Source organism: Phocoena phocoena, chromosome 1 (assembly GCF_963924675.1).
Source record: "Phocoena phocoena chromosome 1, mPhoPho1.1, whole genome shotgun sequence".
Classification (NCBI taxonomy): Eukaryota; Metazoa; Chordata; class Mammalia; order Artiodactyla; family Phocoenidae; genus Phocoena; species Phocoena phocoena.
Genome location: NC_089219.1, coordinates 113357854 through 113426518, shown reverse-complemented (window position 1 = coordinate 113426518; position 68665 = coordinate 113357854). Strand labels below are relative to the sequence as shown.

General features: G+C 51.1%; 4 protein-coding genes across 6 annotated transcripts; 2 read left to right on the top strand and 2 right to left on the bottom strand.

Annotated features, from left to right (window-relative positions):
• Positions 1–17093: 17093 nt before the first annotated feature.
• Positions 17094–22382, top strand: MEX3A (mex-3 RNA binding family member A). The gene is made up of 2 exons (XM_065895149.1): positions 17094–17547; positions 21114–22382. Exons 1-2 carry the CDS (start codon positions 17094–17096, stop codon positions 22220–22222), a joined length of 1563 nt encoding a protein of 520 aa, XP_065751221.1. The 3' UTR covers positions 22223–22382.
• Positions 22383–27659: 5277 nt separating this feature from the next.
• RAB25 (RAB25, member RAS oncogene family) lies at positions 27660–34301 on the bottom strand. Its single transcript, XM_065878226.1, has 5 exons — positions 34022–34301; positions 30888–31083; positions 29099–29292; positions 28367–28447; positions 27660–27987 (listed from the first exon to the last, which is right to left on the bottom strand). Exons 1-5 carry the CDS (start codon positions 34062–34064, stop codon positions 27875–27877), a joined length of 627 nt encoding a protein of 208 aa, XP_065734298.1. The 5' UTR covers positions 34065–34301; the 3' UTR covers positions 27660–27874.
• Positions 34302–35703: 1402 nt separating this feature from the next.
• On the bottom strand, positions 35704–39292 carry LAMTOR2 (late endosomal/lysosomal adaptor, MAPK and MTOR activator 2). 2 transcript variants are annotated; one of them, XM_065886994.1, is made up of 4 exons: positions 39016–39292; positions 38558–38720; positions 36134–36223; positions 35704–35897 (listed from the first exon to the last, which is right to left on the bottom strand). In XM_065886994.1, the coding sequence occupies exons 1-4, from the start codon at positions 39081–39083 to the stop codon at positions 35841–35843; spliced, it is 378 nt and encodes a 125-aa protein (XP_065743066.1). In that variant the 5' UTR covers positions 39084–39292; the 3' UTR covers positions 35704–35840. The 2 variants fall into 2 exon arrangements, with proteins under 2 accessions (XP_065743066.1, XP_065743074.1); XM_065887002.1 differs by lacking the exon at positions 36134–36223 and having other exon boundaries at positions 35841–35897; positions 39016–39083.
• An 897-nt stretch (positions 39293–40189) lies between these two features.
• UBQLN4 (ubiquilin 4) lies at positions 40190–53335 on the top strand. 2 transcript variants are annotated; one of them, XM_065879185.1, is made up of 11 exons: positions 40190–40306; positions 41827–41978; positions 42367–42524; positions 43375–43637; positions 45265–45423; positions 49136–49361; positions 50435–50574; positions 51066–51149; positions 51314–51429; positions 51628–51814; positions 53183–53335. In XM_065879185.1, exons 1-11 carry the CDS (start codon positions 40199–40201, stop codon positions 53333–53335), a joined length of 1746 nt encoding a protein of 581 aa, XP_065735257.1. In that variant the 5' UTR covers positions 40190–40198. The 2 variants fall into 2 exon arrangements, with proteins under 2 accessions (XP_065735257.1, XP_065735251.1); XM_065879179.1 differs by having other exon boundaries at positions 42367–42584.
• The last annotated feature ends 15330 nt before the right edge of the window (positions 53336–68665 follow it).

Genomic DNA, 68665 nt, shown 5'->3' with positions numbered 1-68665 from the left:
CCCGTCCCTCACAAAAGACAACTTAGAGAGAGTGAGCCATACAGTTCCCCTCAGCCCTCCACCCACTCCACACAGGCTCGGCTATATCCCTCCATGCACACATTTCTTGGAGTCACCTCTACCAATGTCCCCCCCGCCCCAGCCCCACGCTGGTAACAGGACAGAGGGCTGGGCTAGAGGCAACTTAATCCCTGGGCTGCCAGCCTTCCCCTTCCCCTAGGACAGCTCTGGGGGCTCGAACCTTGCAAAATTCCCCTTCCCAATCTGTTGTTCAGTGGGGGCTGGAGAAGGAGGTGGTCCAAGCAGTCAGGATACAGTGAGGGAGGGGATGCTGAAGGATGGAGTCAAGATGTCCAGGGGGTGGAGGCTGGAAGAGAGGATGAGGACGCTGAAAGGAGGGGAAGGAGTGACTCCCTTAGAGGCTGTGAAAGGGCAGGCAAGGAAGGCTGATGGATCCAGAGAAGAGAGGTTCTCAGGGGTCCTTCCTGATCTGGTGCCTGGGCAGAGGAGGGGGAGGGACAAAGGAGGGGAGGGTGTACTCAAATGGAGCCAGATGTGGCCCATGTGACATGGGCTGTCGCTGGCATGGGCACAGTGGGGGCAGGACATACAACTGCCGCCAGGAAGTATTAGTCAGAAGCTGGGAGGGGCAGGGGAGACGGACAGCTAGGCCAGGACCCCTGAAGCAGCGGATGGGAGCTTTGGGGGAGGGTAAAAGGGCTCCGGGCCTGCAAGAAGGGATTGAGATGACCTCCCCACCACCCTTAAGGTCCCCATCCATTTCCCTGGCTGAGCCTCGGTTTCCATATGCAAAATGGACATCCTGACACCCCTTCCCAGGTCAGAAGATGTGCCCAGGGCCCAGCACACAAGAGGGGTTCTCTTCTTTACCCACTTCCTCAGGGTGAGGTCTTTGCTCTGCAGAGCTTCTCCCTGGCGGTCAGTGGGTTCTCACCCTCGGCCACAGGCCCTCTGGAAATCGGGGTGCAGAAATGGGAGGGAATGACACAAAGAGGAAGCTGCCACAGCAGAGAGGAGGTTCTTGGAGCCCAGGCTCCCTGGTGCTGATGGAGGTTCTTGAGGGCTGAAGGGTTGGCCAGAGTGGCTGCAGGCCCCATGGGTCCACCCTGAAATGGAGGTAGATGGAGGGCCATCACTGTGAAATGACTACAGAGGCGAGACTGAAGGTCCACACCAGGAGGGACTTCCCCGAGCCCGTCCACAGCATGAGCCGGCCCAGAGGGAGAAAGGGTTGGGATCCCAGGAAGCAAAGCAGACCTGAAGGGTGGGCCAGGGCACAGCCCTATAGAAACAGACCGAGGGACCCTTGGAGAGCCAGGTCCAAGCTGGCAACCAAAAGAGTGATGCTTTCCAAACTCCCACTGGAAAGTTTGAAAAATACACACGGAAACATGACTCACTGCCCCCTCCCCATGGCCCCGCTTTCCTGGTTTCTGTGATTTTTCTCCCAAGAGTTAATTCAAATCACATTCTACAGAAACCACGTTTAATGAGGGAGGGCACAGAGCAGGCTGAAGAAGGCAGAGAGGCGCCGCAGGAGGGGTCTAGAAATGGAGATGAGCGCCGGGCCTGGGGCAGACAAGCGTGCGGTGATCCATCCACTGGGAACACCTTGGGCCAGGGAGAATTCGGCTTCCAAACACTTAGATGCTCAAGTGAAGGGAGGAAGGAGAATTCATTCACACAACCACTGCCGGAACTACAGCGTGGCCGCTGCACCCTGCTGCCCTGTAGAGCCCAGGCCCAGAGAGCTCGCCTTCTGGCCTCCTCCTTGGAATCTGTTCCCAGGGCCACAACGGAGGCCAGAGGCCCGGGGAGGGGGGATAGGAAGTGGAGCTCCCTGAACTCACTGCCTTCACTGCTCTTTCCCCAAAACATGTGTCCTGGAGCTGGCACATGGGCACCTCTCTCCCTTTGGGCTGGAGAGGATCCAGGCAGGCCTGCCCCAACATTGGTGTCTCTGGGCCAGGAAGTCCCAGCCTGTCCAGGAGAGGCCAGTGAAAGGGGAGCCTGGCACTGGGCCATAGGTGAGGGGCCCTTCCACTCCAGAGAGTTCTTGGAAGAGGCCTCCAAGGATTCCCAGGTCAGGGGTGATTCCCGAGCTTCCACACTTGCCACCCCTCCTTGGATGTCCCAGATGGAGTTCTTCATGTCTCCCCCAACACCACCCCAGCCCCACTCTGTTCCTCCTTCCTCAGCCTCACCCCCTCTGTCTCCCCTGGCCAGTGACCCCCCACATTCTGTGGACCCAGAATCTCTCTCCATTCTGCCTCCAGCTCCGTGGTTCTTTTCCTTTCGTTTTGTTTTGTTTTTTGGCCACACCACACGGCCTGTGGGATTTAGCTCTCCAACCGGGGATCGAACCCAGCCCCTCGGCAGTGAGAGCACGGAGTCCTAACCACCGGACCGCAAGGGAACTCCCAGCTCCGTGGCTCTGAGTACCAACAGCCCTCGCCTGAGTAACTGCAGGAGCCTCCCGGCCAGTCTTCCTGCTTCCACCTTTGCCTCTGCCCTGATCCTTTGTCCTCCCTAAACCGCAGCCATCTTTCCAAAATGTAAACCTCAGCATGTTTCCACAAGACTTCAAACTAACAGCACTTCCCAAACTATATTTGGGATAAAGTCCAAATTCCTTGAGCTGGCCTGTAAAGCCCTCCGTGGCCCAGGCTCTGCTTGTTATCTCCAGCCTCACTGCTTGCCCTCTAGATTCCAGCAATCTGGATCTCTCTCGTTTCTTCTAAGCTAACCTTCCTGGACTTGGCACATGCTTTGCCCTCTGACCAACTCCTACTCACCCTCCAGGCTCAGCTAAAAAGTGCCACTAAGTCTGGGTTAGGTGTCCCGCTAAGCCCTCAACATCTCCTGTCACACGAAATTGACACTGTCTGTGTTCGCCTCTGTCTTCCCACATTAAGGGAACTCCTTGAGGGTAGAGGCTGGGTGGGTCTGGCCCTCCCCAGTATTCCCAGCACCCAGCACGGTGCCTGGGACAGAGAAGTTTCTCTGTTCACATGTGAGCTGAGCATCTCAACAGACCTCCCTCTGAACCAGCACTCCCTAAGCTCAACTCCTCCCTGTACTTTGTCCACACACCCCGCTCTTCAGCACCTAATTCTAGCCCTGCCTTCCTCCCACGTGCCCCTCACTGCCTCCCTGTATCGGAGCTCTATGTGTGCTCACTCTGCAACCAGGCCTCTCTCCACGCCCAGCCCAGGGCATAATCCCAATACCAGTAGTAACAACGGCTACTGTTTACAGAGCGCTTTCTATGTGACAGGGCCTGTTCTAGGTTCTTTCCACTCATTGGCTCATTTGATACCCAGCAGGAGCTAAAAAAAGAGACTGGCCCAAGAACCTGACTTGTCTGATGGTTCAGGACCAATCTCTCCAGGAGCTTATAACTCTGTCATCACTGTGTGTAAAGGAGATGGGTTATATACTAGGCCGTCAATAAATGTCTACTGAGGGAAGGAACAATATAATTGCCTACCTTTACAGCAGGTCCTATCACTTTTTTTTTGCGGTACGCAGGCCTCTCACTGTTGTGGCCTCTCCAGTTGTGGAGCACAGAGTCTGGATGCGCAGGTTCAGCGGCCATGGCTCATGGGCCCAGCCGCTCCATGGCATGTGGGATCTTCCCGGACCGGGGCACGAACCCGTGTCCCCTGTATCGGCAGGCGGACTTTCAACCACTGCGCCACCAGGGAAGCCCCAGTCCTATCACTCTTGAAACATTACCTCTGGACAGCACTGGGAGTTGAGCTGGGCAAGGTCATTATTCTCATTTTATGGAAGGGGACTTGGTCCAAGTGAGTGGGGAGAGGCCGGTTTCTGGCCACACAGGTGGCTCTCAACCAAATGGCAGAAGCTCCAGGGCCATGCAGGGGGTCCTGTGTGGCACAGGACAGGGAGCCGCTGTCCAGAACGGGGGTGAAGGTGGGGTGGGATTTATTCGAGGGTTTTCAGGGGTCATGACTGGGGGGAGCCCTGTGGTCTCAACCCTCACTGGGCATCAGAATTGCTTGGGGGAGGGGGCTTTCAAAACCGCCAGCACCCAAAGTTTGGGTATTTTGATTCAATAATTCATCTAGGGTGGGACCCTGACATTTTTCAGTAAACAGTACTTCAGTCTGTCATTTAACAGATGGAGAAGCTGAGGTTTGGAGTAGGGATTATAATAACAGCTAACACTGAGTGCTGACGATGCCAGGCACTGTTCTAAATAGAGCAGGCGCATTATTCACCTGATCCTCACTATGACCCTGCATGGGAAGGACTGTTATTATCAGCTCCATTTTACGGGTGAGAAAACAAAGCACAGTGGGTCCAGGGTCACACAACCAATCAGTGGTGGAGCTGGGATTCAAACCCCAGAGACCTGGCTTGGAAGCTCACACTCTCAACCCCAAAGTTGCAAAGGAGCCAGTGGTGGAGCCAGGCCCAGCCAGATGCCATCTCCTCTAGACAGAAGTCAGAAAGCCAGTGAGAGTGGGTAAACCAAGGTCAGAGAAGCCACAGTCCAGGTGGGAGGCCTGAAATCTCCCAGCCCCTCCCTCACAGGGGCAGAAGGGGCTGGGTGGTAAGGGCCTGGGCAGTGAGGCAACTTCCCCATGGGACCACCGTTCCACCTGCCTGCCTCCCTCCCCTCCTGAAGGGGAGCCCTGACCAGCCCCAGCTGAACCATCACCCTCCCTGTGCTAATTGATGGAGCCTCCTAACTGCTGATCACAAGCAGGCAATTAAGTCCAATTAGGGAGTGAGAGCTAATTAGTCCATAGCTTCTCACAGCCTCTGGGCACCCCCAGGGTCTGCAGGAACCTGCTGCCCACCTCCCCCTGCCCCCAGGGAAGAGAATTGCTGCCTGTAGTGAGCATGTCGAAGGTTCATGTGGCTTCCTTGCTCTCCTAAGGATCAAGGGTCAAGCACCTCAGCTTATCCCCTACCTCTGCACTCCAGGGCAACTCTACCTCCAGTCCCACTATATATGACTTGCCTTCCCTGACAACCAAGAACATTCATGTCACCCCATAGTTCATAAAAACTTGCCCACCATCCCATCCATCATCCCTAAAACCCTGGAGGTAGGGTACTCCACATTATCACTGGAGCTCAGAGAGGGTAAGTGATTTGCTAAAGATCACACAGTCCACTTTGACCAAAGATCTTCTACCCCCTGACATACATATGTGATAAGTCTTTCTGATGATCCCCCCACTATCACTGCTGTTGTAACGTGGTAGACAGGTGGGGCATGAGCTGTGTACCTTCTTTCCACAGGCTATATACTATGTTAGGTTTTCCCATTTAATCTGCTGTCCTCCCTCTGTTCCTCTGCCTGACTCCAATCTAAGAACCCAGTGCCAAATTCAAGAAGGTTCTTTCTGGGATCACAGAACTTTGAAGACAGAGGATCTAGTTCTCTTTTCCATTAATTTGCTCTGTGACCTTGGAGAAATTGCTTCCTTTCTATGGGTCTCGGTTTCCTCATCTGCAAAACAAGTGGACTGGACTGGAAGATTTCCAAGGCACTTCCAACCTCCATCCCTTCTGCTGCAGGGGAAGAGATGGTGAAGAGCTACAGTTCCTTCTTGCATGTCATTAGGGGATGAGACAGGGATACCCCCTTTCATACTGAAATTGTGGCGGCCCCACAGCTACACAAGAATGAAACCGTCCTGACAATGACTGGAGGATGCTGGGAATTCCCAGGCTCTAGCAGGGGCTGGGAGTGGAGAGTAGGGGGTCAAACATGATCTAACTTCCATGCCCCTGTTCTTCTTTTTCTGCTTTCTGGGTCTTCACAGGATGGTTAGAGTCAGACTAGCCCAGGTTCCAATCCTGGCTCTACCACTCATGTCCTACTTTTGTCACCCTTGGCCAGCCTGACAATTTCCTCTTCTGTAAAATGGGGTAACACTTATTCCAGAGGGCCGTTGTGAGCAATAAGTGAAATGTGCATGTACGGTGAGGAGCACAGGGCCTGCCTCTTGTCAGGGCTCAGCGCCCCTCGCAGCATCTGAAAGAGCACAGGTTCAGGAACTGTGGTTGCGAGAACACGTGCTGAGCACCAAGAAGGAATCACAGGGCATCCGGTCCCCAGCATACAGTCCCTCTGCAGCTTTCCCGTTCCTGTGGAGAATCACTGTTCACAGGCCCTGGGGTCCCAGGAGTCCCCAGCTTGCCACAAACACTACCATTGTCATAGAAACCGGACCTCCTCTTCCTCTCTCACTGACTGATTTCACCACATTGTTCCCCACACTGTGTCTGGTTCCTAGATCTCGGCTTTTGACTCACTGATTGAACAGCTTCTCATTTCATGTCCCCAGGATACCATCAACCTTGTCCCCACTTCAGGATCTGTGCCCACTGCCCCTCAGCAGGGCCCTCTTCCCCAGCGGCCTCCACTCCCTTCCCTGCCAAGTTAGTCTGGGCACCTCCTGGAAAAACGTCTGCCCGTGAGGGATGACTGAACTTCAGCCCCGGCTGCCCCCGCGGTCCTCAGGACCCCACCTTTCCTGCCCATTTCAAATTCCGTCAGCGTGGGGTTGTAAAACCAGCGAGGGCAAGGGAGGTGGCCACGGACGGAGACTGACGGGCGCTGGCGCCACCTGCTGGCCCGGGGGTACCAGCCCCACCTCCTCCTTAAGGGTGGGCGTGTCCAGGCTAGCCCTGAGTGGCAGAAGGCCCCGGCTCTGTGTCCTGCCAGGGGACACAGTCATTCACATCATTAGTTCATTCATTCATTCACAGATATTTACCATCTGTGTGCCCCAAATAGCTCTTGTCCTTGTGGAACAAGCAACTAAACTGTCATGAGTGCCTCAAAAGGCGCTGCTCGGGATGCGAGGGTTGGCGGGGGCAGAGAACCAGGCACCTAACGCAGGCTGCGGTTCCCCCGAGCAAGGGGTGACTAAGCTAAGTCCTGAATAATAGTCACCAACATTTATTAAGCACCTTCTGTGTACTAGACGCTATGTCAGTACTTTACATGCCTCTTGCCACTATCACATAACAATCCCATGAGGTAATTGCTACCCTTATCTTCATTTTATAGATGGGGAAAACAAATTCAGAAACAGTTAGTTAATTTGCATAGAGCTCACCAGTAATAGGCCACCTGCCCACCTGTAGCCCAGGTGCGGAGGACACTACGGGCTGTCGCTTGAATAGCTGGGCAGAAAGGGAGAGGAAAGTGTGTTCCAGGTGGAGGAAACTACAGGCCTGGAAATCACTGGCCCTGTGGAAACAGGGGCAGAGACGGGCAAAGGAAACTGAAAAGGAGCACCCAGGGAGGTAGGAGAAAAGCGGGGGAGGAAATAAAGGGTATAGAGAAGGAAGGAGGGGCCAGCAGGGTCAGAGGTCAGAGGTCCAGCAAGATAAAACTGAGACTGGACTCAGCCCCTTCTCTAAGGGAGCCCATCAGTGTGGGAAGGTGGGACCCAGAAACACCGGGAGAGCAGGGCAGGTGATCCCTCTGCACAGGTCTGATGTCAGGGCTTGGGCCAACCAACAGGCCTGGAGCAGTCTGGGAAGGCTGCCTGGGAGAGACATGTATAGTTACCCACCTGGAATGGGCATGGATGTGCCTCTAGAAAACTGGCAATAAGGGTATAACTGGCAGCCTGGGTATAAGTACAACTGGGAAACAGCCTGACCTCCCTCAGGCTCTGGAGAAGGGGCCTTGTTCAAGGATGTTGGAATGAGAAAGTGCCTTGAAGTCCCTCTGGCCCAAGCCACCCCATCTGTAGTCCTGAGCTGGAGGTAGCTTAAGCCTGCTGGTAAGAACCCATTGTTCACACTGAAATCAGCCATGGTGAGAGAATTTACACCTTGGAAATCGACAACTGTCACAAACCAGGACTTCCCCCCACCCCACCCCTGTTATTAAACATGTGCAAGCACACCTCTGTTCTACCGTCTCCTGTCCCTACTTCACAGAAGAGGAAACTGAGGCCCAAAGATGGGGAGTGACTTATTCAGTATCACACAGTAATTTTCTTCCTCTTACTCATTCAATTAATCATTCACTTAATAAATTTGTATTGAGTGCCCCCTCCGCTAGGCTTTGGCAAGACATGTCCCTTGTCCTGGGGGAGCTTGAAGTCTGGAGTAGCACACAGAACATGTACACTGGCTGTGATGGCACTGTGGGCCACAGCAGACTCAGGAGGAGCACTGAAGTCCATGAGCACGGTCAGGAAGGCCTCTCAGAGGACATGACTCCTGAGCTCAGGAGTGAGTGGGAAGGATGAGTGGGAGATAGACAAGATGATGGGGGAGAGAGTGTTGGAGGCAGAGAGAATAGCACCTGCAAAGGCGTAGGGGGATGAGAGGACCTGGCAGGAGCACATGATCTATGTGTACTTCTTTGCACTCTCAAGGGCCTACTGGGTCCAAGACTCCTTTTACCAGCAGTGACTGAGGGGAGGGGTTTACATGCTTAGAGATCCCTTCTGAGCCATCAGTCAGAAGTCACACCAGTGAATCAGCACCATTATGGAGTTCCTGCTGTGAATGTGTTCCGGACTAGGCACTGGCGAGAGGAGGACTCCTGGTTCCAACCCAGTGAAGGTATATGCCAAGCATCGTGCAAACGGCACCCCTCTGGAGATCAGACGAGGGATGGCTGTGAGGGCCCAGGGGTGGCGCTTGGGAATGGAGAGATGCAGCTGGGTGTGGAGGGTGGGAGGTATGGTGGGGTGTGGGGGTCAAGGGAAGAGGCTGTTCAAGAGGGAAGTATGGATGAACACGCACACGCAGCTTCCGAGCAGCAAACATTGAGCACCTACTGTGCGCCGGCGCAGGTGCTGGGAATACAGGAGTGGACTAGAGCCAGTCCCTGTCCTCAAGGGGCTCCCAGGTACTTGGGGAGACAGAAATGTAAACGGACAGTTACAATATAGTGTGCTGAATGGTAAGAGATCTCCAAAAATGACCGGCAGAGATTTCCCAGGGAAAGTGACATGGAATTTGGGTCCCACAAGATGAACCAGCATGAGCCAGGTGAAGGGTGAGGGAACAGCAGATGGGACAGTGCAGGCCAAAGCTGGATGATGGGCAGAACATGGTGTGCTCAAAGCCCTGAAAGAGGGCTCATGTAGCTGGAGTGGAGGGTGAGAGGGAGGGCAGGATCAGCTGACCGCTGGGCAAGGGCCAGAATGTGAAGGATATTCTAAATCACACTAAGGAGTTTGGTCTTGGATCTAATGACAATGGGGGGCCAATACAGTGTTTTAAGAAGGAGAGTTTCATGATCATATTTGGTTTTTAAAACTTATCTCTCTGGCCACCATGTGGAGAATGGATTGGAGGGGGCAGGGGAGACAAGAATGGAGGAGAGAGACCAGCTAGAGACTATTGCAGGCAGGAGAGGATGATGGCTTGGATCAGGAGAGTAGCAGTGGAGGTGGGAAGTTGATGGATTTGAGAAATGTTTTGAGGTGTAGTTGACAGAATTGGTTGATGGACTAGATGGGAGGAAGTTAGGGAAAAGGCAGAGATGACAGATAGCTCCAGATTTCTGGCTTGAGCAACCAGGTGGAGGGTGATGTCATTTACCAGAAGCAGGGGAGGGGAGAGCCAGTTTGGACTGTTGTGGCAGAGGCAGGACTAAAAACTCAGGACTCCTGGTTCCAAGCCAGCACCTGTTTTCCCTGGGGGGACTACTGGGAAAAGGCAGGGAGAATGTGAGACAGAGGAAGGGGAACGTGGGGATGGAGAAGGGCGGAAGCAAAGGGAACAAAATAATCGTAACAATTGCTAACTCAGTGCCAGGCACTGTGCTTTATATATGTCCAGTTAAATTCTCACAACATGACCATTCTTTCTAAATTAACCATCTCACACCTTTCTACCCCCAAATCCTGCTTTGTTTTTCCTCACAGCGATTACCACTACCATAAATTACATGATCTACTTGTTTACTCTGTCTCCCCTCCCCCACAGAATATCAGGTCCATGAGAGTAAGGACTTTGTCATGTTCAATGATGTATCTCCAATGCCTGGAACAGTGCCTGACACAGCAAGTGTTCAATATGTGTTTATTGGATGAAAACTTTTTAACTCCTTATTAGGTAGGTTTTATTATTATTCTGCTTCAGACCCAGGTCGGTTGTACTCAAATGTCTGTTTAGTTAGCCTGGCCCCGATCAGTGTCTGCCAGGGACTCAGGAGGGCAACTGGACATTAACCAGTCTTAAGCAGCTGGAGGGGGCTCAGGATGACCTGGAGAGCTGGTCAGACCATGGGGATGCCCAGGTCACGGCCACCTGGGTTTTTGTCCTTAGTCAGGAATAGACTGGTAGCCTCCTTGTCTCCCACTTGGTGGATGCCCCTCCAGAAAAGGGAAAGGTGGAAGCTTGAGATGACACTTGAGGAGGCAGGACTGGGCGTGGATCCCTAACTGGCAGGGAAGAAACCTCTGGGTCCTAGAGTGCAAGCCCACGCTGGAGCAGCTCCCAGTAACTGGCCTGCAGCGCCACCTCGTGGCCAAAGTTCAAAGGTGCTTTTCCTCCACCTGTCCCTGGAGCTCCTCAGGATCCAGGCAAGCAGGCCACTTTCCCAACCAGCAAGCCTCCTGGGCACCTCTGACATCAATCTCCAGTCCTCTCCCTTTGCACGAACCTCACTCATCCTTCAGGGACTCCAGATCCAGGAAGCCTCTCCTGGTCCAACTTCAGTGATCACTCTCTCCTCGGCCTTCAGACTACACACTGGGTATCACTGTTCACTTCTGGGGTCCTAGGCTCCGGAGTCAGACAGATCTGTCTTTGAACACTGGAGTGTCCATTTACCAGCTGTGTGACCTGAGCAAGTTACTTAACCTCTCTGAGCCTTAGGTCCCTGAGGTTAAGCAGAGATGGCAATTCCAGCCTCACAGCGTTGTAAGAGGATTAAATGAGATCAAGTCTGTAAACACCAAGAAGAGAGCCTGGAAATAAGGAAACTCAGGAATTGGAAAGTCCCTCTTCCCACCCCTCTCTCTCTAACTTCCTCTTCCCTTTCCTGAAAAAGGAAGCATGATGGAACAAAAGGCACAAGAGAGTCACAGGACCTGAGTTCTCTGGGCCTCAATCTTCCTCTCTGTAAAACAAGGTCATTAGATAACTGGTGAATCTATTCATTCATTCATTCAGTTTCTAGTCCACCTATGACATTCTATACAGTCTTTTATATCCATTAATTCACCTGTACCAGATTGTGTCTTATGCTTCAGTATCCCCTGTTAGTATCCAGTACAGTGCCTGGCACAGAGAGGGGACTGGAAAAATCCCTCCCCAACAACCCAGCAAGGGCATGTTTACTGCCTCCTTCTCCCTGCCCCAAGAGAACACCCAGCCCTGCCTGGCACCAGGTGCCCCTCCCCCTCCCTTGCCTCAGCCCGAAACCAGAGCTGGCGCCACTGGGTGAGGAATCTGGGGACCAACTGTCACAGCTCTGGTATCACCTGCCTCCCGGACACCTGGGTCCAGCCCTGAATCCCAGAGGGGCCCTGCCAGCCAGCTGTCCTGGGGGACCCTAGTTTTGCCCCAGCCCCTCGGAGCTGCTCTCCCTAGGGAAATCAGAGAGTGCAGGGGACCTGCTAGGGGGAGTGCTGGAGTGGTCCCAGGGGAGGAGCAGAGAGGTGTTTGTCTGTCCAGGTCCAAAGCCCTTGGAGATTGGGCCCACAACAGTGGAAGGACCCAGAGAGACCTCCTCTCTTCTCCAATCTCTGTAGCCCTCCAAGTACCAAAGACTGTTTTGCCCTCACATTTAATCCTGTTTGTCCATGTTCTCTGGGTCATGTAGGCTAGTTTCTGTGTCTTGCTGAGGGCAGAGATCAAGTCTGTTACTTCTTTTGTGTGTCCTAGAGAATTTTACCCAATACATTCTCACTGATTGAAATTAATGAGTTGAGGGGAATTCCCTGGTGGTCCAGTGGTTAACTCTCTGTTCTCACTGCCTCACTGCCAATGTCCTGGGTTCAATCCCTGGTTGGGGAACTAAGATCCTACAAGCCGTGTGGTGTGGCCGGAAAGAAAGAAAGAAAGAAAGAGAGAAAGGGAGAGAGGGAGAGAAAGAAAGAAAGAAAGAAAGAAAGAAAGAAAAAGAAAGGGAGAGAGAGAGAGGGAGAGAAAGAAAGAAAGAAAGAGAGGAAGAAAGAAAGAAAGAAAGGAGGGAAGGAGGGAAGGAAGAAAGAAGGAAAGAAATTAATGAGTTGAGTGTATTCGAGCAACAGAGAGAAAACTGGCTGCACTCTGAGCAGGACGAATGGTGGTTAGATCACAAGGTAGACTTCCCATAGGGAGGGGTATTAAGAAAAGAAAACATAAACCCCATAAAGTACAGGAGAGGAGGCCTAGCTGATTAAGACAGATGGAGAAGGCATCCCGAGAGGAGTAGGGAGATGGATGAGATAACCTCTAGAAGGGCCAGCCAGCTTGCTAGGGCAACCTTGATGGTAGCCTCCTGTGTCTGCCTCCCTCCCTGGGGGCTCTGAGAATAGGGCAGGGGAGGGGCAGGTGTTAGGTTTGTGCCCCATCCCTTGGTACGACAGCAATAATAAGTGTCCAGGTTTGCTGGAAGAAGAAAAGGGACACAGCTCCACACACAGATAAGCACAGTCTGGATCACCCATCTTACTCCTGTCTTTCAGCCTCCACTCGAGTTCTGGGCCATCCCACTCTCAACTGGGTCACCTTTCCTGCCTTGCAGCCAGACCTGTGTACACACACACACACACACACACACACACACAGATACACCTGCACATAGACACACACGCTCATACAGCCAACTCAATGACTCCACAGGGTCCTTTGTTCCTCAGGCCTGAGGCTGTGTGTGTGCTAGAGACATAAAGAGTTCACCTGCACTCCAGTGCTCAACAGGAATTATTTTTGGATTTATCTGCTGTTTGTTTGGGATGATCTTATTTCTGCAAGTCTAGATCTAGAACTATCTTCAAATGACTCACAGTGGGTCAGGACCTCCTCCAGTGCCTGGCACATCCTAAGAGCTCAATAGGAAGTAGTTAGCTGAATGAATGAATTAAAATTAATTAATGAAGACCACAGTCTAGGTAAAGTCAATTGCCAGGGGAGAGCAACCATGGCCCCCAAACTAACATTGATTGAATACCTTAAATGAGCCAGGCACTGTGCTAGGAACTTGGCTTATTATTTCCATTTGAGAGATGAGGAAATCGAGGCTCAGCAGTAATTGACTGCTCAAGGGGCAGAATTAACACCCAGCATGTTTGGCTCCAGAGGTCTGCTCCTTCCTCCTACACCACGAAGCTTGGAATGCGCAGTTACACTCACTACACCCTTACTGAGCTTCTGCTCTGGGCAGGGCCATGTGCTAGGTACTGGGGGACCAGGGTAGGAGACAATGACAAAGATGAGACACACAGGGCTTCCCTGGTGGCGCAGTGGTTGGGAGTCCACCTACCGATGCAGGGGACACGGGTTCGTGCCCTGGTCCGGGAAGATCCCACATGCCGCGGAGCAGCTGGGCCCGTGAGCCATGGCCACCGAGCCTGTGTGTCCGGAGCCTGTGCTCCACAACGGGAGAGGCCACAACGGTGAGAGGCCCGCGTACCGCAAAAAAAAAAAAAAAAAAAGATGAGACACACAGTTCTGTCCTCCAAGGCCCTGAAGGGGAGAGATATGCCACCTACACACCTTTCTGGTCATGGGTAGAGTGAGGGTTGGGGTGGGGCGGGCATAGCTACCTATTTCCAAGCAAAATTCTTTAAGTAAGGCCTTCAGCCCTCATGGGCCTAATTCTAGAATGGGCAGGCGGGGGAGAGAGGAAAAGGAGGGCCCCTGGACAGAAACTCAGCTTGGCCAACACAAATGTCAGTGGAGGAGGGGAGTCCCCTGAACAAAGGAGGGCACCAGCCTCTGGGAGTGAGGGAAAGGCTCATCAAAACCCCTCCCGAGGGAATTCCCTGGCAGTCCAGTGGTTAGGACTCGAGCTTTCACTGCCAAGGGCATGGGTTCAACCCCTGGCCAGGGAACTAAGATCCTACAGCCAAAAAAAAAAAAAAAAAAACCTCCTGAGAACCTGGCTCCTCAAGGTGCCCATCGCCAGGCTCCGCTGCCACTGGGCACTCTGGCAGGCCCCCTGTGGGTGGACGTACCCCGCACAACCTGCAGGCACATGCCTCTATGTGCACAGCCAAGCCCCAGACCTAAGGGCGCTCACACACACATCCTGCCCTCCAGGTGCCAGGTTCACAGTTGCCTCTCTCACCTTGGATATTTGGAGTCAGTGGGAGCCTGAGGGCGGACCCATGGTACATGAACACACCCGGGGGGCTGATTAGTCCTTGTTGGATCAGTGAGCGGGGGTCCAGCAGGGACTGCCCCTTCCCCTACCCTGCCCCTTAGTCTGTCCCTTCCCATTCAGCAGCTGTCCCCTCCCCACTCGCACACACTTGTTTCTGTCCTTTGTTTTCCTCCCTGGCCAAACCCCCAAGGCTTCTTTGGTCATTAACCTCCTGCTTTAATTAGCTTAGTGGGGAGGAAAGTGGAAGCAGGGCAAATTCAGGAGTGAGTGTCTAGGGGGAATCTCATTTCAGAGGGGACAGGAAGGCTCAGACCGGCTGGTGACAAAAAGGCCTGGCACACAATCAGTCCAATGCAACCGTTTGCTTTTTCTGTTCATGTGAAAAACAGTCACCTGGTCCACAGAGTAGGACGCTTTCCCTGGTTCCCCCAATCCAAGCCTGGTTCCCCCAATCCAAGCCTGGTTCCCCCAATCCAAGTTCCTGGGGCAGAAGGAGAGGGGACAAGAGCAGGAAACAGCCACTCCCACAGGGCTATGTCTCTCCAATTCTTCCTCGCCCACTCTTGCTTAGAGGCGGGAGCGCCCAATCCAAGAAGGTCTGTTGTTAACTTTATGTTAAATCCTCGATCCAGAGGGCACCCCTTCTCCAATTCCAGGGGCTTCCGGGGTTTCTCAGTCATGGCTCCCCTTCCCTGCATTTTCTGCCGGGCAAAGAAGCAAGAGCCCCGCAGTGTGCCAACCCCCAACCCCTCCTGAGATCCTCCACGCTGGCTCCCACCCTCCCATTGGTGTGCAAATTTACTCTCTCCAAGAATCAGTTTAGGGAACTGGGCTTGCAGCTCAGCCCTCACGGCCTCACAGTGCCTGGTCTATGAGGTCATCTCCTCTGTTACCCTGCCTCCAAGCAGGACTTTACCTCACAAACTAGTTCAGATTTTTGGTTTCCAAGGCACTCCAGAAAAGGACACCTTACCACTGTAGCTCACCCACCCATTCTTATAAAACTCTTTTGGGAAGTTCTTAAAAGTCTGACCTCAAGCCCTCAAGCTGCAGTGCCATCCCTTCTCCTACTGGGAAAGACCCAGGCATAAAAAGGGTAACAAAAGAAATGTTGAAGCTATGGGGTAAGGGGAGAAAAGATTGCATTACACTCCAACTTCCACAAACTCCCCTAAAAGTGCCCAACTGTCCAATTCATGCCTTAAAAAACTGATTTTTACTTTCACCAAATTTCCAGAGTCAAAGGAGCTGAATTAATGGGTTTTCAGTAGGGGAGAGGTGGGATGATGGTGAAGGCTAAAGAACAGATCACCCGCAAGCTACATATATGGCCCAGGCCTGAAGAAGTCTGGGTTTCCATTCCATCCAGTCTCTCTTTCCTCCTTCTGTCGCACCCAAAGCTCCTGGCTCTCTCCCGAAACTGTTAAGTCACATCATGCCTTTAAGACTTCCCTTGCCTCCTCACTCTCTGTCCCCCCACTTCTCTCCTCTCCCTCCACCCCTTCATCCTCCTCACTTCATCTCTCCACAGCCCTCCCAGCTACCCTCTACTGATCAGAAGGATGTTAACTAACTCACCTCCCAGTCGGTGCCTCTCAGATCTCCGAGACTGGGGGAGCGGGAGAGGACGAGGGGGGATGGCTTGCCGCTTGGAGATGAGGGGACCCCGTCTTTTACCAAGGGGTCCCACCCTCCAACCCGGCACCCGATCCCGGCCCCCCCAGCGCGCCCAGCCGTGTTCTCCCCGCATCGCGGCTGCGGGCTTTGTCTGCTCTGCGGAGAACCTCTCCCCGCGGCCCAGAGCCGGGATCGACTCTGGGAGAGCGGGAGGGGGGAGCTGAGAGCGGAGAGGGAGCGCGGCAGGGAGGGGGAAGAGGGGAGAGAGAGCGAGAGCGAGAGAGAGAGCGAGCGACAGAAAGCCGCAGTGACCCAGCCGGGACCGCTCCCCGCCCTCTCGCCCCCCCCTCATTACCATAAGAAAGAGGGACCAAAGACCTGCCCGGATCGGGAAGGAGCCCGTCTTGGGAGGGGGGCACATTCCATTAGCCTTTTTCAACACGTTCCGTTTCTGTACACTGACTCCTCTCCCGGTGCCCGCCTCTTGGAAAAATGAGGGACCTTGACTTCCATCCCACCCGCAGCTTCGCCTCCCAGCCGCGAGTAAAGACCGAAGGCACATCCATATCTTCCTCGGGTCAAGGAATTCGTCCCCGCGCCCCCGAGGGCGGGAAACTACAACTCCCGGCATGCCCCGGGCGCCCCCGGCGCGCCCCCCTCCCGTCAGTTCCATGCTGCTCCATCCAGTTCATTTAAAACAAAAGAGTTTGAGCGCTGGAAGGGGCTGGGCTCTATTGGGGGCCACTGAGCGCCGCTCCTGGACTGGGGCTCGGTGCGGGAGCCTAAGGGGGGCGTCTGGACGGTGGGGTCTAGAGACTCCCGGGACCGAGGCGGGAGGGGTGGGGGCAGAAATCCCGCAGCCCCCCGCCCCCCGTCACCCCCGGAGAGGAGAGGAGATCTGCTTTCTTGGCTGTGCTTCTTTTTCCCCCCACCCCCACCCTGGGGGCTGGGGCGAGGGGAGTCGGGTTACAGGGTGTTTGGGGAGGGGGGCTTAGGGGGAGGGTCTATCTTTCTATCTCGCTTTCTTCCCCCCTCCCCAGTTCTTTGTTCCCCCCTCCCCACACACCCCCCTCCTCTCCTCTCCCCTCCCCTCCTCTCTCCTCTTTTCCCTTCCACCACCTCTCTCTCTCTCTCTCTCTCTCTCCCTCTCTCTCTCTCCCCCAGCTTTTGTTTCGCCATGCCTAGTCTAGTGGTATCTGGAATAATGGAAAGAAATGGGGGCTTTGGAGAACTAGGATGTTTCGGGGGAAGCGCTAAGGACCGAGGGCTGCTGGAAGACGAGCGCGCCCTTCAGCTGGCTCTCGATCAACTCTGCCTCCTGGGTTTGGGGGAGCCCCCCGCCCCCACGGCGGGCGAGGACGGGGGAGGTGGGGGGGGCGGCGCCCCCGCGCAGCCGGCCGCCCCCCCGCAGCCGGCCCCGCCGCCGCCGCCCGCGGCGCCCCCGGCCGCCCCGACGGCGGCCCCCGCGGCGCAGACGCCCCAACCCCCCACCGCCCCCAAAGGGGCCAGCGACGCCAAGCTCTGCGCTCTCTACAAAGAGGCCGAGCTGCGCCTGAAGGGCAGCAGCAACACCACCGAGTGTGTACCCGTGCCCACCTCCGAGCACGTGGCCGAGATCGTGGGCAGGCAAGGTAAGCGGGCGCCGGGACCGCGGAGAGGGATTGGAGTGGGGGGCACCCCATCCCTACCACGGAAAGTTCATTTCCTCCCTTCTTGCCTGCCTCTGGCTCTGTCCCTTCCCCACAAAGGGGGACCCGCCCCCTACCCTGATTTCCAAGTGCCACAAAGTTCCCTGCTACCCCCACCCCCCCAGTTGGGACTGTTCTCCAGATCCTTCCTCCCCCAGGGCTCTGCCCTTAGACAAAGAAATATCCTCTCGTGGAGAGAGGGAAAAGGGAGGGGGATCGGTCTTCCAATCCGGGGAGGCTGTCCGGAGGGGGTGTCCACTCGTAGACAGAAAAACTGGTGGAATGTGCAAAGAGTTACTCAGAAGCCCCAACTCCGGCATTTGCTACTGGTTTTGGGGAGGGGGCACCCCTGGGACCCCCAGCCGCCTGGAGTTACAGACTTTGGGGGAGACCTGGCCTGGGAAGCTAGACTGAGTATCTATCTCTTTGTTGGGCTGAGTGTTGGAATGGAAGGGGGTGTGGCTCATGGGAGGGTCCCAGCCTGGGGGTGAGGTGGGAAAGGGGGGCTGCTGGGATGAGGGAGTCCTGTGGTCACCCACACACCAAAGTTAAATGGTCTATGGGGTTTTGGAAGGGGCGCCTCCAATGAAGTGCCACGTCCTGGTGTGGACCTCTCCTCCTCCCTCTCAGGCTTTTGTTCTGGGCTGGCCACGGCAAGGGGCCAGAGGCCTGGAGAGGGGTCTCTGGTAGTGAGAGAGTAGGACGGAGTGGGTGAGGGCATGCTGGGGGGTAAGAAACCTTCACCTGGAGATTTGGTGGAGGGCATGTGTCTGGGTGTGTTGTTGGGGGGAGGGGGGTGTGGGTGTAGAATTAATCCAGTGTAGTATGTCTGATACCACACCCTCCTCCGCTCCAGCATCCCTGGGCGGGTGGGGGTGGGAGTGTTGGTGAGGGTCCAGATTGAGCAGACGGGATCCTGGGGACCCTTCCCTCTCCCAGTTTCCCAAAGGGGAGTTGGGGGGTGGGATTTGGAAATTGCAAGGGGGCTGGGCTGGGGAGGTGTGGGGTGGGGGAGGAGCAGGGGAGGAGCTGTCCCACAGTGGGGAACAATAGAGGAGCTGCATTCCGGCTGGGAGTGAGGGAGGAGGCCGGCTGCTGGCCGGGGAAGAGGGGAGGCAAGCCAGGAGGGCCCCTACTCCACATCTCACCTCATCTACCAGAAGTGTGGGGGGTTGGGGGGATTTTGCAGGGAGATCCAGAATGGAGGAGGGGAAGATGCCACTCCCAGGCATAGCCCTCATCCTCCTGGGCACTCCATCTCTTGAGATTTCTGGTTTTAAAAGTTAGATTTCCTCTTGTTGCCAGAAACTAGGGACCCAGAGCCCTGGAATTGGGTGGGGACACTGATATCTTTTCTTGGGTGCGGGGGTGGTCTTGGGAGGCCCCGGAATTTCATAGTCATTCTTTCCTCTTCTGCCTCCGCATCAGATGGGCCTGTCTCTCATAAAAGTAGGGGGATTTCTCCTATTCAGAGAAGATAGGCCTCTCCCTAATTCCTTTAGTAAATGGAAGTCCTTTCTCTTGTCTAACCTCCCTCCTCCTGCTGCAGTGTCAGTGCTCCTCTATTTGACCTCTAGGAAGGTGAAGCCAACTGGGTCTTCCCTTCAAGAGATGCTTCTTCAGGGTTGCGAAACCCAGGACGAGGTCCACCACCAGTTCTGCACCTCCAGGCCTCTAGCTTTTCTCCTTAGTTTTATACCCAGCCTGTCCTCCTCACCCTAACTCCAGTCCCTAAAGACACCTAGCTCTCGCGTAAGTTTATGGGCTCAAAACTTAGAGCCAGAACCCCGATGCCTATCAGATGCCATGCGATTAGAAGTTGTAGGAGAAGGGGCTTCACTGTTCCTTAACCCTCCATGCCTCACAAATAGAACAATCATTTACTGACTGACATTAAAGCAGCAAGGATGTGGGCTGGACAACAGGTAGGACTTCTGAGCTGCCAAGAGGTCTGAAGACAAAAAGGGAGGAGCAAATTCTCCTTCCTGAGGTCTCTTGAAGGTGAGGAGAGCTGCCCCCAACCCACTCTCTCCTCCCACATGCCAATCTGGAGAAGAAGCCATCTGGAGTGGAGGAAGGAGAGGGAAAAAAAGATGAGCTCACCCCAGGCCTGTGGTTGGAGGGTTGGGGCAGAATCGGAAAACTAGGACCACTGGCGTTGGTTGGGGAGTGAGGAAGGGAATGGTGAATGTGTATCTGGAGAGGGGTGTGAACGTGTCTAAATGTGAATGGGGACCAAAGTTGTGGGCAGGTGTGTATAGGAATGTGCTGCTTGTGTGCTGGGAATGATGGGGATGGAAGAGTGGGATGGATGAAAGGTTGAAACGCAGGGAATCTGTGTGTATGGAGAGAGGGGTATGTGAAAGTGTACATTAGGTTTGCACCACAAGTATCACTTAGATAAAGGCACACTGCATCATGGCTCCTAGGTCCGTGTGTGTGTGCTTCGAGAAAGCATGTGAGTCTCTGAGGTTCTGTGTGAAGCTAGGGGCAGGGAGAGGGAAGTGGAAGAGGAGGAGAGAGGCTTGTTCACTCAGCCATCAAGGTCTGCCACCTTTAAACTGCAGTGTGGCCACCCCAGCCTCCCTCACTTTTCTCTTTCCCCTTCTCCCTCTTTGTCTCTCTTTGTCTGGGCCTTTCTCATTTCTCTTTCTGCCTCTCTCCCCAACCTCCTACCTTGAACCCACTCCTTGAAAGCAAGAGTACAGGTCCGGAACACCTTCTTCCCCACCCTACTCAGCTCCCAGCCCATCTTGGCTCTCCTGCCCCCAGGGGACAGGGTGGCAGGAGTGTCCATGGGGTCAGGCACCACACATTATTATCCTCCTTTCCCTCTTGAAACTCTGATTCTCAGACCCTTCCCAGTCTCCCACACTCCACTAGTTGCTGAAAACTTGCTATGAATTTGGGACCCACTGAGAGACACTCATGGTGGAAGGCATGGGAGCAGCTGGGGGTCAGTGGTCCCAGAGTAGACTGGAGGACACTTTTAAGGCATGGAGATCAAGTAAGGAGTAGATTGTGGGTTGCTGGGTCCATTGCAGTTCTGAGGAAAGATCAAGATCAGTGACAGATCGTAGACTGCAGTTGCAGGGCAGGGTGGGGTGATTAAGTGATTTGGAAGTTTGAGTAGCCAGAAATCAGTAGAGAAATTGTGGGAACGGCTCGTGGTTGGAGAGGAGTTAGTGAGTAGGTTTGAGGTTAGCACCTTGTCTGGAGGGTCAGTGATTTTTTTCAGGATTTCATAGAGTGCGTGAATTTGGAGGTCCTGAATGGAATTCAAGGAAATGTTGGGACATTTGGCGATCTGTGGTTGATAGAGACGTTGGGTAGATTTAAGATACGATGAGTGAATTGTTCCGGTTAGGGTGGATTGGGGGGGTGGGGTTCAAAGGGTAGACAGAGGTTCCTGGGGGGCTGAGTATCTGAGCAGGAGCTTGTTGGACTCAGCACAAACCTTCTTGCCCGGTGAGTTTCTTTGTCTCTCTTCCCTTCCCTACCTATCCCAGGCTGCAAGATTAAGGCTCTGAGGGCCAAGACCAACACCTACATCAAGACGCCGGTGCGAGGCGAGGAGCCAGTGTTCATGGTGACCGGGCGGCGGGAGGACGTGGCCACAGCCCGACGCGAAATCATCTCAGCAGCTGAGCACTTCTCCATGATCCGGGCCTCCCGCAACAAGTCGGGCGCCGCCTTTGGCGTGGCGCCTGCTCTGCCCGGCCAAGTGACTATTCGTGTGCGGGTGCCCTACCGCGTGGTGGGGCTGGTGGTGGGCCCCAAGGGGGCAACCATCAAACGCATCCAGCAGCAGACCAACACGTACATTATCACACCAAGCCGAGACCGAGACCCGGTGTTCGAGATCACCGGTGCCCCGGGCAACGTGGAGCGTGCGCGAGAGGAGATCGAGACGCACATCGCGGTCCGCACGGGCAAGATCCTCGAGTACAACAATGAAAACGACTTCCTGGCTGGGAGCCCCGACGCCGCGCTTGATAGCCGCTACTCAGAGGCCTGGCGGGTGCACCCGCCTGGCTGCAAGCCCCTCTCCACCTTCAGGCAGAACAGTCTGGGCTGCATCGGCGAGTGTGGAGTGGACTCTGGTTTTGAGGCCCCGCGCCTGGGCGAGCAGGGAGGGGACTTTGGCTACGGCGGGTACCTGTTTCCCGGCTACGGCGTGGGCAAGCAGGACGTGTATTACGGGGTGGCGGAGACTAGCCCCCCTCTCTGGGCGGGCCAGGAGAACGCCACGCCCACCTCGGTGCTCTTCTCTTCCGCCTCTTCCTCCTCCTCCTCTTCCGCCAAGGCCCGCGCCGGGCCCCCGGGCGCGCACCGCTCTCCAGCCGCCTCTGCGGGGCCTGAGCTGGCAGGACTCCCGAGACGCCCGCCGGGAGAGCCGCTCCAGGGCTTCTCTAAACTTGGTGGGGGCGGCCTGCGGAGCCCCGGCGGCGGGCGGGATTGCATGGTGTGCTTCGAGAGTGAGGTGACTGCCGCACTCGTGCCCTGCGGACACAACCTGTTCTGCATGGAGTGTGCAGTACGCATCTGCGAGAGGACGGACCCGGAGTGTCCCGTCTGCCACATCACAGCCACGCAAGCCATCCGAATATTTTCCTAAGCCCCCTGCCCCATGCCTCCTGGGGCCACCTCCCAGGGGCCCTTCTTGGAGCTGTGTTCCACTAGGGCCTTTTGGAAATCAGTGATTTGAGGGGCAAGGTGCTTAGAGATACTCGCTCTCTGGGGAGGGGGGAGGGGAGGCGATGGTGGTTGGAGGGTGGACCACTTTCAGAGCCTCTGGTCACCCTGTCCTGGAAAGGTTGGGAGGGGGCCAGGCCGGAAATTTTACTAGAGTTACAACTCTGATACCTCAACACACCCTTCAGTCTGGAAGCAGCTAAGAGAAACTTTTGTTTTGCCAGAGGTGGCCGCTAAGGTATCCTGACCCCCTCTCCACCTACCCTTATGTGTGTCACACTACCCTTTCCTCTGTGGAGGGGATGGGGAGAGGGAGAGGGAGAATTACCATCTGTATCTAGAGGTGCTCTAACAATCCCCAAGCCCTCTGGTCCTGACCTCTGACCTCCAACCACGACCCTTTAGACCCTCCACCGCCATATCCTGTTTGGGAATCTGTTCCTGGGTTTCCAGCAGTATAAGGGGGTTGGGGCCCTTTTGGAAGTCAGGATAGATTTTCTAAGGGGGAAGGGGAGGAAGTATGTCAACCAATAAAGGGCTCAGAACTCATCTATCCCCACAAAGCTGGGCTAGAGGAATCTGGAGAGGGGGTGCCCCTCTCTGCCCCTTGCAGCTTTTCCCTCCACTCTTTCCTCCCCATCTTTCTTCCCTTTGGGTTTTCCTCACTCCTTTGTCCTCTCCCCCAACTCTCCTCTTGGCTTCCCCTCGCTGGCTGTCACAACCAGCCCTGTCTTGGTCTTTCTCTTTCTTCCTTTCTTCCCCCTCCCTCCTGCTCCTTCCAGCCCAGCTTTGGGGACACCATCCCCCTGGGGAGAATTAGGGGGAAGAACAGTTTGATGGTCCCCCCTAATTCCTCTTCTGGCATCCGGAGGCCCTCTCTCCTACTCCTCCAAAGAAACACCTCAAATTCTTGATGGAATGTATCCCCGTTCTCAGTGAAAATTTGAGGAGGGGACCAATACTGGGTTACATAAAGGGTCAAACCTCCACCTTTATCATCTTGGGGCATTACATTTAGGGAACAGTTCTTGGGCTGGATTTTCTGGTGGTGGGAGGGGAGAGCCAGGGTAGTGTGTCTGCAGTTTTGAGCAGGAAAGGGCCTGAGGCCATAGGAGAGGCTGCTGGGGGGAGGGGCTGCTCCTCCTCCTCCCCTGCAGTGCCCCACTCCGTGCGCCCCTCTCTGGACCTGACCTGAACCCTTATTAGCACGCTAATCATGAAGTCTGTGTCTCACTCATTGTGGTTGAGGAGAGAGACCAGGTCTTCAGACAGGGGTCAGTCCAGAGCCAAGCAGGACTGGGGTATAGCAGTATAGCAGGGCCTGCTCTGAGAATCATGTATGATTTTAGGCCTTGTACCCCCATTGCTGCTTCCCTACTGCTCATCTGGGGCAGCCACCAGCCTCCCGCCCTCCTGGGTTCCGCTGGCCGGGCCAGGAGAGGATGGGAGATGGGAGTCCCAGGGGGGTCCTAGGAGATTCTTGTATATAGTAGGGTGGGACTCTTCTAAGTGATCTCTGAGCACTTAAGCTCCGGAGTCCCATTCTTCCTGGATGGAGAGGGGGTGCAGGGATGGGGGTACAGAGGGGATTTCCTCCTCTCCTTCCTCCTGTTGTGAATTAACTCACCTCTCCTCAACCTTCCCCTCCAGACCACCAGCCAGGGAGGGGAGCGGAAGGAGGTCACAGCCAGGAACACTGGCCTGTGACAACTTCCCTCCTTCCCGCCAATGTGAGCCATCCTGAGATGTCTGTACAATAGAAACCAAACCAAATGGGCACCCCTCGGTCGCCGAGGGGGGGTGGGGAGGGGGGTGGGAAGATGGGATGTCTGTCTGTCGATCCCCCTCCCCCTCTCCACTCTACCCACAAAGGCAGAAGACTGTTACACTAGGGGGCTCGGAAAATTCAATCCCACTCTTACTAATTGAGCCAAACCTAGAAACAAACGCAAAACACATAGTGAGAGACAAGATAGAGGAGAGAAAGAGAGCGTGAGAGGGAGCGAGATAGGTGACCAACACAGAGGAGAGAAAACAAAAATAGCAAAAAAAAAAAAAAAAAAAAAAAAAAAAAAGCAGTTCTTTATAATTTAATATTCTATTTTAATAAAGGCGTTTATTACCGTATAAATGTAGCAAAGAACCTGGGCTAATATGAAAAAAAAAGACTTTTTATTAGGTAATTTATTATATGAAAAGGATATTTTATTTTATGATAAAGTGATCCTTAAAAAAAATAAAAAAACTTTAGAAGGTTTAGAATATATGTAGGGAGAGAAGAAAAAAATACATTTGTATTCAGAGTTAAATCTTAAAAAAGTGTTTTTAATATATGTTCGGGTTTACGTTCCTTTTTCCCCCCACTTTTTTTTTGGGGAGGAATGTCATTTGCTTTTCCGGGGGAGCATCCTGGGATGGATCGTGGAGACAGGGGCTAGGGGAACTTGGTCCCTCTGGGGCCCTGCAAGTAGATTGGATTTCACTCCCGGGGCTCCCTCTCCCCTCTACCCCTCCCCCTCGGGGGAGCCGGCAGAGCCAAACAAAGAAAGGGATTAAGGAGAAAGGAAGAAGCTGGAGGACTGAGGACTGAGGATCCTGGGGTGTCCCCCCCTTCCCCTGCCCTGTCCCAGGGGCGAGTGAGAAGGGGAAGTCCAGAACTGAGGCCTAGCAGGCCTACGGGAACCCTCAGAGAGGTGTGAGATTTAAGAGAAATAGTTTTTTTTGTTTGTTTGTTTTTTTAACCAAAAATGAGAGAGAGAGAAGAAAAAGAAAGAAACCGAGGGGTTTAAAAGAAAAGAATACTACAAAATAATAATAATAATAATAATAATAATTCAAATTTATTTCATATAATCCTAGAGAAAAAGAGAAAGAATTACTAGTTACTTAGTAGATGATATTCAGATAGCTTAAAGTTTAGTAGCATTGAGGGCCCCTGGGTCCAGTAGAATGTATAAAAGTCATAACGAAAAGGAAAATAGAGGAGGGAAGTGGCTGAGTCCACCCTGAGCCACTCCATCTTCAGGTATCAGGGTGGGAGCAGGTTGCTAGGTAAGGTTAGGAGCTTCCTTCCAGTCTGCTGGGGTTGATTCTGAGAATCCTTGGATTTTTAAATTATAGGACAAATAGATAAGGGGCTCAGTTCCCAGGGTCTTTGAAAGGATGAACAGTGGTCATTTCAACCAGAGGAGGGCTGGGCTAGGGACAGCAGAGGAGGGAGAGCACATTCACCTGCACCCCTGCTCTGCACCCCAGTACCTGAGGGCCTGGCCATCCTGGCCTTGCCTGTCTGTTGGGCAGCCCTTACTCCGAATATGTCCTCTTGGGGTTCTCTGGGAGGATGGAGACTGCCCAGCTCCAACCCTCCTGAGGCAACTTCTCCCGGGCCTGAGGAAGTCCTTCTTGAAGTATAACCTCAATCCACTCCACCTCAGGTTGATTCAAGAGCCTGGTAGGTCATTTCACCAACAGACACACATGCACATGCTTCCTTCTCAGAGCTTCAAGGGGACTGAGGGGGTGGTCTGTCCCCCTTCCTTGTTCCCACCCAATATTCTACTTAGCTTCTGACCTCCATGGCAGCAGGTGGAGGAACCAACTCGATAATCGTTCTCCTTTAAAGTTGCACTGTGCTTTACAGGTTTGCAAAAGTGCTTTATTATCTCATAGAAGTTAGATTCCAAGAAGGACTTCCCACCCACTGGGGTAGAGCAGAGATGCTGCCCTTAAAGGCCTGGGAGAACTGGTCCCCAAGGGTACAAAGGCAGGGGGAGGGCAGCAGCGACTTTGGGTGACCCTGACCCTAACGCTGTGTTCTAGTCCACTTCCATCTGTAAGTGTTCAGGTAGGGGTCATCCACTGTGCCCTGGCCCCAGGGCACATCGCCCTCCCCACAGAAAACTGGGGAGCTTGGCTTTTTCGCTTGTGAGAAATCAACTTGTTTTTTAAGCACTTGCCTTCTACCAACCCCAGCTTGCAATCAGGTCGGGCCCCTCCCTCCTATCCAAGGGGGTGTGGAGGCCCCTTGGTTCTTGGCAAGAAGAGCCTGCTCCATGACACCAATGACTGTCATGCCCCTCCCTGGCCCTAGACCCCAAACACACATCTCCCTCTCCCCAGTTTACTCTTCTCACCCCACCTAGGGACAGATATCTCCCCTGCTCTTTTTGTCCTAGAAACCCCCGCTAGTTTGGGAAGGTAGCGTCTGGGGTGGGGAGGGCTTCCCCTTCCCCGCGCGAGGGTACGGGTGGGGTAGGGTGGGTGGGGGGAGACAGCCCTGGGGCAGGGGGAGTGGTCTCTCCACTGTAGAAAGTAGAGTAGGATTGTGGTCAGACTTAATTTGAGGCATCTAGTGAAGACACGTTACAAATCCACCAAGGAAAAACGTTTCAAAAGCAAAATAAAGGCGGGAAAAAAACGGACCCATGAATAATCAAGTCAAAGTGATGTTGCACAAAACACAGAGAAACCAAGAAGGGGGAGGGTTAATGTATTAAATGTGCTATTAAGAACTTAATTTTATTAAAAGTATTATTACTTAAGGCTCTGGCCTCTTTTCTCTGCATGCGAGTCTGAACCACCTTGGGGTGAGTGGGGTTTTCTCTGGTGTGATTCTGGGTGACCCTGCTCACCTTGCAGGAAGTGGACGGCTCCTGTCTGCTCTCCACAGTTCCCTACTTGCGTCTCCCAAGTGCTCAACCTCTCTTTTTTCTCCCCATTTACCGCCTTCTATTCCTTGGGGGTGCCAGCAGACCTCCTTCCGCTCTGCCCTGCAGAACAGGGGAAGGCGAGGCTGGGTGACCTCGACGCTCCCCGGACAGCCAGCTCGTGGACTCGATGGAGAAGGGGCAGAGAGCTGAGAGCCCGACACTCCCCACTCATCCCCACCAGGTTCAATCCATCCCTACACACCACACCCCCTCTTCGGGGTCAGGCAGAAACCTGGAAGGAACACTTAGACCCGCCACCTCCCAGGCTTAAAACCCCTTCCCCAGCACACACAGACAGGGCTAGCCCTGACTCCCGCCTCCTCCCCTCACCCCTGGCATTGGAGTGCCCTCAGTTCTTGGCACCAGGGCCCTGGGCACCAGATGGTACCCGCCGATGGTTTCCTTTTGTCTTGCCTTCCAGATACCCCCTCTCTGCCATGCTGTCCTCCCTCCCCTACCTGCCCTGGGGGTTGGCAGAGGGAAGGGCGGGCCCCTCCCACCCCCTTGGCACTGTCCCCAGACTCCAGGACTCCAGAGGCAGCTGGCCCTGGGGGGCAGTGTATGGTGGGGAGGATGGAGGGAGGGGGAGGGGGAGGGGAACTGGGCCAGAGATGAAGGGGAGGCACAAGGAAGCAGCAGGATGTCCAGGTCTTGATACAAAACACAGCTTTATTGGGGGGCCCTAGTCTGTGAGGGGGTGACCGATAATAGAGATATGTGGGGAGGAGGGGCAGCGCATGAAGACCTTAGAGCTCTGCGGGGCTGCGAACAAGGACCGGCCACTCTGACATCTGGAACCACAGGGCAGGGAAAGCTCCTGGATCTGGGGTGGGAATGGGGGACACCAGAGCACCAGCAGGGGCAGGTCAGAGGCTGATGCAACAGGCCCTCTTCTCACCAGGGCCCGGCTCACTGCCCAGGGTGAGGGCATTAGTCCGGGTGCTGTTCTGCCTCTGCTTGGACACCTTGGCGAAGATCTCTGTGAGGGCAGAGGGCAGTGGTCAGGTCAGATGAAGATTTAGAGCCCGCCCTCTGCATACACACTGTATGTGCCCCTTTCTGAACACGGGGGGTTCCGCTAGAAGGAAGAGGAGTTTGGGCACCTGGGTCCCTTCTACTTACGTGGGTGGAGAAGGGCTAAGACTCAGCTCCCTGGTAAGTGTGGCCTTCTGCTTATTCCCCTAAGCTCCAGCTGAGGGGGTGGGGGGCATACTAGGGAGGCTCTAAGAAGGCTGGGGGTCGACAGAGGGGCTGAGGAATCAGCTGGGGCGGGCGAGGGCTGGGTGTCTGCGTTCCTCACACTGTCCACAGAGGCTCACGGATGGGATGGGGTGCCTGCCGAATGGCAGAGGCTCTACCTTTGAGGACAGTCTCAAAGGCCAGCTCAACGTTGGTGGAATCCAGGGCCGAGGTCTCCAAGAATAGCAGCCCATTGTTTTCTGACAGGAAAGGAAGCACACCATTAGCTGTGGAGGGCCAACGCGATAATATTTACTTCATGTTTACCATGTACATTTGCTATGCACTAAACCCTTGGCATGTGTAGCTCATATAAAACTTAAAACAACCTGTGAGGTAGGTTTGAATACTAACCCTTTCTTATAGAAGAGGAAACTGAAGCCCAGAAACAGAGAGAATGAATAAAGAACTTGCTTGGTGTCCCACAGCTAGTCATTGGCCAAGAGATGTGAAGCTAGGCCATGGGACTCCACAGCCTACACCCTTAACCACTGTATCTTGTTGCCTCTAAACCCCAGAAAGCCTGGGGAAAGTGTGACTGCAGGTGGTCAAGGGGAGCCCACCTGCTACACTTAAGATCTCTGAGCATCGCAGGGTGGGCTGTCCTAAAACCTACTATGAATAATTGCCCATAAAGACAATCTCAGGGCAAGTGGTGGGACATAAAGAGGGACACAGGGTCACAGAGGGGAGGGTCTAGGAGATTCTGAGGAAGATGGGATAGAGGTAGGGGATCCTGCGGAGGACGTCCAGGCCGGAGCCCTACGGTGGGAACAGGGGCTGGGGAGGTGGGATCTGGGATTGCATCGGCAGGGCTGGAGGGGTCAGGCTGGGTCACGGTGGGCTCTCACCAGCGAACATGCGGGCCTCGTCAGTAGGTACCTCTCGGGCCTGGCTGAGGTCACTCTTGTTACCAACGAGCATGACGACGATCGTGGCCTCAGCGTGGTCGTAGAGCTCCTTCAGCCAGCGCTCCACCACGGCATAGGTCTGGTGCTTGGTTAGGTCAAACACCAGTAGGGCCCCCACCGCACCACGATAGTACCTGGGTCAGGGGTAGTGGGGTGGACAGAGGCAAGGTCAGGGCCATCAGGCCCAGCCTCAGAGCAGAGCCCTCAAGCCAAAAGCCAGAGATGAGTACCAGAGATGGGGAAATATGAAAACTAGAGTCCAGAGACCCAAACCGCACAGGGCAGCCCAAAGCTCCCATGTCTGAAGCTGAGCACCCTCCAGGGATACTGGTCTTGGAGCCTCCGAAGACTCACCTCCCTTCTCCAAAACCACTGGCTCCCTCCTCCTTCCTAGCCCTTCTGCTTCTCCAGGTCTTTTTTTCTGATTTTAGTCCCTGCTATTCACCAATGTATACCAGGGCTCTGGTCAAGACAGCCTCCTAGATGTCCCACCTCTAAGATCTTGACCCACAGTGTCTTCTCTCTCATGGCCATCTTCCTAGGACTAGCTAAATCTCCCCTATCATCTGAGGCATCCTTGCAAGCATCCAGTCTCACTCTTGGAGTTAGATGGAGCTTCTTCAGACTGGTGGTATCTAATTACTCCCATTTTATTGAAGAGTCAACTGAGGCTCGTAAGAGTCAGGTGACCAGGACTTCCCTGGTGGCGCAGTGGTTAAGAATCCGCCTGCCAATGCAGGAGACACGGGTTTGAGCCCTGGTCTGGGAAGATCCCACATGCTGCGGATCAACTAAGCCCGTGCGCCACAGCTACTGAGCCTGCGCTCTAGAGCCCGTGAGCCGCAACTACTGAAGCCCTCGCGCCTAGAGCCCGTGCTCCTCAACAAGAGAAGCCACCGCAATGAGAAGCCCGTGCACCGCAATGAAATGTAGACCCCGCTCACTGCAACTAGAGAAAGCCCGTGTGCAGCAACGAAGACACAACACAGCCAAAAATAAATAAAATAAACGTTTTAAAAAAAGAGTCAGGTGACCAGTCTAAGAGTAATGGGTATGTATAAACAAAGCCCCTGACTCCTGTGCTGTCCCCCACTACACACACACACACACACGCACACACACACCACCTTTGGCCTGACACTGACTGGGAGACACTCTGTGTCTGGTGTCAGGAGACCTACGTTCCTCTATGTCCTCTGAGTCTTTGTAAAATGCAGCTGAGGGGTCCAGCCCTTCACCTTGTGGTTAGAGAGTGAAGGCTGCCAAGTGCAAAGCACTGTGGAGAAGTGAGGGGGTGCTCTTGATCGCGGAACCTGCCCCCATCCCAGCTGCACCCTGATCTCATCTGCTTGAGACTCAAACTTCTCGAAGAGGAATTAATGATAGCACCCTACTCCTGTGGTACTTTGAGGATTACATAAAATGCCCAATGTGCCCAATGTGCCCAAGTGCCTTGTACCTTCCTGGGCACATAGCAAATACTTAAGTAAGTGGTGGCGATGACCCTTGTGTTTACTTCCAGCAGTCAGTATCACTGCAGCCTGTCTCAGACTGTTTGTAGCTCACAGTACTCACGTCTCCTGACTCGGGTGCAGTGGCCTGTGGTCCCATTCAGGAAACTTGCTGCTGAGTGTCCTTGCCTCCTTCTCCTCCTCCACCTCTCCTCCAGAGGTGTGCCCTGACTTCCCCAGCACCCCCGCGCCCCAGGAGACCCCCAACCCCAGCTCACGCCGAGGTGATGGCTCGGTACCGCTCCAGGCCAGCCGTGTCCCAGATCTGAGCCTTGACAGCGGCGGTGCCCAGCATGACAGTGCGGGTGGAGAACTCAACCCCGATGGTGGTACGGCTGTCGTGGCTGAACTCATTGCGAGTGAATCGGGATAGCAGATTGGTCTTCCCCACGCCTGACTCGCCGATCAGCACCACTGAAGGAGTGGAGAGATAAGGGCTGAGCTTGGAGGGTCTGCCCATCCGAAAAGGGGAGCTGAGCTCAGAAAACTGAGAAGGGAGCCAGGTCTCCTGGCAGAGGCTAGGGTCTGCAACTCTACATGAATGCATCCATCGTGGGGCAGAAGGGCTGAGAGTTTGAAACAGGCTGTTTAAGAGTTCTAGGCCTGGTGTGTTGTGACGTGGCTGCAGAGTCAACCTGCGAATACGGTGATGGAGTGACGTCTATGGGCTGTTTGTGGGTATTGGCATTCAGGGTTGTGAGGAAGGAGGGAGGGTAGGGGCCTGGGGGGAGGTTGCACATTTCTGGGTGGGGGCCTGGGGGGAGGTTGCACATTTCTGGGTGGGGGAGTATGAGAACATTGTGCGTGTTTCTATGTATACGAGCTGGAAGGACAAGTGGGAGGTTTGTGTGTCTCTGCGTGGGGAGCAGAGGTGTGAACAGAAGTGTGGGTGAGGAGAAAGTTTGGCAGGTGACACATCTGTAGGTGGGGGAAAGGTATGGGCGTATGTGTACAAGAAGTTAGGATCCAGTTGTCCCCAAGAAGGGGCAGTCTTGTATAGTTAAGACCATGGGACTGGGTGTGGGACCAGCTATGTGTGTCCTTCAGCAAGCTATTATCCTCTCTGACCTTTTTCTTATGAAAAAGTGGTAATAACAATAGCATCTATCTTATGGATTGTTGCAAGAAGTAAATGAGATATTGCCCAGGATATAGTGAGTGTGCAAAACTGTTACTGTCGTTATTGTTGTTGGTGGAACAGTGCTTTTACCTTTATGTTTTCAGGGACAAGGAGCCACCAGCGGGGCTGTGAAGAGCCTTTAGGCTGGAGGGCAGCATCCAGGGCCCAGCCTTACTCACCATGGGTGAGTTGGGACTGGGGTTAGAATGTGGGGCTGCTGTAAGTACAGCTCATAATCGCACTGGCCCTGAGCTACCCAGGGTGGTTCTGGAAAGGCAGGCAGGCACCCCAGGACTGGACACCACATATTCTGGGTGCTGGTCCCCACTCAGCCTCTGACTAGCTGTGTGACCCTGAACAAGTGGCTCTCCTTTTCTGGGTCTCAGTTTCCCTGTTTATAAAACCTATAAAGGCCCCCTCCAACTTAAAAAATTCCCTATTTGTTTAGTGCAGGAAAGAGCTGGGAGCTATATGTGTGTGTGTGGGTAAGAGGTTGTATGGACGTGTGTGTGTGTGTGTGTGTGTGTGTGTGTGTGTGTGTGTGTTCCTGCCTCTCCCCTACTGGGAACCTCATCCCCATCTCATCCCTCCCAGTGGGTGTGCTCTGAGCCCTATCCTCAGGCCCCAAAGGGGCTCAGGGCAAGGGCTTTGGAGTCAGACAGACTTGGGTTTGAGTACTGACTTAGTGACCTTTTGTAAGCTATTTGCTCTGTGTCTCATCCTCATCTGTAAAATGGAGATGCTAATGGTTAACATTTATTGAGCGCCTACTGTGTGCCAGGCACCATCCTGAAGGCTTTACACATATTAACTCATTTAATCCTCACAACAATGCCATAAGGCAAGTACCATTATTAGTATCACCCATTTTTACAGGGGGGTTAAATGATTTGCACAAGATGGCACAGCTAGTGTGGTAAACACGAGCTGTGCTGCTCAGATGAGCCTTCTAGGAAGGACTTGCCCCCAGCCGCAGGCAGTGCAGTCAGCACACAGCCTTCAGCTGTTGGCTCCTTCAGCATCTGCTTCTGACGCAGAGGGCAGCCTCACCTGAGGTCATACCTTTCCTGGGCAGTCCGCACGCAGCGCCCAAGCAAGGCGAGGGGAACCCAGAGCTGCCTGCCCTCGGCCAAGGCTTTGTGATCTTGCCTTGTAGTGTGACTTCTCCCTCTGCCCAATCCTGCGTCCTGCCTCTTCCTTTCACTGCTGTTGAGCCACAATAAACATCTTACGCCCCAAACTTCTCAGTGTCTGCTTCTAGTGACCCCAACCTGTAATAACTCGTAAACGGCAGGGCTGAGATCTAAACTCTTGCTTTCAAAATGAAAGATAATTTTGGGGCTGTTATGGTGATTAATGAGCCACTGGCTGGCACACAGCAAGGGTTCAATAAACGATAGGAGTAGTATTGCCCCAGTCTACTGCTAACCCTTACTCTGTCTCCCTTCCTGGGAAAGATGCTGGGAGTACAGGTTCCCCAACCCCTGGTCGACTGAGAGTCCCAGCTCAAGTGAGGGCGGGGCAGTAGCTGGGAGGGGCAGTGGCTGGGAGAGGCAGTGGGGTGGGGTGGGAACCATAGGGCAGCCAGTCCACCCTGCCCTGAAGGAGGTGTGCAGGTGGGGGTGGGGAACACTAGACTGACCAAACACAGGGGCGAGATAAAGGAGCAGGAAAGATACATGTGGGCTTCCAGGGACAGCCAAGTTGAACCCAGTTCCTGGTATTCAAGCCCAAGGAAAGCCATGGTGCTGGGGGTCCTCCAGGTTCTATTAGACCCTTCTCCCAATCATTACATCTTCCCTATGGCTTTCTCCAGCGCTACGACGGGATAGATCTATCCTATCTCTCCTTTCCTGTACAGTTGCCTAGAAAGGTGACTTTCTTCCTCTTAAGTCGGCTTGTTTCCCCTTCTTCTCAGGAGGGAATCCTCCATCTCTGGTGCTGCAGTGGCTGACTATTCCTAGGGGTTTGGACTTCCATTAGGAACAGGGCAGAGGAGCCTAACTTGGTACCATTAAGGGGTGATCAGCATTATTTACTAGAGCATTCTGGCAGCGCCAGTAAACAGACCCTCCCCCACTCCTTAGGCTTTCTTTCTTATCCAAAGGAATGATGAGCCCTAGGAGGTAGGTCCTGCTAAGTGATTAAAAAGCAGGAAGGGGCCTCTGGCTCTGTTGTGCTCTTCCTGGGTCTCTCTCAGGCGTTCCTCTTTCTCTACGGACCCCGACTCACCCTTGAAGACAAAGTTATAATCTTCCTCGTTTCTGTTCCCCATCTTGGCTCCACATGGAGGGCACAAGTGTCTTCGAGGGCAGAGGTGACGGGTCTGTGCGTTGGTTCAATGCCCTCAACCCTCAGCTCTCAAGAGACCTGGATCCGGCCTTCCTCTCATCGGGAGTAAAGAGACTTCTGCAGCCAGAGGGATCGAGGGCCGACTTCAGGCTAGCCAGGGCCTAGGGGGGCTCAGCTCTGGCAGGTGGCGGTGCTGTAAGGAAGCTGAGAGGACGGAAGCTGAGAACAGGAACAGTGAGTGGCTGGAGACCTGGGGCCCAGGTGGGTGGAGAGACAATGACGTCAGACAGGTTAGACAGGTTGGGTGTCTGCTCTCAGCCTGGGCTCCTGCAAGCAGGCAGCAGGCAGGCTCAAGGGAGTGACAACGGAGGCAGCTGGGACAGGGACAGGACCTTCACAGAACCAGCTGAGAGGACAGAATTCGCGTTGCTAGGTTCCTGGGACCTGTGGCCATGGGGGTCCCAGCCACCAGTGAGTGAGAAATAGTCCCTTGGGGAGCAGGAAGCTACTCGGCCTCCCGCTTTTCCGCAGAGCCTGCGGTGAGGGGTAACTGGGGGCACAAGAGGAAGGGCTGTCGTGAGGAGGGGCTGGGGTCACCCTGCTGCAGCGCAGAGCTCTGGGAGGTGCATCTTAGATATAGCAACTTCTGCCGCTCCCTGACAGCCCAGGGCCTGGGATGGGCAGTTTCTCATCCTGGGTGGAGCTGGAACTTGCAACCTACCTGCTTGCCTGGGATGGGTCCCTTCCTACAGCACTAGGAAAGGGGCTGGTAGCTCCCCGTCCAGCCTTGTTCTAAGGACACTGGATAGGGGGAGACCTGGGGCAGAAACAGCAGATGAGGTGAGGGGTCTGAGTGCAGGGACAGGACTTCTGGATTTTTTCTACTCCTTCCCCAGGACCTGAGGCTTCAGAGTGAAGCCCTCCTGTCTGCAAAGGGCTTCCTGATCTGGAGAAGGTCTGTGTGAGCTTGTGAATGCCTGGAGAAGAGGGAAGGGGTGGCCCTTGTAGGCCGCTAGGGGGCACTCTCCCAACCAAGAGTAGAAAAGGTGTCCCCCAAGGGACTTCAGGACTGAAGGACACTGAACTCCCACGCCCTGTTTTCTCTCTGTCCAACATGACCCCCACCAGCCCCTTGTTCCTCTCAGCTCACTCCCAAGGTTTTTTTTGTTTTGCTTTGTTTTTTCCGGTATGCAGGCCTCTCACTGTTGTGGCCTCTCCCGTTGCGGAGCACAGGCTCCAGACACGCAGTCTCAGCGGCCATGGCTCACGGGCCTAGCCGCTCCGCGGCATGTGGGATCTTCCCGGACCAGGGCGCGAACCCGCGTCCCCTGCATTGGCAGGCGGACTCTCAACCACTGCGCCACCAGGGAAGCCCACTCCCTAAGTTTTGCCAACAGGTGGGTAAGATTCTTCTCTGAGTGGTGGCGGCCTGGTGAGGTCACACCGCTGGAGAGGCCAAGGGACCTGAGGCATCACTGCCAATAACCTTTTGGTGTTGGAGGTCGTGGAGAAGGAGTGAGTGGGAAGCCCCTCACTTGCAAAACATGAAGAACCTTATAAGCAATCCCTGCTCCTTCCTATCTCCTCTGATTCCCCCCCATCCAAGAAAGCAGCCAAGACACAAGACAGGAGTTGAAGTTTATTCTTGGGAAGAACAAAGTCCCCCCAACCCTCCACATCCAGGAAGGCTTCCCCAGGGCGCCCTGCCCCTCCAAAAGGTCATCTCTCTTTTCTGAACCCCTGCTTCCACCAACACCCATTACGATGCTGCTACTTGGGTGAGAGGCTCCTCCAGGTACTGCACCAAGGCCTGGGCCTGCGAGAAAGGGAGGAGAAACCAGTCCCACACAAGGCCTGCCATTGGAGGGATCTTAAATTCAGGTCTACTCCTAATGCCGAGCCCCCAGCCCCCAGCCTCCAGTGTTAGCCCGCACCAGACTTGAATTGGGTGACACGAGAACGACTCCGGGAAGGTGGTGGGGATGGGAGTGGACACAATGACGCAGCATGAAGGCTGGGCCCAGGGTTTTACAGGGATGGGCACATACACACCTTGGCCTTGAGCATTCCGAAGCCAACAGTCTCCTTGGCATACATGCACAGTAGAAGGTTGGCCACTCGAGTGATGGCTACACGGCCCTCCTGGTGGGGGTGATATCAGGGGATGTGACGCTCTGCTTGCACCCTTTGCCCGCTTCCCCCATGCGCTCTTCTTGAGAGAGACTGTATCTTCCTTCCATGTCCTGGGCACAGCAGGAGCTTCTGCTGGGGGACTTTGGCCACAGACCTGGACGTGAAGTTCTGAGGCCATTCCAGCCTCAGCACAGCCACCTACTAACCAAGTTGCCCTGGGAAACTCAATCTCCCAGAAGCTCAGTTACTCTTTCTGTAACCCGTACCTCACTCCAGCTGGTGAAGATGCTAATATACAGGAAGGAGTTTTGTATCTGCAAAGGGCTGTCCAGATGGGTGATGTTATTATTATGGCTTATTATACAGTTATTATCATTATGGTAAGGGGAGAGCAGTAACCCAACTTATACTTCTCCTCACTACCCAACGTAATGTTTTTCAAACTGTAGGTTTGGCCCCAGGGTTAACTGACCCCAGATCAATTAAGAAGTTGATCAGCATTAAAAGAAAAAGAAGGGGAATTCCGTGGTCCAGTGGTTAGGACTCGGCGCCATCACTGCTGGAGCCCAGGTTCAATTCCTGGTCGGGGAACTAAGATCCCGCAAGCTGTGCGGCGCGGCCAAAAAAAAGAAGAGAAATGAAGTATATTGCATATAGTAAGGGAAGTACTGTTTCATGAAACTTTCGTTTTACTGGACTCTGACTTAAAATATATTTCTTATGGCTGGGTTGTGGTCAGAACATTTGAAAGCTATTGCCCTTATAGCACCAGCTCTAGGGTAGGCACCCTAGGAATCATCAGTGGAACTAGTATCCTTGGTTAAGGAGGGAGTGAGGAAGAGGTAGGTGGCTGAATTACAGTGGAAATCCTTCCTGGAGAGTTCAGTCTTGGGGCTTTTTCAATTTGGTTCAGCAAACTTTCACTAAGCATCCACTGTGTGCCTGGAAGCAGGTGCTGCACCCCCTGCCTCTCTGGGTACCTCATCTACTAACCTCTCCCATTCTCATGCTACTCCAGCCACTTCAACTTTGTTGATCTCTGACCAGGCATCATTCTGCCTCAGGGCGTTTGCACTTACTGTTCTCTCTATCAGAAATGTTCTTGGATTTCCATGGTGGCGCAGTTGTTAAGGATCCACCTGCCAATGCAGGGGACACAGGTTTGGGCCCTGGTCCAGGAAGATCCCACATGCTGCGGAGCAACTAAGCCCACGAGCCACAACTACTGAGCCTGCGCTCTAAAGCCCGCGAGCCACAACTACTGAAGCCTGAGTGCCTAGAGCCTGTGCTCCACAACAAGAGAAGCCACCGCAATGAGAAGCCTGTGCACTTCAACAAAGAGTAGCCCCCTCTCACTGCAACTAGAGAAAGCCCATGCGCAGCAACGAAGATCCGATGCAGCCAAAAATAAATAAATTAATTTTAAAAAAAAGAAAGAAATGTTCTTAACCCAGAGAGCCACATGGCTTGCCAACTTCCTTTAGATCTTTTAGATCTTTGATGAGATGTCACCTTTTCAGTGAGACAGTCCTTGACACAAACATCCTATCTCACTTCCTTTTTGCTTTTTCTCCACAGCATTTTCAATACCTAACATACTACTTTTTACACTTACATACATATGTTACAAAACATATTTACGAACTTATTTTATGAATATACATATTTTACTTAATTTAAGGCCTATGTAAGACTGTAAGCTGCATTAGGGCTGTAGTTTTTGTCTGTCTTGTTTGCTACTTTTTCCCCAGTCCTGAGAACACTGCAGGGATCTAAAAATTTGTTGACTGAACAGATAGAAAGGTGAATGAGACAGCTTCTGTTTCCAAGAAGTTCACAGTCTAATGGCCACTTCCCCTTTCTGGACTGCATCGAGTTCCTCTGTAAACTGAAGGGATTGGACTAGGGTCTGGAGATTCTGCCATGCTTCTGAGTCTGTGAATCTCAGATGACAACACTTTGTGTCTGCATATCACTCTACAGTTTATATCCACCCTTTCATTTGATCACAACAACCCTGTGTGCATGGTGTGGTGATGGCGATTTTGTTTTCACCTTGGAGGTGTGGTAAGAAAGCCCGGAGAGGTTAAGTGACTTACCCAAGGTTCCACAAATGATAAGTGGCTGGCTGAGACCAGAACCCCAGCCAGACCTCAGGTCCAGGACTCCTTTCTCATCACCACTTGATGCATAGGGTCCTGCCTATTATAAATGCTGCTGCAGACCGACTCTTAGTAATCTTCCAGAGATCCTGTCCCTGCCCCTCCAACCATCCAGGATGGGGTCCAGGTCGCCCCTTGGGGATGCCCTTAGAGAAAGAGGAAGTGGCTCCCTTCTCCATACCATGCAGTCCATGAGGATGAATTTGAGATTGTCTTCATTAAACGCTTGGTTCCCGTTCCGGTCGTAGGCCGCCCAGATGTTACTGGCGATGGCAGCGGTGACCCGGGCGTCCGTATCCCCGTAACCGGAGTAGGCCAACAGAGATCCCTCGTTATTCAGCAGCCTGGCGAAGGAGCAGGAGGGATATCAACGTGCTCAGGACGGGGAGTCAAACGCCTGGGCTCCCATCCTAACTCCCTCCACTGGCCCTTCTAGAAAGCAAGCGTCTGGGCTGAGTGTGTGCTACAACATGCCCCGAGCACCCAGTACGTCGGTTTCTCTTTTCGAGAGGGGCCCTCCGGCCGGTTCACCTAGCTGCTGCTCCCTCTGCCACCTCCTCCCTTCCCCACCCCTCCCTCGGAGAGTCGCGCGCTGCCCCACGCCAGTGCTCGCCACTCGGGTTCTCGGTCCGCACTCACAGGGTGCTCTGGACGCCTCCAGTATTGGCCTGGCTTAGCACCTGAGTCAAAGCCTTGGGACGCAGCATGCCTGCGGCTCCTATCCCTAGGCTTTTGCACCCAGATACCCGAGTTCCCTACTGCTGCCCTCCGCCTGCCGCTTCCCGTAGTCCAGCTGCCCTGCTCCGGAACGCCCTGGGAGTTGTAGTTTTCTGGCCTGGCTGTGTGGTTCTGACTCAACCCCGCCCCACCGCGGAGTACCCTGGGAATTGTAGTTCTTTGCGATTTCGCGAGGCACCCTGGGAACTACAGTTCGCTTTTCCAGTGCGACCACGCGGTTATGGGGGAAAAGAGCGGGAGAAAAAGGACAGAGGCAGTACTGGAAGGACATTTAACCCCCTCGGGCAGAGAAAAGTCATATCCGCCTGACAATTCACGATTCAGTAGTTAAAAGAAAATAAAATCCCTATATTTGTCGGGCACACCTTTGGTTACTTTTCAAAGTAAATTTCTACATTATGCACAGTTCTGTGAGATGAGGCGATAGATACTATTGAGGAAACCAAGGCTCAGAAGGGCCACGCAGGCAAAATTCAGGTCTCTAGAACTGTACTTAATAGACTTCGGGCAGGCCACTACTCTCAAGGGAATAAAGTCAATCCTAGAGACAAGGTTTTAGGTGGACGTCCAGAAGTGGGAAAATTCAACCTCAAAGTCGGGAGAGGTCTCAGGCCTAGAAAGAATTCGGGCTTCCCGAGAAAGACCAGTTATCACAGGGAACGGAGATAAAGCGGCGACACAGAAAGTCCTTTGTCCCGGAACGGGACTTAACCCGCGGAGGGGCAGGGGCAGCTTTGGGCCCGGGTGGACTTCAACTCGGCTCGGGCGGGCTAGTTCGGCCCCCGTCCCGCAGTGACGGACACGCCCCGCCTCCGCCCCGAACCCCTCGGGGGCCGCAGCCCAGCAAGGCCCTGTCCAAGCTGCCGGACCCCGGGCTCAGTCCTGGGCGGACCCCGCTGCAGTGGCCCCCCCAGTCCGCCCGGGGCGCTGTGGCTGAGGCTGGTCCGGAGGGGGCGGTGAAACCTTGGGAAGGGGAGGGGAGAGGGGAGTGTTGGAGGCGCCGGAGCCGAGCCCGGACGGCCGGCCGGGCGGGGAGAAGGAGGAGCCGGGGCGGGCTGGCGGGCGGCCGGGTGGCGGCGGCGGCATGGCGGAGCCGAGCGGGGCCGAGACGAGGCCCCCCATTCGGGTCACCGTCAAGACCCCCAAGGACAAGGAGGAAATTGTGATCTGCGATCGAGCCTCGGTCAAAGAGGTAGTACGGGTGGCGGGGGTGGGGGTGAGCGCGGAGGAGGGGTCTGCGAAGAGGGGGGTGGCTCTGAGACGGTGGGGCGTACGGGAGGGCCGGGGAGAGGAGGGCGGGGGCCCAGCACGCAGTCGGAGGAGAGGAAGGGAAGGGCAGGAGGGTAGGGGGCGTCCTGCGGGGGTGGTCTGGGGGAGCGTGGCGCGTGTTGGGGAAGGGAGGCCGGGGATTTGCCTTGTGGCCTGGGCTGGGGGCGTGGTGGAGAGTGCGAAGAGGACACCTTGCACAGGGAAGGGGGAAGGACCCTGGGTTTGAGGGGAGTATTCGCCCCAGTTACTGGTCGGGGTTCGAGGCGCCGAGTCAGAGTGGGGGCCGGGCAAGGAGCTGAGCGGGCGGGAGGCGCAGGTTGGGGGAGAGCTCCGGGCTGCTACTGTGCGCCTCAGAGAACGCCCAGCATTCTCACGCCCGGCCAGGGGGTAGGATTTCCCTCTGCCCGGATGTTTCCTACTCTTTCCAATCAAGGTGGTTACATTTGATTCTCAGCCCCTCTGGGATTTACACAGTGTGCAGTAGGTGCTCAATAAAAATGTGTTGAATGAGTGAATGAGGGAATATTGCCTGTGTTCACCACCACCCTGTGGCTGCTCCAGAATTTCACAGAGGCGGGGCTTAAGATAGGCGTCTGGTTGGAAGGGAGGGATCTGGAAGCTGCCTTTGCTTAACAAGTGCACTCTTTTTACTTAGAGTGTGGGTTTGGTTTGGTTGGGTTGATAGGGGTGTTGCTGATAGATTTGGGGAGTCTAACTCTCCCCAAGCCAGCCTTTAGTGCCGTCATTGCCCCTCCCCCCACCTTATAAAATGACTACATTCCAGAATTTAAATAATTTTTGCCTGCAAAGCTGAATTTGAAATCAGCCCTAATTGGGTGGCCCCATGTGTTTGGTTAAGAGCCTGGGCTTTGATGTCAAGACCTGAGTTCCAGTCTGCCCAGAGCAAGTTACCTAACTGTTCTGATCCTCAGTTTTCTCATCTTTAAAATGGAGATAATAATTAACATGTATCTCATGGGACTTAGACTCTTAACTAGTGAATAGTTAGTGCCGTTATAAATGGGATCTATTTGTTGTAGTTGTTACAGGAACACTGGGAATAAAGAGAGGAAAGAGAAGGCTGAAGGGAGATAGGGCCTGGGCCCAAGGCTGTTGAAGGAGTTGGGATGGAGAGAACTGCCCAGGTAGTATGCTCACAGGGAACTGGGTGGATGGACTGAAGAAGGAGTGGCAGATAGAAGCAAGGGCTTTCTAGGGTGGGAAACCCTGGGGTAGAGCTGAGAGGAGCTTCTCACTGGTCCACCCCTTGGTTAAGAAAGGAGCTGCTTATTGCAGCTGGAGGGATGCAGTCAGGACTGCTGAAAGGACTTCCCACGACTAGAGATGGGGGCAAGGGAATGCAGAGGCTTTGAAGAAGAGGCAGGGTCCCTGGTTGGACGAGCCCAGGCAGCCTCCACAGTGACCTTTGCCTCTTGATCACAGTTCAAAGAGGAAATCTCCCGGAGATTTAAGGCTCAGCAGGATCAGCTGGTCCTGATCTTCGCAGGCAAGATCCTCAAGGATGGGGACACACTGAACCAGCATGGGATCAAGGATGGGCTCACTGTCCATCTGGTCATCAAGACCCCTCAGAAGTAAGTTCAGGAGAGGAGCAGGTCCAGCTTGGGATTGGGCATTTTTTTCCCCATCTGATACTTTCTCACCCATTGTTCAACTGTACATCTAAGGCCTATGCCAAGGCCCAGGAAGGTGGCTCTTGGATGGATTGCCAGGAAGCCCTGTGATCTCATCTGCAGGGGAAGGGAACCTGATTTACCTCTCCCTGAATACCCTGAAGATAGAGGATACTCGCTCCTCTCTTCCTCTGTCTGATTTACTGACTGCCCCCAGCATCACCCTGCCCCAGCCTCAAGGTTGCTTAGGAGGTGGCTTGGGTTACGGCTGTACCTGCACAGCAAGCATAGAAATCATTGTCTTCCCTTTTGTGTTCACTTCAACTGGGATTTTTCTTTCTGTCCTCAGGGTTCAAGATCCGGCTACTGCCACTGCTTCTTCCCCTTCCACTCCAGACCCAGCCTCAGCGCCCTCCACCACGCCTGCTTCACCCGCCACTTCTGCCCAGCCCTCCACTTCTGGCAGTGCCACTTCGGATACTGGCAGTGGAAGCCGAAGGAGCAGTGGCGGGGGTACCTCCCCAGGGACTGGGGAGGGACCTCCCAGTGCCACTGCATCCATACTCTGTAAGCCTTTAGGGTGGAAGGCACTGTCCTGTTTTGGGCTGTGGATTGTGGGAGAGCCAAGAGGGGAAAATATGGTCCCTGCTCCTGATTTGATGGGGATTGGGGACCCCTGGACATAGGGGTCCAGACATTGGTACTTGAGCCAAGAGGGGGAAGAAACCAGTTTGTGAGGGCTTCCCAGAAGAGGAGAGCATGGCAAAATGTTAAGAGTGAGGGGGAGAGGGGCTTCCCTGGTGGCTCAGTGGTTGGGAGTCCGCCTGCCGATGCAGGGGGCGCGGGTTCATGCCCCGGTCCTGGAGGATCCCACACGCCGTGGGGCGGCCGGGCCCGTGGGCCTGCGCGTCCGGAGCCTGTGCTCCGCGGCGGGAGAGGCCACAGCAGTGAGAGGCCCGCGTACCGCAAAAAACAAACAAACAAAAAAAGAGTGAGGGGAGAAATGGGGCTGGGCATGTGGGGAACCCTGGGTAAAGATATTGGAGTTTGGGAAAAAGGTGGGTCCAACAGTAGCCCGTTGGGGAATATTTATTTGCTCATGCAGTAGGCCATCACTGGTTACCCTCTCTGTGCTCAGTATTGTGCCTGCCTGTCAGCCTCGGCCATCAAAGAGGTCTCAGTCTAGTAGGCTCACATCTCTTTGCCAGCAGTGGATCAGGGCTGGGGCTGTGGAAATGATTGGAAAAGGGAGATGTGAGAAGCAGAAGGGGCCCATCCTGGAGACTTGACTTCAGTGGCTCTGGCCAGGTAGGGGAAGAGTCTTGTGACAGACCGTGACCCTGCCCCCTCCCCCCAGCTGGCTTTGGGGGCATCCTGGGCCTGGGCAGCCTGGGCCTGGGCTCTGCCAACTTCATGGAGCTGCAGCAGCAGATGCAGAGGCAGCTGATGTCCAATCCTGAGATGCTGTCGCAGATCATGGAGAACCCCCTGGTCCAGGACATGATGTCTAACCCCGACCTGATGCGCCACATGATCATGGCCAACCCCCAGATGCAGCAGCTGATGGAGCGGAACCCCGAGATCAGCCATATGCTCAACAACCCTGAGCTCATGAGGCAGGTGGGTCTGAGAGAAGGTTGGGATTGTGGAGGGCACCTGGTGCCCAGCTGTGCCCTGCCTGGCCTTTTCCCACCTTGTCCTACCTTGACTTGTTCATTCATTCATTCATTCAGCAGCCATGTTTTGAGCCCTGGGGGTACAGTGATGAAAAGACATAGGCCTAGCTTTCCAGGAACTTCTGGTCTCAAAGGGAAGTGGGACAAGTGAGCAGGCTGTCATAATAAAGTGTGGTCGGTGCTATTATAGAGATAGTCACAGTATCCCCTAGAAGCACACAGAAGGGCTCCTGATCCTACCTGGGGCTCAGAGGAGGCCCTAAAGGAAGTGTCACCCAAGCAGAGACCCAAAAGAGGAAGAATGTACCAGAGGAAGAAAAAGAGAAGAGTATTCAGGGCTGAGGGACAGCAAGTACAAAGGCCTGGGAATGAAAGATAATAGGAGGATTGGGGAGCATTGTGTCTGGACAGGGCCTGGTGGGTAAGGGAGACCCAGGGGGGGTGATTTGGTGTTGGTCTTTGGGAGCTCCATCTCGTGGCCATCCACCAGGGGATGGGACGAGGGTAAACGATCTCAGCAGAGCTGTGGACACTAGTGCTAGACTCACCAGAAGATAAGTTCCAGAGGGCAAGGATTTGCAAGTGTTTTTTTCACTGCCTAGGACAGTGCCTGGTATATAGTAGTCACTCAATAAGTACTTATTAAATGAACGAATTGTGGGATAAGAGATCAGAATCTTATCATAGACATAAAAGTGTCTTCGAAGAGGCAAGTGTGGAGCAAATTTGGGAAGAAGGACAGGGAAGGCATTCCAAGTTGGATGGGAACAAGAAGCAGCTATGCTCATTTTATCTGTTATGTACTGCTGTCCCCTAGAGCTGACATAGGTCACCCCCTCCTTATTGAAAGTGAGCCATTGGTTCCCAAGAGAAAGCCCCCATCCTGTTTCTCAAGATTCAGTGAGGCCAAAGACCTGGGGTGAGATCTAGAACGTGTTGGTAGCATTGTCCCAGCTTGAATCCTTTCCCTCCCCAACTTGTCATTTACCAGAAGCCATAGTCTGGTCTCGGTCAGACAGACCAATCTGGCCTTGAACCCTGTCTCCACCACTAACTGGCTGTGTGTCCCAGGCAATGAGTCTCTGAGCCTATTTTCTCATCTGCTAAATAGGGACAGAAATACCTACATGGGATGGTTATTGTGGGTATTAAATGATTTGAATTCTGTAAAGTACTTAGCCCAGTGCCTGTATGTCATAACTGCTCAGTAGATGTTAATTTTCTCTTTTGCTTCTTCTTTTTTCTCATGTCCTTTCTTATTCAACTTCCTTTTGCTCCCTGACACTTCTGAGGATCCTCTGAACCTGAGGGAGGGAAGCTGCTGCCCTCACCCCATCTGGGATCATTGTACCCCCAAAAGTCAACCAGAATACCCATACGGAGACAGGGTTAGAGCCAAGGTGACAGTAGAGGAAGGAAGTCCAGTTCACCCTACTCCCTGCCACTATGGGTCAGTTCCTAGGCCCTGGACCCTGGTCCTGATGCAGACCTCCTCATCAGGGCCCACTCTTTTCCAAGCTTGGTGATCCCCTGGTTCCAGGGCCATTCTCTCTCTTTCCCTTTTCCACCAGACGATGGAGCTTGCTCGGAATCCAGCCATGATGCAGGAGATGATGCGGAACCAGGACCGGGCCCTAAGCAACCTGGAGAGCATCCCTGGAGGGTATAATGCCCTCCGCCGCATGTACACGGACATCCAGGAGCCCATGTTTAGTGCTGCCCGGGAACAGGTGGGGCCAGGGGCTGGGCTGTGGGAGGGCAGTCTGGACTCAGGATTACCTACCCCAGACCCAGGCAAGACTGAGGTGCTGTCTGCTCCTCTTTCCTTCCCTAGCCCCCTGAGGGTGGGCCTTGGCTTAAAAGTGGTTCTCACGCTGCATAGCCAGGGATGGTCCAACTTGCATGGGACTGAGGCACTAGGGCAGAAGATAGCAGAGTTCCCTAGGGGAGTGGGCAGTGGGTAGTATCCAAGGGATTTGACATTGTTCTGACAAACTTCTTGCACCAAGGGCTCAGAGGTTGTGGGGCAGGCCTGGGGTCAAACAGCCAGCCCTAGCACAGTGTGTCTCAAGTGTGGTCCACAGATCACCTGTATCAGAATCACCTGGGGAGCTTGTTAACCATGAGATTCCTGGTCCCCACCTTTGAGCTACTTATTGAGTCAATCTCTGGAATCAAGTCCTGGGAATACACACTTTAAAAAAGGCTTTAAGAATTCTTTCCAAATATACAAAAAGTATAGCATTCTCTTGTATCCTTGTGGCCCTAAAATGTTGCCATATATAGTTTCAGTGCCTTTTTGGGTTCTTTTTTTAAAGTTTAGCTTACACTAAATACAGTATACATTTACCTGTTTCAAAACTCAAAAGTTACACAAAGTAAACAAAAGGGTATTTAAAAAGTATAGAAAGGTATACAGGCTCAACAAAAGTATATACAAGGGATCCTGCTGTTTCCATCTCCCAGCCACCTCTTTTCCACCCCAGAGTTAACAAATGTTGTTAGTATTTTGTATGTTTTCCTAGCCGTATTAAACATTAGCAAATAAGATATTACACATAGAATTGCAGCCTTCACATACCCCTCCCCCATCTTATACCTCTCTTTCCCTCTCCGGAGCTAACTACCACCCTGAAGTTGGTGTTTGTCATTTCGATTCTTTTAATTACCTATGTACGAATCCATAAACAATCTCTGGCCTTGTTTTGCATATTTTCAACCTTATAGAAGTGGTATCATGCTGTTCATATAATTTTAAACTTGTTTTTTAAAAAAAATCTAAAAATGTTTTATTGAAGAATAATATAGTTGCAGAAAGGTGCACATATCATAAGTGTACAGCTTGATGGACTTTCACAGACTGAACGCCCCACTATCCCCAACCAGCACCCAAGTGGGAGAGTGGGGCCTCACGTTCCTTCTTCCTTGTGGAAAGGAAAAAGCACCATATCCTGAGTGGCCCGTGCTATCCCAGCAGATTCCTTGTTCATGCCGTCTCTGCCCTACACCAAGTCTCCACAGATGAGCGTGCCTTGTTGACCCTGTCCCTACGATGATGCCACATTGTCTTAATTAAGTCTGGGCATCAGGTAGGGTGAACCTCCCCTCCCCACTTCCAGCTTATACTTCACCATCCTCTTGGTTATTCTTGCCATGGCTCTTTCAAATTTTAGAAAGTGCTACAGGGATCAACTGTGAGTTTTTAAAGAAATTAATTTATTTTAAGTTTAATTTTATATAAGTATTTAATTAAAAATGTATATCAAAGTAATGTATGTACCTGGTTAAAAAAAAATTCAGGTAGTTGAGCAAGGCGTTATAACAAGCACCCAGCTAATTCTGATGTACTCTAAGGTGTGTGAACCACTGGTTCAACTAAAAGAACATCACGTTTGGCATCAACAAACCTGGATTCAAATACTTGCTCCATCATACTTCAGTGGTGTGACCTTAAGTGAGTTGCTTAACCTCCCTGAGTCTTCACTTCCTCATTTGCAAAATGGAGACAATGTGTTATAGCAGTATTCTCAATCATTTTGGTCTCTGGACCCCTTTATTTATTTTTTGTTTAATTTTTTAAAAAAAATTTTTTTTTTTTGGCCACACTGTGTGTAATGCGGGAGTCTTAGTTCCCCAACCAGGGATTGAACCCGAGCCCCCTGCAGTGGAAGCTCAGAGTCCTAACCACTAGACCGCTAGGGAATTCCCCTCTGAACCCCTTTATGCACTTAAAAATTATTGAGGACTCCAGAAGCTTTTGTTTTTGTGGGTTAGGGCTATTGATATTCACTGTATCTGAAATTAAAACTGAGAAGTAAAAAAAAATTTATTTATTAACTCATTTAAAAATAACAATCAATTATACATTAACATAAATAGCATATTCTTTTGAAAAATAACTTTATTTTCCAAAACAAAACTTTAGAGGAAAGAATGGCCTTGTTTGACCTTTTTGCAGATCTCTTGAATGTCTGGCTTACTACAAGACAGCTGTATTCTCAGATCTGCTTCTGCATTCAGTCCGTTGCAGTGTCACATGTTACATAGCCTTTGGAAAACTCCACTGAATACTTATGAGAGAATGAGAGTGAAAAAAGCAAATAACATCCTAGGATTATAAAAGTGGTTTGTAAACCTTGCAGGGGTCCTAGGACCACACTTTGAGAACTGGTGTATTAGAGGGATATTGTAAACATTAGAATAAATGGGTCAGGCACATAGTAGGTGCTCAATAAATGGCAGCTATTATAACTTTTGGGAGTTCAGGGAAAGAAATTCAGGCCTTAGGGTGTATGGGGAAGAGCAAAGCAGGACCCAGAACTAGGTGGGTTTGGGTGCTAGGCAAGTTACCTGAACAGGAAATCTGAAACGTTGACGAAGACTGAAACTGGTGCATGAACCCTGGCCTGCAATCCCTGTTATCTGAACAGGTATCTGGTAGGGTGAAGGAACCACAGCTCAGAGCAGGAGGGTCCTTGGTCAACCCTGGTCCCCACGACCCACTTTGAATAAACAGGAAAAGTGACTGGATACGAAACTCCATGGTGGGGAGGGGCTGAGGCTGCTCAGGTACCTCCTGCGTGGCTGTTGGCGGGTCCAGAGGGAGGACATGTGGGTGCTGCCGTGGGCAGCCCACCATATGGTGGGGTGCAGACCCTGAGACGATCCTGGATAACATAGTTGGGGGCCTGGTGCTGAGGGGGACTGTTTAGCTGAAGCAGCCAGTCTGAGGAGATAGGCTGTGGGGAGGGAGGGGAAGGAGGAGATTACATGGAGGAAGCAACAGAAGGAGAAGACCTAGGGAGGTGTGCTCAGCCAGAGGTGTGCTCAGCCAGAGGTGTGCCCACTAAGGGGCTCCATTGTGGTGTGCCTGGGTGGACAGAATGCCACGTGGGGGACCTGGGGGTGAGGGAGAGGGTTCAGTGGAGTTAGTCTTAGACCAAGGTGGCTGGAAAAGGGAGAGCTAGAGGCAGATGGGGGTCGAAGTAGAGAGCCAGCTCCCATCAAGCCAATAATTACCTATTGAGCACCTACTAGTGTCAGGGGCCAGGGGTGCAAAGGTGAATCTGACATCGTCTCTGCCCCTTAAGAGCTAAGGAAAACAAATATCTCACTACACAGTGGGAAAGGTGTGTGTAAAGTATTGATACTATAGAGCACAGAGGAGATTAGATACCAAATATTTAGAGCCACCAGGGGAGAAGTGATGTTTCCAGTTATCTGAGGGGTTCAGTTATCCAGTCATCAGCAGGCAGCTCCCACCCTGCAGGATGAGGGTGAAGTTGCCCATTGTGGGGCTAGAAATTGACCTGAGGACCTCCAAGGTTTTAGATCTCTCTCCCTTTCCCGGGGAAGGGGAGGCTATTAGGTGAGAAGAAAGAAAGGGCCTAGCCCTTAAGGATTTGTTTCAGTCCTTAACCCAAAACCTTTCCCTCCTCCCAGTTTGGCAACAATCCCTTCTCTTCCCTGGCCGGGAACTCCGACAGCTCATCCTCCCAGCCTCTGCGGACTGAGAATCGAGAGCCCCTCCCTAACCCCTGGAGCCCCTCGCCCCCCACCTCCCAGGCCCCCGGGTCCGGTGGGGAGGGCACCGGAGGATCGGGGACCAGCCAGGTGCACCCGACAGTCTCGAACCCCTTTGGGATCAATGCGGCTAGCCTGGGGTCAGGTATGTCCTAGGGTGGAAGGAGCTTAGTGGGGTCACCAGGGCAGTCCCTCTGCCCCAGGACTGAATGGGGTTCACACTGCTCCAGAATATTGAAGACAGAGGTGAGACTGTATTGAAGCCACAGAGGGGGCGCTGTAGCCTGGAGTAGTGGCTCGACCCCTCAGGGTAAGGGTTGGTTCTGGCCCTGTCCTGATGTCCCTAGGAGTGACCTAAGTAAAGGCTTATGAGTAAACCAGGCCCCACTTCCTAAGCTCTTTCAACACTGCTGGTACTATCCAGAGTAAATGGGTCAGACTGGGAATGGGGTGTGGGAGAGGAATCAGGGGGCAGGTAGATGTGGGCTGGGGGAGAGGGATGTGCAGAGCTGCCTTGTACAGAGGTGCAGGTTATGCACTGCACAACCCTGGGAGATGCCCCATTTGTCTGGACTATGACTATACATATGGCTCTAGGGATGTGTGGTAGATGCTCTGATTTCTCTGTACCCTGGGGAGCATCTTGATTGGGAAAGTCCCTTCCCCTCTATGTGCTTATTTCATAAATAAGGTACTTGAACCTGATCCATGGTTTTAAAATTGTACTTCTGAGTCTTGAGGGCTCTGGCCCATCTCCAGGATGAGGGAAGACCAAAAGTGAAAGGCTCCAGGCCTCCTGCCCCGGCTCCAACCAGACCACTGACATACTTGGTTTCCAAGTGAGATTTGGTTTGAGGAAAGGGTCTCTGCTGCTAAGACAAGTTTGAAAACCGTTGAACTGGATGATCTTTAGTCAAATCCTTTCCAACTCTGACATCCGACCTGTGGCAGGAACAGTCCAGAGGGGCATGAATCAGATCCAGTTTGAAACTGGCTTGTCCTTAGCAGAGTAGTTGGGGAAGGGGCCAGGACAAAGCCGGGAGAGATGACCTCGGAGTCAAGAGAGACTTGGACCCACGCCCCAGTACTTGGGTGCCCATTTGACCGTTGCCTCTCTGAGTTTTGTAACCACTCAGTGCCTGAAGTAATGTAGATGGAAGTGAGGCATCTGGTTTCCATCTGGACCCCTTTTCTCTTGTTTTTTCCGTCTTGTCTTAGGGATGTTCAACAGCCCGGAAATGCAGGCCCTCCTCCAGCAGATCTCTGAGAACCCCCAGCTGATGCAGAATGTGATCTCAGCCCCCTACATGCGCAGCATGATGCAAACGCTTGCCCAGAACCCCGACTTTGCTGCTCAGGTATGGAACTGGCACGAGGGGAGTGTGTTGGGGGCTGTTGCTTGCGATGATCAAAACGCTCTGGAGCCAGACCGCCCGGGTTTCTGTATTGAGCTCTGCCACTTCCTAGCTGCGTGAGCCAAGCAAGTTATTTAACCCCAGTTTCCTCCTCTGTAAAATGGTAATAACAATAGTTCCTGCCTCAGAGAGTTGTGAGCGTTGAGTTAATACCATAAAGTGTTTAGAACGTGGCATGGCACGTAGTAAGCCCTACGTACTCGGAAATGTTAGCTGTCATCATCCTCGTCAGACTGGCTCCTGACTCTCGTCCTCGTCCAGAGTATAGTTCCATTTCCTCTCACTGTCCCACTCAGGCCTTCAGGATACTTTGAGAGCCTTGGAAAAGCTGGCCAGATTTCCTGCAGTGGAGGGGGTGCCAAGGGAGATGAGGCCGTGGGGGCATTCTGGGGGTGGGTAGGCCCAGGCCTCCCCTACTGCCTTCACCCTGGCAGATGATGGTGAACGTGCCGCTCTTCGCGGGGAACCCCCAGCTGCAGGAGCAGCTCCGCCTGCAGCTCCCAGTCTTCCTGCAGCAGGTGAGTGAGGAGCCTAGACCGGCAGAGGTTGAGGGCCGGGGTAGACCCCGAGGCCCAGTGGGTGGAACTTAAAGGAGGGGCCGCGCTTGGCTCTGGACTCAGGGTTTAGGCTGCCTCCTGTCTCCTGGTACCTCCTGTTGCCTTTCTCTGCTGTTTCCCACCAGATGCAGAACCCGGAGTCACTCTCCATTCTTACCAATCCCCGAGCCATGCAGGCGCTGCTGCAGATCCAGCAGGGACTGCAGACCTTGCAGACTGAGGCCCCCGGACTGGTACCCAGGTGAGGGTCGGTGGCAGGTGGGCAGCAAGGTTCTGGCTACTCCTCCCCCTCAACCCCTTTCTCTGCCACTCTCTGAGCAGCCCTTGTGTCTCTGAGGGTCTTCTTCCTGTTCCTTCCAACTGCTTTTCCTTCTGGATCTCACACTGCCATCCCTTTCTCAGAGGCCATCTCCCACCTCTCGGTCTCTCCTGCCTGCAGCCTCGGCTCTTTTGGGATGTCCCGGACCCCAGCCTCCTCTACAGGCAGCAACGCTGGGTCTGCGCCTGAGGCCCCCACCTCCTTGCCAGCCCCGCCAGCCACATCCTCTCCAACAGGGGCCTCCAGTGCTCAGCAGCAGCTCATGCAGCAGATGATCCAGCTTTTGGCTGGAAGTGGGAACTCACAGGTACACGGGGCAGTGGGGCTGGCGCTGGGACCCTGCAGTATTCAGGGTGGCGGTCGAATGGAGACAGCAGAGCAGGCTTTGGAGTCAGCCAGACCCGGCTTTGGTTCCTGGTCTGCTGCTTTCTAGCCTTGGGCAAGTTACCGATCTTCGTAAGTTTAGTTTCCACAGCTGTGAAATGGAGATGAGACTAGTAATGGCACTTACTGGGTCAGCTGGGTACTGGTCTGTGTGCCTTATGTATAAGAGCTCATTTACTTGGCTCTCCACAACAGCCTTGCCAGGAAGCTATTATTATTATTTCTGTGTTACAAAAGGGGAAAACTAAAGCCCAGAGAGGTTAAGTGGCTTGCTCAGAGTCGCATATCTAGTAAGTAATGGAGCTGAAATTCAAACTGAGGCATGCTGGCTCCAGAATTTACACTGTAACTACTGTTACACCATTTCTGCTTATATCAGAGGACCCTTTTGATAATTAAAGTAGCCTCCCTCTCTGAGACAAGAGAGGAGGATTCTGGGAGGTGAGGTGACCAGAGCCGTGGGCCACATAGTCAAGGCCTGGGGTTTGGGGGAGGAGCAGGGATGAGCCCCTTAACCCTTCTATGGCCTCTGTGACTCATCTGGGAAAAACCTTTCAACAGGAATGTAAGTGTGCCCAGCTCTGTGCAAGGCACTGAGGGGGCTGGATGAAGGGATCCCCAAGGCCCAGTCCAGCTTAAATTGTGTGGACCGTGATGAAAAACAGCACGGAGCATTGGAAACGGCTCTTGTACTGCGTGTTGGGGGCCTCTGTGATTGCTGTGCTCCTTTCAGCTCTGAGTTTTCTGTTCATGATCTAGGCTAGTGCCTCCTAAACATGCCTTGGGGAAAACATTTCCAGGAGATGTTTATAGGAGTGTCAAAAACGAAAAGCCTTCTCTTTCGTAAATAACCGTGTTTGTTGATTGGTTAAACACAATTAGCAGGTTCTTGCTTTTCTGGGGCCCTTCTCTGACCTTTACTATGGCCGTGTGTGTGTTGACTGCCAGGAAGGAGGGGGTTTGGAGGTGGTATTTATCAACCACAGAACATTTGGCTTTTGGATTGCCTGTTAACATCTCCAGAGTGTTGATGGAAAGCAGTTGGGAATATCGGCTGATCTAGGCCTATCCATTACTTCGAAATCTTAAGAAAGATGCCCCCCGTCTTATGATGACACAGTTGTTTAGTGACATGGGACGCCGGCTCCTTGGCCTCTGTTTGCAGCTCACCGACCCCTGCCCCATTGGTTGACTCTGAGGATGTCTTCTTCTCACCATTATAAATGCTCAGAATCAGATAGGCCCCCTGGCGTTGGTCCTGTGCCCACTTCAAAAGGCCTGTCCCCTCCAGGTGCAGACGCCAGAAGTGAGATTTCAGCAGCAGCTGGAGCAGCTCAACTCCATGGGCTTCATCAATCGTGAGGCCAACCTGCAGGCCCTGATCGCCACAGGAGGGGACATCAACGCAGCTATCGAGAGACTCCTGGGCTCTCAGCTGTCCTAATCCCTCGGCCCGTGCCTCCTGCCTGTCCCGTCCCTCGATGCCAGCGTTTGGTTCCGACCCTCTGCAGCTTGTCATCCCTTCTGTCTTCTCCCTTGTCCTCTCCAGACGGCAGGGTGACTTTAGAGGCGTGGGCCCCAGCCCCGTAGCTCTGAGAATTCCAGTTTTACTTCTGCACCTCTTGTAGAACCTTCTCTCCTGGTCCTGCTCTAGCAGAGCTATTTAAACAGTTCTCACAGTTTTGTTGATTGGCCCCTCCTCCTTGGCCCTCCCCGCCTTCACCTTTGCAACCTTCAGACTTCTCAGTGGCAGTGCAGAGCTGAAGGAGGAACCGACTCTCTGCTTTACTGGAACAGGGTCTTCCATCTGTACCACTAGGGTTTTGCTTGTCTTATGTTTACTTTTGGTAACTCTTCCTTCTTTCTCTCCCCCATCCCCTCCCACCTCTAGCCTAACCAATGCTAGACTTCCATGCTCTGAAGGAGGGGCAGGTGAAACAGGCTGTGATTTTCCTCCTCACCCCCTGTTCTGTTCACTTCACCCAGCACTTTTTCATGGGGTCTGTTGGGACTTCCAGAGGAAGGAAGATGCCTGTTCTCCCCGTCTGAAGGGAGAAGTGAGACACAGCCCTTTGGAGCACGAATTAACAGGCCCTGGACCAGCCCAATGAGGGGAGGAGGGAATGAGATTTTCTGGAGGAAGGCAATCAGGGAAAGAGCCTGAGTAGAGGACTTGGAAGTTGGAACTGACAGTTAGGGAATGGAAGAAATAATAGTTCTTTTAGGCCGGAGAGTCCAGGCTCAGGCCTGGCAAAGGAGACTTAAGAGATGTTAACGGAATTTGAGTAGAAGAAAAGGGCTCAATGAAGCTAAACAATACGGCTCACAAGGGGTTATGTTGGTTCCATTTCCGCAAACACACATGCTTATATATATACACACACATTTCCATGAACCCAGGACCTGTGTCTCCAGGTACCAGTAATTTAAGCTCCCCTCAAAAGACATGAAGAGGATTGGGGTCTGTCTTAGCAGTGGGTGTGTGTGGGGGTGGGTGGGTGCATGCATGCACGCACACGTGCATGTGAGTTGAGTGGGAGGGTGGATCCCTTGTCGATTTCTGGTTTAGAGTTTTCTCCCACCAGAGAGAAGTAGGCAAAAGGGCCAGTCTAGGTCAGGAATAAATACAGCCTGGAGAGCTAGATCCCCTGGGCTTCTGGATACTGGGTAAGCCAAGGGTAGTGTGGGTACCTCTTCTGAAGCTGTCAGGGCTGTGACCAGCACCCTTATTACCCCTCCCTTCATTGCTTCGGGAAATAGTAGGGGAGGAGTCTTTCCCTCTAGAACCCCTGGCCTTTGGCGTCTTAGCTCCTGCCCTTTGAGTTTTCACTGTTTCCCTCCAGGCCAGAAAGTTCTATTTGAGGAAGGAAAGGAGAGGGCAGCAATGATGCCTTTGATCTGGAATTGGACATTGCTCTATTGGAGCACAGAGGAGGCTCGTATCACCTCCTCTATCTGCTACTTAGCCCAGCTGCTTGGAGGACCCATTGCTGGGAATATGGAGGCAAGAGGAACAGAATTTTCTCCAAGTGGGAAAGGGTCTCAAGCAGTCCAGAGAGGATGTCTGTGTGGCTTTCCCTCCCTACCTCCCCCAACTCCCACACTGGCCTTTGTAAATAAATGGTGTGGTCTTTGTTGCGAGGGTGTCTTGGTGTTTGTTTTCTGGGGGAGAGGAGGCTGGCTGAAGACAACTTCTTGGTTTTAGAGGACTTTTGTAAAGTGGGATCTAGAGGAATTTGAAGTTGGGTTCGGTTACCACAGGTGTTCAGAAACATCGAAGATAAAGGGATAACTGATCGTGGGGATGTCTATAATCTGTAGTTTAGGAATGGGAAGGATTGCTTGCTTCTACTCCCCATCGCCAGACCATAATAAGTTATCGGATCCCACCCCTGCTCCCCCATAGGTCAGGGCTGGGAGAAGAATGTATGAAAGGTGCCGGGAATATGGCTAAGTCCTTACTTCCATCCTCTGATCTTTTGGCAAGACTGCCCTCTCCTTACCCCAGGGAAAAAGGTCAAAACAAGAGAAACCCTTGTATCCAGACCTAATGCAAGTGGAGTTTAACAGTTATTAGTCTTGAGCCCTGAGGCTAAACCTAGCTCTACCACTAAATATGTGAATTTAAGGAAGTCTTTTCATATGTATTCCGTTTTATCTTTTGTGTAGTGAGGTTATGGATTAGAGCTCTGTGATATCAGAATAAAGCGAGTGGGAGGTTCCACTTCTGATAGTGGTAGGCTGGATGTTTCAGACCAGCACTCTCAGAAACTTTAAATATGAAAACTATCAAAAAATCAAAGGGTTAACAAGATTGGCTGGGAATCCAGAGAGAAAAGAAGGCCCTAAAGGCTGCCTTTGCCCAGGGGGCTTTTCCAGTTGGGAAAAGGCTGCTGAGAGGCTAAGCTGTGATTTTGAGGGCCTTGAAGGATTAGGAGCTAGAGGAACAAAAAAATCGGAATCTGGGGACAGCTAAAGATAGCAATGCTGGTAAAGATCCACTTGGACTAGGAACCCCTAAGGATGAATCAGAAGTAAACCAGTCCTTATATTCTGCAGCCTAGTGTCCCAGCATTCTGGGTGGTCCAGAAATTCTCAAGTCTCAAACTTGGAATAAGATGATCCCAGATTGCTAGCATCTCCAGATACTTGGTAGAAGCAAGCAGAAATCTCAAGGAACTTAACAACAACCTAGACCTCAAAAGTATTATAACTAATAATTTTTCAAATATAACATCAGCCACAATAAGAATTAGTCAATTAGTCGAGCTCTTGAAGAAATAAGGCAATGAAAACGAAAGCAAGCAAATGACAGACCAAAAGAAAGGAAATGAGAGACAACAAATAGACAAGTCCGTATATTGGAGTTATACAGAAATGAAAACAACTGCTTAGTATTTCAAGAAGATAAAAGCGAGGCTTGGAAATTTCAGCAGAGACCTGAAACAACACAAACAGACATAGCACAATTGGAAAAGGACCAAATAGAAATTTTAGCTAGAAAAATAAAATAAATGAAATTAAGGTCTCAATAGATGGGTTTAATAGCAGATTAGACATAGCTAAGGAGAGAATTGGTCAATTATAGAAACAGAATGAACCTTGGAAAAATAAGAGGATGGAAAATACAGAAGAGAGAGTAAGTTGGGCTAAATTATGCCTAATTGGAGTCCAAGGAGAAGAGAGAAAGGGGAAAAAGCAATCTGAAGAAATAGTGTCAGAATTATTTATAACTGATGAAAACCATCAAGTCACAGATTCAGGAAGCCCAATGGATTAAACTTGCACTCTGCAAAAAGGCAAAAGCAAAAAGAAAATATTTTAAAGCACCTAAGGAATAAAGATGGTTTATCCTCAAAGGAGCAACAGACTACTACTTACATCTCAACAACAAAACTGGAAGACAGAGGAGGGAATGCTATCTTCCCTATGCTTAAAGAAGGTAGCTGCCCAGTGAAAATATCTTTCAAAAATGAAAGTAAAATAAAAATATTTTCAGACAAAAATAGTCCACCACCAGCAGTCTCACATTAAGGGAAATTCCAAAGGGTAATTAATCTTCAGTCATAATAAAAAGGAAAAAATAAATAAAAGGAAGAACAATGAAAGTGGTAAATATGTATGTAAATCTAAATAAACATTGACTGTAAAACAAAAATGATAAAGGCTCATGGTGTTAAAATGTATAGACAAGGAATTAAAGTGTGTCACACACCAGCATAGGAGTCAGAAAGGCAGTGGTAAATGGAGTTGGAGTATACTAAGGTCTTTGCATTGTGCTGGTAGAAAGTAAAATGTCAGTTAATGTTAGGCGTTGGTAAGGTAAGGATGAATGTTTTGCTAAACCACTAAACAGAAAAACAATGTATAACTACCAAACTAATACGGGGGAAAATAAGATAAAAATTACCTTTCAAAAACAAGACAAGGGGGAAAAAAACCCCAAACATGTCAAGAAGTACAAGAGATTTTCTAGGATGGTGAGACTATTCTGTATGATCCTGTAATGTTGGATACCCAACAATATGCATTTGCCAAAACCCATAGAACTTTACTACACAAAGAATAAACATTAATATATGCAAACTAAAAAAAACATATAGGACTTCCCTGGTGGTCCAGGGCTTAAGACTCCGAGCTTCCACTGCAGGGGGCTTGGGTTCAATCTCTGGTCGGGGATGTTCCACATGCCGCATGGTGAGGCCAAAAAAAAAAGGGGAAGTCAGGGGATCCCAGGATGAAATGAATGTAACCAGAGAATCTAACTATACTACAAATTCATGGAATAACTTCACTGAAGGATGGGTGGTAAGTTATTACCTAAGTAACTTGGAAATTAGTGGAATCTATAAGACTAAAGGCAAAAGAAACTGTACATAAGCAGGGTACGCAGCAGTAAAGACGCAACATAGCCAAAAAATAAATAAATAAAATTTATTTAAAGAAAAAAGTCAAAGATTGTCAGCCTGGATCAATAAAATAAAAATCTAACTACAAGGCTCTGAAGATCTTGCAAATGGAGGCTCTGATGTGAGCCTGCAGGACAGCCCAATCCACACCCCACCCTACATCTACTGGGGACCCAGAAGCCAAATCCAGGAGGCCCTGGGCCCACTGGTGGCCCACCTCTGGAAGGAGGTGAGGCACTGAGCCTGCCCTGAGCCTGAGCAGGGGTCAAGACACCCCAGGGGCACTCACAGGGGCCATGGTGGGTGGGTCACAGGCCAGCTGCTTTGTGCTTTTTGGTCCCAGAGACCTCGCCACCTCCTGGGTCATAGCCCTGTCTGCAGAGTGATGGGGGAGGAGGGTTATGGCCCAGCCTCAAAGAGAAGCAGGTGTCCCAGAGAAGCATGGCAAGGGGCTAGTTTTAATTACTCCCTTTTAAGTGAAACATTCTGAATTCCCCAGTGGGTGGAGCTGGGGGTGAGGGCAACAGCGTCTGACAATAAGACATTTACAGAACATAAGAAAACAGAAAGATTGAAAGTAAAAGTTTGGAAAAAGATAAACTGTACAAACACAAACCAGAAGAAAACTAGGATAGCTATATTAATAATAGACCAGCTAGAATTTCAGGCAGAAATTAACACTAAGAGATAAAGAGTTGGGCTTCCCTGGTGGCACAGTGGTTAAGAATCTGCCTGCCAACGCAGGGGACACGGGTTCGAGCCCTGGTCCAGGAAGATCCAACATACCGCAGAGCAAGGAAGCCCATGCGCCGCAACTACTGAGCCTGCACTCTAGAGCTTGCGTGCCACAACTACTGAGGCTGCGTGCCACAACTACTGAAGCCTGCGCACCTAGAGCCCATGCTCCGCAACAAGAGAAGCCACTGCAGTGAGAAGCCCGCGCACCACAACGAACAGTATCCCCCACTCACCACAACTAGAGAAAGCCCGCGCGCAGCAACAAAGACCCAACACAGCCATAAATAAAAATAAAAAATAAATAAAATTTTTAAAAAAGAGAAAAAGTTAATTCATAATGATAAAAGGTAAAATTCACCAGAAAATATAATAATCGTAAATATTTATGCATCTAATGACATGGCCTCAATATATAAAAAGAAAAAAATTGAGAGCACTTTGAAGAGAATTAGAAAAACCCTCAATTGTAGATTTGAATATACCTCTCTCTGTAATTGATAGAATAGGCAGGGAAAATATATCGATGTTAATTCATTCTAAGATACAGATTTTTTTCACATTTTAACAACTCTGAAAGGAAGTTTTGTTTTGTTTTTAATCTGTTGGTTTCCTGGTATTGAGTCATAGTTTAATTGGCAGCATGTTAAAACTTTTTGATAGTAAGTAAAGTAACAGTGTGTTATAGGTTGGATTGTGTCCCTCAAAAATTCATATGTTAAAGTCCTAACCCTCAGTACCTTAGAATGTAACCTGATGTGGAAAGAGGGTCATTGCAGATGAAATTAATTAAGATGAGGTTATACTGGAGTAGAGTGGGCCCCTAACCCAATTAGACTTGTTCCTTTTAAAAAAGGGGACTTTTGGACAGAGACAGGCGAACAGGAAGAACATCGTTTGAAGATGAAGGCAGGGTGATGTTTGTAGAAGCAAAGGAACACCAAAAATTACCAGCAAACCACCAGATGCTAGGGAAGAAGCATGGAACATATTCTTCCTCCAGCCCTCGGAAGGCACCAACCCTGCCAACACCTTGGTCTCATACTTCTAACCTCCAGAACTGTGAGACAATAAATTCCTATTGTTTAAGCCACCTGGTTCGTGGTACTTTTTAAAGGCAACCGTAACAAAAAAATATTGGGTGCATCTTAGTTTCAGTGAAAAACAATACATATAATGCTGCATCCAATAAAGTATAGAATATATATATATTTTTTTCAAGCATATATGGAACATCTACAAACATTAAATATATACTGGAAAAAAGAGAGCAATTTTCAATGAATTTTAAAGGACAGAAATAATACAAAGTATGACCTCTAATCATAATGCAGTTTTCTAGACCCCAAGATTTTTGGAAATAAGGATATATACTAATAAGTAAACCATGGGTCAAAAAAGAAATAACAATATAAATTATAAAATATTTAAAAACTAAATAATAAAGAATTACCTGTAAAAACTGATGGGAGGCATTTAAACCAGTATGTGGAGAAAATTTTGTAGCCTTAAATGCATATATTGGAAAAGAAGAAAGCTTGAAAAGTAATGGGTAAAGCAACCAGCTCAGAAAGTTAAAAAAAGAATAGCAAAATAAACCCAAAGAATGTAGAAGGATGGAAAAATAAAGAGAAGAGCAAAGATCAATGAAATAGGTGGTCCAGTGGGTAAAGCTCCACACTCCCAATGCAGGGGGCTCAGGATCGATCCCTGGTCGGAGAACTAGATCCCTTGTGCATGCCGCAACTAAGAGTCCACATGCTGCAACTAAAGATCCTGTGTGCCACAACTAAAACCCGGTACAGAAAAAACTAATAAATAATAAATATTTAAAAAAATCTCACCACTAACTCATGAGGTTGTATACTATTATTAAAAATTAATGAAATAAAACCACAACAAATCATATATCTGTGAGGGATATAGAATATATAGAAATATATATAGAATATATAGAAAACTCCTAAAACTCAACAACAATGAAACTTACAACCCAATTCAAAAATGGGCAAAGGACTTGAATTGACATTTCTCAAAAGAGGAGAATACAGATGGCTAATAAACACGTGATAAGATGACTAATTATTAGGGAAATGCAAAGTAAAACTACAGTGAGATACCACCTCACACCCATTAGGATGGCTACTATAAAACAAAAGCAAAGAAAAACAGAAAACAACAAGTGTTGGCAAAGATGTGGAGAAATTGGAACTCTGTGCACTGTTGGTGGGAATTTGAACTGGTACAGCTGCTATGGAAAAGAGTATGGTGGTGGTTTGTCAAAAAATTAAAAATAGAATTACCACTATGATCCAGCAGTTCTACTTCTGGGTATATACCCAAAAGAATTGAAAGCAGGGTCATAAAGAGATACTCGTACACCTATGTTCATAGCAGCATTATTCATAATAGCTAAAACGCGGAAGTAACCCAAATGTCCACTGATGGATGAATGGATATGCAAAATGTTGTATATACATACAATGGAATATTATTCAGCCTTAAAAAGGAAGGAAATTCTGTAATATGCTACAGCATGGATGAAACTTGAAGATATTATGCTGTGAAATAAACCAGTCACAAGAAAAGACAAATACTGTATGATTGTATGAGGTACTTAGAGCAGTCAAACTCATAAAGACCTAAAGTATAATGGTGGTTGCCAGGGGCTGAAGGGAGAGGAAAATGGAGAGTTATTGTTTAATGAGTATAGAGTTTCAGTTTTACAAGATGAAAAGAGTTCTGGAAATGGGGGTAGTGATGGTTGTACAACAATGTGAATGTATTCAATACTGCTAAACTGTGCACTTAAAATTAGTTAAGATGGGCTTCCCTGCTGGCGCAGTGGTTGAGAGTCCGCCTGCCGATGCAGGGGACACGGGTTCGTGCCCCGGTCCGGGAAGATCCCACATGCCGCGGAGCGGCTGGGCCCATGAGCCATGGCCGCTGAGCCTGTGCATCCGGAGCCTGTGCTCCGCAACGGGAGAGGCCACAACAGTGAGAGGCCCGCGTAAAGGTTAAGATGGTGAATTTTATGTTGTATATTTTACCGCAATAAATTTAATTAATGAAATAAAAAATAAATACAACAAAGCAAACAAGGAAACACAAACGAATATATGGTCTATGATTTCATGTATATAAAACTCCAAAACAGGCAACATTAAACTTTACTTTTTAAGGATGGTTGCCTGGAAGGAAAATCTGTAATGCAAAGCAAGGAAGTAATTACCGTAACAGTCACCATAGCAGTTACCTGTATGGGAAGAAAGAAGTTGTGATTCGGAAGAAGGACATGTGGGATAATTCAGGGGTACTGATAATGTTCATTTCTTGACCTGAGCAGTGGCTACTATTATTTCTTAGAGTGGGCATTTATTTATTTAATGTTTTGTTTTGAAATAATTTTGCACTTACAGAAAAGTTGCAAAAATAGAACAAACAGTTCCCATGTGTTCTGCACCCAGTTTATCCTATTGTTAGTATCTTGCATAACCACAGTACAATTATCAAAATGAATTAACATTGGTACGATAACATGAGCTATACTACAGACTTTATTTGAATTTTACCACTTTGTCTATTAATGGCCTTTTTTCTGTTCCAGGATCCAATCCAGAATCCCACATTGCATTTAATTGTCATGTCTCCTTAGTCTCCTTTAACATGTGACAGTTCCTCAATCTTTCCAAAGTCTTTTACAGCCTTTTTTGTTGGTAAATATATATTTTTAAATTTTATTTATTTTTTGGCTGCGTTGGGTCTTCCTTGTTGTGCACAGGCTTTCTCTAGTTGCAGAGAGCGAGGGCTACCCTTCCACCACTTCTCATTGTGGTGGCTTCTCTTGTTGTGGAGCACAGGCTCTAGGCACCTGGGCTTCAGTAGTTGTGGTGCGCGGGCTCAGTTCCCGGACCAGGGATCGAACCTGTATCTCCTGCATTGGCAAGCGGATTCTTAACCACTGCACCACCAGGGAAGTCCCCCTTGGTGAATGTTTTTATTTTTAATTAATTAATTAAAATTTATTTGATTGAAGTACGGTTGATTTACAATGTTGCGTTAGTTTCTGCTGTACAGCAGAGTGATTCAGTTATACATATATATATATTCTTTTTCATACTCTTTTCCATTATGATTTATCACAGGATATTGAATAGAGTTCCCTGTGCTATACAGTAGGATCTTGTTGTTTATCCATTCTATATATAATAGTTTGCATCTGCTAACCCCAAACTCCCACTCCATCCCTCCCTCACCACCACGCCCCCCCACCCACGGCAACCACAAGTCTGTTCAAGCCTTGGCAATTTTGAAGAGTACTGGTCAATCATTTTGTACAATATCCCTCAATTTGGGTTTGTCTGATATTTCTTAAAGGGAGGTTATACATTTCGACATGAGTGCCTTCTCAGCACAACATATCAGGGATACACAATATCACTGTGTCTTATTAATGGTAACGTTAACCTTGATAACTTAGTTAAAAGGGTATGGGGTCTGCTGGGTTTCCCCCTGTAAAGTTATTATTTTTACCTATGTAATTAATAAATATCTTGAAGGAGATACTTTGAGACTGTGCAAGTATCCTGTTTCTCCTCAGATTTTCACCCACTAATTTCACCCTCCATGGTCAGGTCTTGCCCCAACAATTATGACTCTGGTGTTTTAATAGTGGTTTTCTATCTCCTGCATTTCTTCTACATGTGTTTGTTGCAGTTCTTCTGCAAGGAAGAGCCGTCCTTTCTCCCCCATTTTTATGTTAACTTTTATGCACTTTACTGGAATACACTTTTGAAGCACATCTGAGACATTTACAAAAATTAAATATATACTAGGAAATACATGAATCTCAATGAATTATAGAGTTGCCCTGCCCAGATTCCCTTTATGGGGCCACACACCCATTCCCAGCTACAGTGGGGTTGATTGCTAACAGCTAAACAGCCCCTTCACCAGAGAATTGCCCTCATTCAATAGGGAGTCTGCTTCACTGGAGAACCTTGGGCAGCCCGCAGTGATTGACTGATATGGGCTTACAAAAGGCCAACCTCTTGCCTCAAAAGTGCAACCAATTTTGTGATGTAACTCAGGCTTCAGAGTTCTTTGGGATCAGCAGAGGCAGACTTAACTGTTAACAACCCTGCTTAGCTTTCTTCCCCTGCCCTATCCTGCTTCCCTCACTCCCTTTCCTTCTCCTGAGAGCATTCTCTCAATAAAATCCTCACACAAGAACCTCCATCTCAGGCTCAGCTTCTAGGGGACCTGCTCTAAGACAGGTTTCCTGATTTCTAAGATTCCTTCTGAATGATTAGTGTGTATGTGGGCAAGGGGGGTGGGCTTGGGGAGGCTCTGGAGGGTAAGGGTTCCTCTTCTCCTTTGCTCAAGCTGAGGAAGGAAAAGTGAGATAGCAATATAAATTAGGGAGCTAGCCTTAAACTTTGTTGCTGGGAACGATCACGATCTTAAAAATGACTTCGAAGTTCCCTCTGGGCAGTTTTTGTTCTTTTTGTTTGCTACAAGCTCAAAAGCTTTGCCGTACAGAGCTAAGGGTTACGAAGAAGGAAATGAGACAAACCTGGAGTTGAAACCTGGAAGATTAGGCCTTGAAGCCTCCCTCATGAGTTACATCAAGACTCTTTCTCAGGCTTCCCTGGTGGCGCAGTGGTTAAGAATCCGCCTGCCAATGCAGGGGACACGGGTTCGGAGCCCTGGTCTGGGAAGATCCCATATGCCGCGGAGCAACTAAGCCCGTGCGCAACTACTGAGCCTGTGCTCTAGAGCCCGCGAGCCACAACTACTGAGCCCATGTGCCACAACTACTGAAGCCCACGTGCCACAACTACTGAAGCCCGCATGCCTAGAGCCCGTGCTCCACAACAAGAGAAGCCACCACAATGAGAAGCCCGGGCACCACGACGAAGAGTAGCCCCCACTCGCCACAACTAGAGAAAGCCCATGCACAGCAACGAAGACCCGACACAGCCAAAAATAAATAAATAAATTTATTTTTAAAAAAATTACCAAAGAGAAGTTACAAATCAGTGTCAGCAAGGGATATGCAGGTGTATTCTGAATGTGTTAGAAGAGAGCTCATTATTTTAAAAGGATCCTAATGCAAATACTTTGGTTAAATAAAGACTCATTTTAGAAGTCAAGTAATAACCCTCCAATTTATCTATTCTAGAAATCCTGGTTGTTCATATTTGGGGGTGATGGATATGTTTATTATCTTGATTGTGGGTGATGGTTTCATGAGTATAAATATATGTCAAAACATCAAATTGTACACTTTAAATATGTACAGTTTATTGTGTGTAAACAAGCAAATAAGTTCACATATCATGTGTGTTTAACAGCATGTGACTGTTGAAAGGATACCTTGGAGGACTCATAAAAATGGGGTAGCTAACTGGGAGACAGTTCTGTGTGTGAGATCTTGAGTCAGACAAACTGAGCTCAAACTCTAGCATCTCTGCTTCCCACTTATGTGATCCTGGGAGAGTTACTTAACTTGCTCATGTCTCTGTTTCTTCATCTGAAAAATGGGGACAATAATAGTATTGAGCTTACCGGGTTCTAATGAGGTTTAAATGAGATATAAATTCTTACAAGTGGCATGTAGTAAGTACTCAGTAGATGTAAGCTGTGACTACTATTACTGTGGGCATTTTTTTCTGCAAGGAGTAACTCCTTCTCCTTCACTTTTCAGCAAGAGGAGGTTGGATCTGGTCATCTCCCTCCCCTGGCCCCCACCAGTGATCAGAATAAGAAGACTGGTCTTAAAAAGAGACACTGTGACCAAATTCTAAAAAATGGGACAAAACCCCAAAGGGCACCTAGACATGGCAGATACAGATTCCAGAATCCACATGTGCTGGAGAGAAATTTGGCATGAAGCAGACAAAGGTCCATAACCAACTTTGGGTAGCCAGGTCTGTCTGAGATATTCAAGGGATCCAAAGACTTAGAAGGGACACTTCAGTGTCTGTTTCAAGAGACTGAGCTCTGTCTGAGCCTTCTCTTCCCTTTCTCCTCCCGTCCTCTCAGTCTGGGGAGGTAGTAACCAAGGCTATATCCTCCACGCATTTTTTTTTTCTCTCCACACTCTCTCTGGGAGAAACTCATTTCGTTGAATTGGTGGCACTCATCAAAGGCAATGCTGCAATGTATGATCATTGATAGGATCCTAGATTTTTTTTTTTTTGCGGTACGCGGGCTTCTCACTGCTGTGGCCTCTCCCGTTGCGGAGCACAGGCTCCGGACGCGCAGGCTTAGCGGCCATGGCTTACGGGCCCAGCCGCTCCGCGGCATGTGGGATCTTCCTGGACCAGGGATCGAACCCGTGTCCCCTGCATTGGCAGGTGAATTCTTAACCACTGCTCCACAAGGGAAGTCCCAGGCCCTACTTCTTTCCATTGCTTCTTTCTGTGGTAACATGGGGGGATTGCTATTTCTGACTGCTTCCTGGGGGCCTCACAGTGAATCAAGCCATGTCTTCTTCAGAGTGTGGCATCTGCAAACCAACCAACCATCCAACAAGCCACTCTCTTGCTCATAGAGACCGTCTCTCAGAGCACAGGGATGATGAGCTCTTATGCTAAAATAGCTCCTCATTCCTAGAGATGAGGGTGTGGTTGGCAGGACAGAAAGGTGAAAGGGCTAAGGCAGACACAGGAGTCCTTCGTACCATACTCTCCTATTGGCTCTCTTTAGCCCTCCAAAGGAGGTGCAGCTTCCTTCCCCCTTAATGAGTTAGAAGACTGGGAGTGAGGGGGAGGGCAGGAAGCACAAAGACTGGGTGTGCTTTGTACACCCAGAAGCATCTACCACAGGGAAGGTGTCTTCCCTGGGTTCAGGCAGTCAGTGGAATCAGTCAAGATCTGGCCATTTCCTGGGGACTCGCTGGGAGCTGTCCAATATGCTGTACCTCAGACCATGAGTTCTCCCAGTGATGGGGAGAAGTGTTGTTTCAGAAGAAAGCAGAGAAAAGGTTTGCTGAGTATCAAAACCCTGGCCTTTTGGAATTCAAAGCCAAAGGCCAGAGAGGTGTCAGGATATATAAGAGCTGTGCTATCCAATCCACTAACCACGTGCGGCTATTCAAACTTAACTTGAAATTAGTTAAAATGAAATAAAGCTAAAAATTTTAGTTCTGGGCTTCCCTGGTGGCGCAGTGGTTGAGAGTCCGCCTGCCGATGCAGGGGACGCGGGTTCGTGCCCCGGTCCGGGAAGATCCCACATGCTGCGGAGCGGCTGGGCCCGTGAGCCATGGCCGCTGAGCCTACGTGTCCGGAGCCTGTGCTCCGCAATGGGAGAGGCCACAACAGTGAGAGGCCCGTGTACCGCAAATAAAAAAAAAAAAAAAGAAAAAAAAAAAATTTTAGTTCTTCAAGTCTGACCAGTCACATTTCAAGTGCTCAATAACCACATGTGGCTGGTGGCTAACATATTGGACAGTGGAGCTATTATAGAACATTTCCAGTTTCACCGAAAGTTCTATGGGACAGTGCCTCATTAGAAAGAAAGGCATGGCATTCTGTCTGTTCTGAGAGACAGGCAGAGATTTTGTCTGTTTTGTCCACTGCTCTTGCCCTACGGCCCAGAACATTGCCTGGCACTTTGGAGAATGATCAGTAAATTTTTGTTGAAGGAATACTAGAGACATTAGAGCCGGTTTTCCATCACTTCTATCCCCTCAGCCAACTGATTTCATCTAGATAGAGTTCAACCAAACTGGGGAGAAAGAAAAGAAAGAGGAGAGAACAGGAGAGAGGGGATCTTACTTGTCTGTGGATAAATCCCTCAGAAGAGCTCTGAGGCTCCGCTGGCTCCGACTTGACATAGTTGGGATTTGGAGGGGGTGGCAAAGGAAAAACCCAAATGGGTTGGTGAATCCAAGAGCAAGAGGAGTCTTGTGCCTGCTCCAAAAAATGCACATTGTGCCCAGGTAGGAGGTCTGGGACACCTTTCAGGATTTCTGCTCATCCCAGGTCCCAGCCTGGTTTGTGGAACCGAGAAGTGACTGAATAGCAAGGAAGAGGTGAAGGGCTTGAGAGAGCCCAACTGAGTTCCCTATGGCTCCAGAGAGGCATGGGAAGTAGAGGGAGGGAAAGGAAGAGGGAGAGAGAGGAACACTGTGTCTGGGAAGGCCTGGGATAAGGCTGAGGGGGATGCACCTGCACTCTGTGTGAACTCACAGCCCAAGAGCAGACAGGATCCAGATGTCTCAGTGGACACCAGAGAGGAAAAGTATTGATGACCAAGCACCGGAAGTCCCTGATCCCCTCCCCCCCAATGCCTCTGGCACATCGGGAGCCCTCTAGAAAACTAGAGGCACCATTGGAGGAAAATGGCTGGGTAGTCCCTACATTAACAGGGATTTAAGTCCTTACTACCTGATGGAAAAGGGGCTGGAAGCAGAAATTGGGTTTGATTGTAGAAAAGTAAGGAAGTTAACATTTCTTGGACATCTAAGTTTGCATCCTGACATTTATACTATTTCAGTATTGTTTGATTTTTTTAACAATGAGAATATAAGCATGTATTATTTATATAAATTAAAAATGATTTTTTGTATGATTCCACTTACATGGGGTATATAGAGGAGTCAAATTCACAGAGACAGAAAGTAGAATGGTAATTGCCAGGGGCTAGGGACAGGAGGAAGGGGAGTTAGTGTTTAATGGGTGTGCAGTTTCAGTTTGGGAAGATGAAAAGTTCTGGCGATGGATGGTAGTGATGGCTGCACAGCAATGTGAATGTACATTTTAAACGGTTAAAATAGTAAATTTCATGTTATGTATATTTACCACAGTAAAAAAAATGAATGTAAAAGAGAAAAAATTATTGTTGCAAAGTTACTGTAACAGCTTTGATTCTGGATGTTTCCTGAAAACTGGCATGGTTCACACTCACTCCATTACCACTTCTAGCTAACGTAGGCCCATCTGAGGCCCCTAGATTTGTCAGCAGGGCCCTATTTCTGGGTACTTGCCTTTCTTGCAAGAAAACAGCTTGCCACTTCCTTCTCAGCTTGGTCACACACTCTCTTGGTGGCCCTCTTGTTGCAGATCCCAAAAGAGAGGTCAGTGGGCAGCTTGGGCTCTGTCCTAAACACCAGGAAACAGGGC

Bases quoted from the DNA above. Each gene is read 5' to 3' on its own strand.
- MEX3A (XM_065895149.1), top strand. From the start codon at position 17,094: ATGCCTAGTCTAGTGGTATCTGGAATAATGGAAAGAAATGGGGGCTTT. The intron at 17,548-21,113 runs GTAAGCGGGCGC...TACCTATCCCAG, and splicing joins CGAGATCGTGGGCAGGCAAG to GCTGCAAGATTAAGGCTCTG.
- RAB25 (XM_065878226.1), bottom strand. From the start codon at position 34,064: ATGGGGAACAGAAACGAGGAAGATTATAACTTTGTCTTCAAGG. The intron at 31,084-34,021 runs GTGAGTCGGGGT...CCACTCCTTCAG, and splicing joins TTATAACTTTGTCTTCAAGG to TGGTGCTGATCGGCGAGTCA. The intron at 28,448-29,098 runs GTGAGAGCCCAC...CTTTCCTGTCAG, and splicing joins CGAGGCCCGCATGTTCGCTG to AAAACAATGGGCTGCTATTC.
- LAMTOR2 (XM_065886994.1), bottom strand. From the start codon at position 39,083: ATGCTGCGTCCCAAGGCTTTGACTCAGGTGCTAAGCCAGGCCAATACT. The intron at 38,721-39,015 runs GTGAGTGCGGAC...CTCCTTCGCCAG, and splicing joins GGAGGCGTCCAGAGCACCCT to GCTGCTGAATAACGAGGGAT. The intron at 36,224-38,557 runs GTATGGAGAAGG...CACCCCCACCAG, and splicing joins TCATCCTCATGGACTGCATG to GAGGGCCGTGTAGCCATCAC.
- UBQLN4 (XM_065879179.1), top strand. From the start codon at position 40,199: ATGGCGGAGCCGAGCGGGGCCGAGACGAGGCCCCCCATTCGGGTCACC. The intron at 51,150-51,313 runs GTGAGTGAGGAG...GTTTCCCACCAG, and splicing joins TCCCAGTCTTCCTGCAGCAG to ATGCAGAACCCGGAGTCACT. The intron at 51,815-53,182 runs GTACACGGGGCA...TGTCCCCTCCAG, and splicing joins CTGGAAGTGGGAACTCACAG to GTGCAGACGCCAGAAGTGAG.